Source organism: Euprymna scolopes, chromosome 37, assembly GCF_053919585.1.
Source record: "Euprymna scolopes isolate OS-2025 chromosome 37, ASM5391958v1, whole genome shotgun sequence".
In the NCBI taxonomy this organism is placed as follows: domain Eukaryota; kingdom Metazoa; phylum Mollusca; class Cephalopoda; order Sepiida; family Sepiolidae; genus Euprymna; species Euprymna scolopes.
The window spans coordinates 581,244-634,044 of NC_136518.1; the positions used below are offsets into that span (position 1 = coordinate 581,244).

Below are 52,801 nucleotides of genomic sequence, written 5' to 3' on the forward strand. Positions count from 1 at the left end.
AGATATCTCACTGCTGATGCTATTCTCTACCTATATAAGAGCCAGGTACGTCCAAGGATGGAATACTGTTGCCACATCTGGGCAGGAGCTGCTAGAAAGGACTTGTCCTGCCTTGATAGAGTTCAAAATAGACTTCGTAGCCTCGTAGGAGATGTCCTTTTCTCCTCCTTGCAACCTCTATCTCACAGAAGAGATGTTGCGAGTTTGTCTCTGATGTATCGTTATTTTCATGGAAAGTGTTCAACTGAGCTTCAATCTATGGTCCCCCCTCGCCAAACTTTCACAAGAAACACTCGTCTAGCTGTAAACACTATCAATAATTTCCCCCACTCTTTATCTGTGCCTAAACCTAAACGTAGATTCCATGAACAAAGCTTCTTTCTTAGAACTGCACGCCTGTGGAATTGTCTTCCGTTTTCCTGCTTTCCGGCTGACTACAATATGGTTGTGTTCAAGTCTAAAGTAAATAAGTTCTTGATGAGCCGTTCCATATAAGTTATCAAATTTACCAAATTTTCATTACTAATGATTACTATATTGACCAATTTCTACTGTACACTCTTTAACCCTTATCCTTGAGTGGCCTCTGGGCCTTGATAATGTGGTGACGCCTTTGTAAAAAAAAAAAAAAAAAAAAAAAAAAAAAAATGGCACTTGATAGACTATGTGTTAGTCAGAAAATGTGAGATGAGGAATATCTGCAGCGTTCGTGTCACGCGGGGTGCAGAGTGCTGGACCGACCATCGGTTGGTCCGTACAAAGATTAAGTGTGTTGTGAAGCCCAAGATGAGGGGAACTAGTGTGGCTATCCCAAAGCGACTTAATGTTGCCCGTCTAAAAGACAATATTGTGAGAGAGAAACTAGTTAAGGAGATGGAAGAGATTGATTGTGAAAATACTTGGCCTGCTTTTAAGGAATCTGTCTATGAGGTATGTGAGAGAGTATTAGGTTATTGTGAGCGTAAACATCAGGATTGGTTCAATGAGAATGATACTGAAATTCAGGCTCTGCTTAATTCAAAAGCCAGGGCATTGCACGCTTATCTCGGGGGTGGTTTGACGGATGGTGAGCAAGATCGATTGAGGGACAGGTTTAAGGCAATCAAGCGCGAGGTGCAGTGGAGGTTGCGTAACATGCAGGATGAATGATGGAGGCAGAAAGCTGAGGAAATACAACTCGTCTCGGATTCGAAAAACACCAAGGTCTTATACAGCCTACTGCACGCAGTTTACGGACCATCCAGATCACCTATCACTCCTCTGTGCTCGAAAGATGATGGGGATCTTCTTTGAGAAGATTCTTCATAGATGGAGGGAGCATTTCGATGACCTCCTGAACAGACCTTCTTACGTTGATTAGGAGTTTGTTAGGTCGATTCCTAGCAATCCTGTCAAGGATATCTTGGCAGAGGTTCCTTCTCTCCAGGAGGTTGAAACAGCTGTCCATAAGCTGAACAATGGAAAGTCTCCTGACCCGAATCGTTTGCATGCAGAGATCTTTAAATGTTCTGGACTCAAGATGATGCAACGCTTAGCGGAATTGTTGCAGACTGCTGGATTGGCAGATTGCATTGATGGTAGTGCTATACAAGGGGAAGGGTAGCAGAGATGAATGTGGAAACTATCGCGCCATCTCTTTGCTGTCAGTAGTCGGTAAAGTGCTCTGTAGGATCATGCTAGACAGAATGCTGGAGCATATTGCTGATGATGTTTTGCCTGAGTCGCAGTGTGGTTTCAGAAGATGTTGAGGGACAGTGGATATGATTTTTACAGCCAGGCAACTGCAGGAGAAATGTATAGAACAGCAAAAGGGACTGTATCACGTTTTCATCGATTTAACTAAGGCTTTTGATACGATCAATAGGGATGCTTTGTGGGAGATTTTGAAAAGGCTTTGCTGTCCTGACAAGTTTATAACCATCTTAAAGCTCTTCCACAATGATATGAAGGCTGTGATCAACGTTGGGGGAAAGCTGGCTGATTCTATCTCGGTAGAAAATGGTGTTAAGCAGGCAGACATTCCGGCACCCACACTCTTTGCGTTGTATTTCACCATGGTCTTTCGGATGGCATTTGGGGGGTGCTCTGATGGTGTCTATATTCGTTACCGAACTACTGGGGGGTTGTTCAACATTAGGCATTTCAATGCAAGTACAAAAGTACTCACCAACACGATTCGTGACTTGCTCTAAGCGGATGACTGTGATCTGGTGGCTCATACGGTGACTGATATGCAGCATCTTGTGGATGCTTTTGTGGTTGCCTGCAGTGCATTGGGCCTGACCATCAATCTGAAAAAAACTGTCTTAATGTATCAGCGGGAATGCTATACTATGAGCCATCAGTTTATATCTGTGGGTCAAGGATAGTGGTTGTCTCTAAGTTTGTATACTTGGGTAGCACACTGAGTATGTCTGGTACCCTGGATGATGAGGTATCGTTATGGATCAGCAGGGCAAGTGATGCCTTCGGAAAGTTGGACGGGCGTCTGTGGAGACGTCATGGGATCTTGCTGCCAACTAAGATGAAGGTTTATGCCGCATGCGTTCTCTCTACTCTTCTCTATGGTTGTGAAACTTGGACAACATACAGGGAGCATTTGAGATGTCTCGAACGGTTTCACCAGATGTGCCTACCGCGAATCTTAGGTGTGGGTTGGCAGATGTATGTCAGTGATGTAGAGGTGCTTGATCGAACCCAATGCCTTAGCATTGAGGCTCACGTTATTAAGCATAGACTGAGATGGAGTGGACATGTGGTGAGGATGTTAGACAGTCGACTTCCCAAACAACTCCTTTATGGTGAGCTCGCCGAGGGAAGACATCTGGCTCAAAAGCCTAAATTGAGATTTAAGGATTGTTTAAGATCCACCTTAAAAATTCTGGGATTGATGAAAGAACTTGGGAGAGTCTTGCTTTGGATCGCAGAGGGTGGAGAAGGACCTTGCGGATAGGTGTGGGCAAGTTTGAGGTGGATCGAACCCAGTATGAGCGGCTGAAGCGTGATATCCGGAAAGGGAGAGTGAAAGGAGCCGTGGATGGGAGGGGGAGCCAAATTGGCCTGGAGTGTGAGGTGTGCGGAAGAATATGCCTTAGCAGAGCTGGGCTGATGAGTCACCAGTCTACTCATCGGCACAACGGGCCACAAAGCAGTCTTGAGTTGCCAGAATTAACCTGTGTATACTGCAGGCGAATGCACAAAACGACAGGCGGTTTGAAACGGCATTTGATCCTGCATAGAAAAGAACAGCAAGAACGTGCTGTTAGTGGTGCACATGTCTGTACAATGTGTGCTAAGGAATGCCAGAGTTTAACAGGGCTTAAAAGCCACATTCGTGCAGCCCATCACTGAATGTTTTCGTGTTTCTGTATACCTTTTTTTTTCTTTTTTGTTGTGCTATATCGAGTGATGGCAATGTTCAAAAGCGAATTTGCTGCCATCATATATATATGTATATATATCCACTGATAACTACGATTCATCAGAGTGGCTGAATCTAGCGAGATTCGAAATCTGGACCCCATGAAAAGAAGCTTAAACCTCTCCCGCTGGGCTATTTTGTGCGACTGCTGGATATATAGCGATTTGTGTAGATGGTATTTGTTTTTGTTTTCGATACTTTTTGAATGAATTCCATTATTTATTCAAAAAGTATCGAAAACAAAAACAAATAAATAATATTTGCATAAATCGCGATATAATTATACACTGACACGTGTTCCATCGTCGATGACTCATCAGAGTGGTGGAATCTAGTGAAATTCGACATCAGAACCCCATGGAAAGAAGCCTAAACCTCTACCACTGGGCAATCTTGCGCGACTGCTGGATATATATTTATTTATTCAAAAGTATCGCAAACAAAAACAAGTAAATAACATCTACATAAATCTCGGTGTATCCAGTAGTTGCGCGAGATTGCCCAGCGGTAGAGGTTTAGGCTTCTTTCCATGGGGTCCCGAATTCGAATCTCGCTAGATTCAGCCACTCTGGTGATGTCAGTGTATAATTCTATTTTAAACAATACATGTCGCCCCCCATTTTTTTTTGGGGGGGGGGACTAAATTAGTTTAAGGGAAAATAATTCCCAACTCGCATTTAGGTTAATTGTGCTTCCGTATAAATAATTGAATTCATTCAAAAAGTATCGCAAACAAAAACAAATGTAACACACACACACACACACACACACACACACACACATATATATATATATATATATATATATATATATATATATATATATATATATATATATATATATATATATATACCATGATTTCATGGCGTGGATTGGCCTTTTACCATTTAAAAAGCCGTTAAATTTCATTCAAATCATCCGTAACTCATGAAATAAAAATAAATCGATGAATGCAGATCAAAGTGAATTCATCAGTAATTCCTGCCAGCGAATTTGCTTAAGCGTTTATTTTAGAGAAAGTATCGTGTCAGTGAGAGCGGACTTAATATGAGTTTTAATCGTAACTAAGTATTGTTTACCATGATATTTGTTGATAACAAATATTGTATGATTCCCTGTTTAGGGAATTCATTCATATTTAGTTGTAATGTAAGTAGCGCACTTTATTGTTTGGTGGGTGGTTTAGATTTTGGAATAGGGATGTTCCTAGTGTGTTTAAATTAAGCCCTGTCATAGGCTAATGAAATCATTAACCCGTGAGAAAAAATAACAATGAATCTTGTTGGTTAGCTTGCTAGATTAAACATCAAATGTATATAAAAATACTCGGGAACACAAATTCTATGCATTTTAGATTGACCATTCCCTACGGGGATGAAATACAGAAGATTCTGTGTAGCTTAATTGCCATAAATATATTTTCATAATTTACTACCTAGCTTTAATCACGTATTGAGCTGGTAGCAACACATATGGCTTCTCTATATTCTCTAACATAGACTGTCACGTTCCCGATTCATCTCCCAGGTCGTCAGGATCAGCCAGCCTCACTTCTAGACTTATTTCTTATCACAGTTTCCAAGGAACTCTGGAACACTGATCTTTTTCTGATATTGGTAGAAATTAGCCGATACTTTCGACCCCAAGTTCAAGAGCCAGTGCTAAAAATAATAAGGTACTTCAAAAAAGCTGACTGGCAAGACATTAGAAACTAGCGGGGGTACCCGGCGTTACCCGAGTGTTTCCGGGACGGGGGGGGGGAGTTTTAAAAAATGTTATGGTAGGTAAGTAGGAAGGATCAAACCCGGAGTCATGAGTAAAAGTGGGAAAATAAAGTGTGAAAAAAAAAAAAAAAAAAACATCTGCAACGTTAACAGTTCGGCCACCAAGAAAAGTCCATTCCAGTTGTTTAGGAAAAAAAAAAAAAAAAAAAAAAAACGACTACGGTAGGTCGGCGCGAACGTGAAAATATGATGTGAATTGTCCAGCACGCTAACCACTACGCCACAGAGCACTGCAGCTTAGTTTAGTGATTTTAAATAACTTCACATGAAAGAACTACGAAGCCAAACCGGTGTTCTCTTCTCAACTGTTCCTTGTGAACGATCCCCAAACGGTGTTAAGTGGTGGCAGGGGGAGGAGGAATTTATTAGAGAGAAAATATTTTACCACTTCCATTGATCTTAACCGATTTTGGCCGTGACTTCTCAGCAGAAAAAGTATAGAAATCTAAGATTATCGAGGAATTTGAGAACTAATAAGCCTATAACACACCTCAGATATTGTTCTGCCGTTTGTGCATATTATATTTGCATGAAATATCTTGATTTTTAATCCTATTAAGGTCAAAATCAGACGAGAAAAAATGAGTTCATTTTATTTATATAGAGATTACATTAGAGATAGAAAGTATCTCTTCTCTCTCTGTGGAACAGTGAGCAAATGAGGCTACTGAATGGTTCAAAGCATCACTTGAAGCGCATGTTCCCAGACGGAAGGTGTATAGCATACCTTACTCTCACCAATGATTCATTTCTACTTGTGCAGCTTCCATTACTCAGCACACATTCCGCAGATTTATCTGACATAAGTCCAGTATAAACAGGAAAAAATGTTTATAGAAGCTAGAAATAATTGTAAGAGTGAAATAGCCTCAACCGAGAGAAAACATACCGAAATCGCCCGAAAACGCATTGAGTTGTCAGAAATTAAGAACTTGCGATTTCACACGCGCGTGCATGCACACGCGCGTGCACACACATATACATCTATCCATGCGCAAATGTATGTATATATAACACACACGCTATATATGGTAACACATATACCCACAACCATGCACCTATATACAAATAAACACTAACATGTATTAAAGGGTACACGTACATACTTATATCCCTGCTAATACTTGAAGTCTAAATTTTTTAAACCTGCGAATGATACTATTAGCAGACTTGTTCACCCCATTTTAATTATAGACTAAAGTATAGTCTTATTGGTTTTTTAGATATCATAATTCAATCAACCAATTACTGCAACTATCCCTTTTTAAGAATTTAAATAACCTACAATGACGTTTGTTTTTATTCTCGGGAAGGCAAATTAATCTTTTTATGGGATGTTATGATGGATTCACTAGGTTAATTCCATATTTATCTAGATTAAACCGTCTAAAGTACTTACAGTTAATACTTATTTCAACTCATTTCTTATTGAGACAAAAAAAATGTATGGGACTGTGCAGCATCGGATTATAGATTTCTACAGAACACTCTATCCTTGTACAGGTACTAGCTTATTTTCCTTAGGAGATAACATATGTTTATATAGTGAGGTGCCTTTACCACTATCTATGTGACTGACTACTTTTTGTGGTTTCCATTATCTTGCTTTAAAACCAGTATATGCACTGCTTATATATTTTTCTAGAGTTCCCAAGTAAACTATACTTTTAACATTTCTCCTATATATAATAAGCGATGATGAGTTTTCTATGAATTTTCCTTTTTTTTTTTTCCTTTTACTGGCATTATATTTTATGTACTTTTTCTGTTTAAGCAAAAAATTCTGGAGTGTTTTTCTGATGAGTATATACACGAGAAGATTCGGTATTGACGTAATAATAATAATATCGATTGTTTCTGCATAACGAAACGAATCTATAAAAATGTACCGAAATTTTAATTGAAATAGCTGTTTGGTAATAAAAATAAATATTTGGATCTTGAAATGTAGCAATTCTTTATATATATATATATATATATATATATATATATATATATATATATATATATATATATATATATATATATATATATGAAGTAACTCACACTCGCATAAATATACATATAAACATTACACACAAATACTGCTGATATTTCACGCTCGTTGTTGCTTCTTTTCTAAACAACATACGCTTGTATGTACGTGCACATATATATGTTTACATGTAACTCAACTAATTGTCTCCTTTGTAGATATTCATCCATCTTTAAACATTTAAATCGAATCGGCATACATTCGTTTAATGATTTTTTTTTCTTTCTCGCGTGTCCACTGGCAATGTTCGTTTGAAATCGAAGAGAAATAAAAAGCTTAGAATGATCGAACATACTAAGTGATTCGAACCCACGCCGACAGCAGGTGATCGATTTTGTGGCCCGTTGCAGAGATCTGTGTCACAAAGCCGGCCACAGATCAAGGCACTCTCGTAGACACAGAGGGAGACGTTGGTCTTCGGGTTGAGCAAACGCATTTTAGGGTTGTTCGTCAGGGTCACACTCCCGTTACTGCATCGCCTTCGGATCAAATTAAGTTTGCCTACCAAAAAGAAAACAAATAAAAAAAATTAAATAATCAATTTATTAATAAACAAATAAACAATTAATAAATTTAAAGGCTTAGTAAATAAATTAATTCATTTTTTAAATCAACCAGTTATCGCAGGTTAGTATATTAGCAGTCCAGATCAAAAACGAACGGCCAGATAGTTGCAAAAGTTATGAGTTGACAGAACGAGTTCATAGAAGTTATTTCATTACTAACCAGCAGAGCATTACCACTATCAACCAAGGAAAGAGTCTACCAGACACGTGTATACAGTGTTATACCCCATTAGAAGTGAAACTTGGCCAGTGGGATTTAAGGACATGTGTTGTTTGGAGAGAAATAGTATGAGAATTATGCGAGGATGTGCTATGCTAGTCTTAAAGACAGGCTTCGATATGATAAGCCCAGAGGAAGACTACATTTGGACAGTATAGGTGAGTGTGTCCAAAATAGGAGACATCGATGGTATGTTCACATTGAAAGGGTGAATGACAGTTCTTGAATCAGATGTAAAACGGTTAATGTAGAAAGCTCAGTTCATAGAGGAAGGCCAATGAAGCCATAGCACGAAAGGATAAAAATAGACTCGAGATAAAGAGGGATAAATAAAGATCTGGACTTCGATAATTTAGTTTGAAAGCCCATTTCTTAAAGCCGTCCAACACATGCCGGCATATAAAACGAACGTTAAATCGATGATGATGATGATGATGATGATGATGATGATGATGGCTAATTTGAAAACCCATTAAGACTGGTTTTTATATACAACAACAGGTATTCCGAAATTGTCACCCACCTAGGTACTGCTCAGATTAAACGTGGCTTAACTTTGGTGATCTTGTGAAAACACGTATCAATATAATTATATAATAAGCATATTTCCACTTCTTGCATTGTCATATCCTTCTTAAATTCTTTTATTTGATAACTAGCAGGGTTACCCGACGTTTCCATGGATAAACGTGTAACGTATTTCTATTCAAACTTCTATATATTTACCTCTCATCATCTTTCATCGTTTCACCCTCTCTGTTTTTGCCTTCCCCTATCCTACTCCTCTTTTTCCTCCGCTCAACCCATTCTCTCTCTTTGGACATACATATACAAATACACGCAGATAGCTCTGTTTTTATATATAGATTTCTTCTGGAATGAGTCGACATAAGGAAAGTAATTCCTTGATGAAAAAAATCAGAATTATTTTCCTTTAGTACATAAAAGGTCTGAAAAATCGACCCCTGGCGAAATCTGCTTTAGTTTAGAGTGAAAGAATGAATCTTTGTTTTCATCTGAATTTTAGATGTTATTTATTTAGGGCAACGCTGATCAAGAAAATACAAACTTTGTGGCTGTTTGGTTTGTAGGGTTTTAATTTTAGCTGGACAAGCACACACATAACTGACCTTAATATAATAGATTAAATAGATTTAATAACTCCAAAATATTTATATCAAACTCAGAAATCTATGTGGAATTTCGAACTAAACCCTTTTTATACCCCCATTAGAATAGTAGTTCGAATAATCCAAACCAATTCTCATCTAAAAAATTCTGTAACTTAATATCAGGTTGACAAGAAAGTTTTTGCGATTTTTAACTTTTAAATTCAGATGAGCATATGTTGGCTCAAATAAAAATTCATTGATCGAAATAAGCACCATCAGAATCACCACACTTACGCCAACGAAAGACAAGTGTATTTATGTCAGTAACGTAAAAATCTTCAGTTCTGGTGGCGATGAAGTGCGTGAACTCGTTTTTGATATCGCTTAAGTTTTTGAAACATTTCTCATGCAGAAAGTTGTCGAGATGCTTAAAAAGTGGTAGTCGGTAGGTGAGAGGTCTGGAGAATATGGCGGATGAGACAGGGTTTCGTAGACAAATTCGTTCAACATCTGCAGGCTTGGTTCAGCAACGTGCGATCGGGTATTGTCATGAAGGAGAATTGAGTCTTTTCTGTTGACTAATGCTGGGTGTTGTTGCCGAAGTTTCTGATGCATTCATCCATTTGTTGACAGTACTTCTCTGTTGTAATGGTTTCGCCTGCATTAAAAAACAGTAATGAGACCAATCACAGACCACCAAACAGTCAGCATGACCTTTATTTAGTGCAACTCTGGCTTTGGAAAGTGTCGTAGGGGTGTCTAAACCCTGAGCTGAGCATCGCTGGCTCTCGAAAAGAACCCACTTTTCATTACAAGTCACAATCCGGTCGAGAAACAGATCATTCTTGTTGCGTAAAAGAAGGAAAGATGACACTTCATAACGGCGTTTCTTTTGGTTATCGTTCAATTCATGAGGCATCTATTTATCAAAATTGTTTGTTTTTCTAATCTCTGTCAAGTGGGTTGAAATCGTCGTACACGTTACATCTAATTCAGAAGCAAGTTCCCGAACAGTTGTGCGTGGACTGGCTTCGACTAAGGCTCTTAATTGATCGTTGTCAATATCCGATGGCCAAACACTATGCTCATCACCTTCAAGACTCTCGTCGCTGCCACAAAATTTCTTAAACCACCATTGTGTTGTGTGTTCAGTAGTTGTTACTGGGCCAAACGCTTCGTTGATATCGCAAGCTGTTTCAGCAACTTCTCGGCCTAGCTTGTATGTAAATAAGAAAATTGTGCGAATTTGCTTTTTGCCGTCTTGTATTCAATGTTCTAAAAAGAAGGCATAATTGCTTTAAAACGATTATAATTGAAATGATTGGATAAGGCGAAAAACGCTCTTTAAAATGATATATAAAGTAAAAGTATTATAATGAAAACTTATTTGAAAATACATCATTTGAAATCAAAATTCAAAATTCCTCAAGAACGTTTTTCTCAACCGAATACAATGTAGTAATGAAAGAAAAAAAAACATACACACGCGCGCGCGCAAAGTTATATTAAGAGTAACATAGTTTTTTTGTTCTTTTCTCATCTCCCTCGACCTGTTTCTAGTGTCGCAGTAAATGCACACCACAAAGTATAAGTATTGTAAATTCCCTCAGACTCAAACTATCAACCTTTTTAAAAAATAAATTATGGTGTAAGATTTCGATGACACGTATACATTTTCTTCCTTTTTCAGAGTTTGGTTTCGTATTTCGTGCAAATATTTGAAATTTTTAATACGTCATTGCATCCTGAAAAAGTTTTGTAGGTTGGTCGCACAAACAATTGGTTACGCTTCAGTTTTAAACAGCAATAAAATCGAATATGCAATAAAAACTCAAACAAATAATATATTAGTTACTAGCAGGACTCGTGTACCGGCGTTGCCCGGTGGAAATATGATACAAAGTCATAACAGATTCAGGGAAGCGCCCCCACCCCGAAAACAATGAAACTACGTTTTTCAACCCTGTAAAATAGCGGACGATGGTGGTCATGGCCAAAATGTAATAATCTAATTACCATAGTCTAACATTGTCTGTCAGTGGCAGGTAGCGGAAGTCACTGGCTGTCACTGTCATCACTGGGATTTAGTAGCCTTTAGTGTTGGTTTTTGACGTTACTTGTGGGTACTATCAGTTACTGACGGACATGACTAATATCGACCTTCATTGAACTGCTCTGAACTGAAAATGTCTGTCTTTAATTGTTGGGTATTGTTGGGCATTGTAGTGGCGATTAGTGCTTGCATTTAGTGGTGGACACTGGATGCCTTTCAAACTGTCATTGTTGGTTCCCAGCGTTCACTGTCGACTATGGCTAGTATCGGTCTCAGTTGGACTGTTTCAAAATTAAACTTTCTATCTTCAATGTCGAGCCCTGATGGTCGTTGGCGTTTATAGTCAGTTATTTGTGTTTGGTCATTGTCGGGCACTATCGATCATAACCGGTGTGGGGTCCATTGGACTTCTATGAAATGAAATTGGCTGTCTTCAATATTTGTGCACTCTCATCCATTGTATGGTCTTATTATCCAGTGACGAATACGCACTGTTGGTCACTGGCGGGCACTACCATAACAATTGGCATGCACTGGTTGTAGCCTTCGATCAAAGTAAAGATAACCAATGTGGTGTATTGTTCAAAGCCAACACATCTTGTACTTTTGCAGAATACGAACCGCCCTATTAGTTAATTTTTATTTTTTTTACAAGGTGGTCACCACTTATCAAGGCCCGGAAGCCACTCAGGGATAAGGGTTATTGTAAGTACAGTACGTTAGTGTGGAGATTCAATAAAGTGTCTACTTAAGGGGGCGGTTCATCAGGAATTTGTTTACGTTGGACTCGAAGACATCCAGGTTGTAGTCAGATGGGAAGCAGGCAGACGGAACAGAGTTCCACAGGCGTGCAGTTCTAAGAAAGAAGCTTTGTTCATGGAATCTACGTTTTGATTTAGGCATAAATAAAGAGTGGCGAAAGGTTTTGACAGTGGATTCAGCTAGACGGTTGTTTTTCATAAAAGATTGACAAGGGGGGACCAGAGATTGGAGTTCAGACGAGCATCTGCCATGGAAATAACGATAAAACAAAGATAGGCTTGCAACGTCTCTTCTGTGTGAGAGAGGTTGCAGGGAAGAGAAAAGGCCATCCCCCACTAAGCCACGAAGTCGATTTTGTACTCTGTCAAGGCAGAATAGGCTGTTTTTAGCAGCTCCTGCCCAGATATGGCAGCAGTATTCCATCCTTGGACGTACTTGGCTTTTATATAAATAGAGAATTGCATTAGCAGTGAGATATCTTCTGGAGCAGTAGAAGGATCCCACCATCTTTCCAGCGACCTTGACAACAGACTTGATGTACGTGTTCCATTTCCGATCAGGAGTGAAGGTTTTAGATGCATTAAAGGTAACCAGCCACGTCTTCCCCCACTGAACCACTCGTTTGAGATCAAAGGAGAGAGAATCAGAGAGAACTTCGTCATTTACAGCCTTTGATGTGTTGCCGTAGATGGTCGTGTCATCAGCATAGATGTCAACGAATGATTTAAGTATGTGTTTAGGGAGATCATTAATGTAGATCAGGAAGAGAGTTGGGCCCAGGATGAACCTTTGAGGAACTCCAGCATTAATACTGCAGGCCTCTGATTTTTGCCCATCAACCACTACTCTTATGAGCCTATCAGAGAGAAATGATTTAATGAGAGAGAGAATATTTCCAGTTATACTGTAGCTGGAAATCTTGTGAAGTATGCCCTTATGCCATACCTTGTCGAAGGCCTTTGATATGTCAAGAGCAATTTCCCTAGAAAGGAACCCTTTGTCAAGAGATTCACTAATCCTATGAGATATAACCGTTAGCCCATCTGCGGTAGATCTTGCAGAATGGAAACCATATTGCATGTCACTAAGAAGGTTATTTCTACTGAGGTGGTTGACTATTTCTCTATTTAATATGGATTCCAGCAACTTACTAATGACACACAGCAGACTTATTGGTCTGTACTGAGAGGGAAATGACTTATCACCTGAGTTCTTAAATACAGGGCATACTGACGAGGTTTTCCGGGGTGTTGGAAAGCACTTCTTCTTAAGGCAATGCTTAAACAGTTTCGTAAGTATGGGAGCAAGTTCTGGTTGAAGCTTTTTTAACACTATAATTGGGATGCTGTCAGGGCCAGTTGCTTTACTGGAATCAAGGTTCTTGATTAGCTTGGTGACCTCATGCACAGATATTTGTATGCTACCTAGCGTGTTCTGTGTTATAGGAGGAAATATGGGGAGTTGATGGCCTTTGTCGCATAGGGTAGAATTAGCTGCAAAGTTCTTTGCAAATAGTTTGGCCTTGTCTGAAGCTGACGAGATGATCTCTGGTCCGTTGCTAATGGTTGGGATAGAACGCACACTTCTGTTCAGGATCCTATTTGCTATTTGCCAAAACTGGTGGGAACCAAGCCACTGATCAGCTACTTTGGATTTAACAGACTGGGCATATAGCTCTCTTGCATGTTTTATTACTCTTTTACAGTGGTTGCTGGCGTTCCTGAAAGCAGCTTTAGTCTCAGTGCATCTATTACATTGGTAGCTATGGAAAAAGTGATTTCTGTGTGCAATGGCAGCAGCGCATTCTGGGGAGAACCATTGCTGGCTGTTAGGTTTATGTTGGAATTTTTTAGATGGTATGAATCGGTCTAAGCCTACAATTAACCATTCGGTCAGGTCTCATACTATAGAGGACACATCCTTTTTAAACATGGAATGCAGAGGTAGATCAGATATAAATGTACGGAAGCTATCCGAGTCAGCCATGGAGTATCGGTATACAGTACAGTGGAGGGGTACGTCTGGGGACTAATTACATTTCATTTTTATCTTAACTGATACGAGTGGTCGGAGGATCCTAGAGGAGAAAGAACGGAATAGGAACATAGCTCAGGGGAAGTTGAGAGAAAAAGGTCTAGGAGGCTTGCATATTGACCTGTAGTATCGTGCACACGGGTGGGCTCGTGAACAATCTAAGTGAGGTTATAAGCAATGGCAAAATCATGACAGAACCTCCCCTCATCGTCCGTCTTATTTGAGTGGGTCAGCCATTCCATGTTATGGACGTTGAAGTCACCACAGATGTGGATGTTAGCCAAGGGGCATGCAGACAGGATGTGGTCTATTTTCTCAGATATGCTCTTAAAGATAGTAACTCTGTTGTTGTGGGGCCGATAGAGGGCAAATATAAATGTCGTGGTGTAAGTGCAACCCGGAAGCACATATAGGGTAAATTAGGATCTTCTTTAGAGATATCTCTGCCACATGGGAAGCCATCTTTAATGTAGGCACATATTCCATGCCCATAGCGATTTTGGGGGTCAGATTTAGATGTTAACTTGGAGTATCCATTAATTATGAACTCATCTAGGGAAGTGGTCGGCCCTATTCCAGTTTCGCTCAAAAAGAATATGTCTGGTGTCGTCACCTGTAATTGGGTTTCAACCTCTGGAAGGTTGGAACGTAGACCCCTGATGTTGGAGAAGGAGACAAGGTAGTAGGGGTCTATGTTGGAAGATGGGGTTCTAGGTTTATTCGAGTTTTTTTTCTGGAGATGTTTCATGTTGAGGTTTTGGGATTTGTGGAACAGGTCGGCATACTTGGTTAGAGCAGTACAGAGAGTGAAAGTAACAGAGAAAAAGGCAGGAATTTTTTTTTTTTTTTTGTAGCACATTATGATGGTTAATTTAAATGTAACCGTATATGGTTAGGGTTAGTTTATGTAACGGACTGAAAAGATACTGAAGAGTGTGTCTGCCACTATAAATCAGTTTCAATCCCAGACACGCTATGGCCAGATTGATGAAACCTCGGTAAACTCCAAAGACACTGTAATGTATAGTTTTTAAATAAAATATGTTCCGTACAAATAACACTTTAATACAGATAATTGTTTCTGCTTCTTCTAAAAAAAAGGATCGATAAACGAAATCGTAATGTATATATATATATATATATATATATATATAAAGCTGAATGTGTGTGTGTGTGTGCGTGTGTGTGTGTGTGTGTGTGTGTGTGATCACAAATAGGCTCCTATATGGTTGACTATTTTAAAAAACTGATTGCATATAATGATAGAAGATGTATCGAGACACAGGAATGGGTATGTTTAATCTGGCAGAACGGTGGTTCATTAAAATTGTGGGGTCTGCGTTCGCGCCTGGTCCACAAAGTATGGAAATAAGAAATTTGAAAATTAAAAAATAACGTTTACAAGTGTTTATGATGTAAATGTACATAATACTTTGATAAGTATGTTTTAACTTAAATAGGGATGGTATGATAAAATTGTGGGGTCTGCGTTCGTGCCTGACCTTCATAGAATTGAAATAGGCACAAACTTTAATAAACACTTTTCATATTTATCTGCGTAAGTATACTTTGATAATTATGTTTCAGTTTGAAGAAATATGGTATAATAAAATTATGGGGTGTTCATTCGCACCTGACCTCCATAGAATGGAAATATGTCACAAAGTTTAACAAGGGTTTTTAATATAGATCCACAGAATACTGTGATAAGTGTTTCAGTGTGAACAGGTATGGTATAATAAATTATGGGGTTTATCTATTTTATTTTTAATTTCATCATATTTTGCTTTGGTTTCGATACCCCCCAAATTCGAAGCTATCTCTTTAGAACCCTTCTTTTTCATAACCTAACATACTTTCATAAATCAGAGCCCATTTTCTGTAGGCTGTTTTTGAACCCAGTCAGCGACGGGTACTTTTGCTTATATATATATATATATATATATATATATATATATATATATATATATATATATATATATAAATTTTCAGCTTGGTATCTGGAGGCGTGTTTAATCCATTAGGAGAGATAGACCCTCAGTCTTCGTTAAGATATGCATCTAGGAGAAGGAACACTCTGATGTAAAAACCTGTGGTTACCTGTCTGCTCTGCCTCGTGGCAGCCACTGCACCGACAGACTAACAGCTGTATCAAAAAGTGTGGTTGGTTCTACACAATTAAATGTATTAATAATGTGTTGTGAAACTCATTGTTTAATGTTTACAATATTCAAAACTACCCCCCTCTCTTTTCACTATTCTCAGTAATAAATAACCAAATGAAGTTTAGTAGTTTTCTCCAATTCTTTTGTCCAAATTATAAAGTATAGATTCCTATTTTGCTATTATTGTATATTAAAACCTTCTGCTAATTACCTCCCTTTTAAAAAATTAGATCAATTTCGTATATAAATTAAACGTTAAATGGCTGCTATTCCCAGACCATTAAAGCGAGGGGGCAGTTAAGCAATTGTTTTTATATAAAAAAAGATGAAATATTACAAATCTCCATGATACAAGTAAACACACCAGGTGAAATTTAGCTCAATGATTAAAACTTCAAGTCAAACAGAGTGCATATATTAGAACTGAGTGACGGTTAAGAATTTTTCAATTCAATTATACATTTTTTTTTTTTTTTACAAAACAACGAAACAAGCATATTTCAACTTCTTTTCTAGAACTGGCCGTCTGTGGAACACTGTTCCATTGGCCTGCTTCCCGCCTGACTAAAATATGGTAGCCTTCAAGTCAAATGTAAATCAGTTCTATTTCAGTCGCCCCACTTTAATAATACAAATTCTTCCCTATCTATGCAATTAACGATTACAGTAGAACCGTAGTATACCTCATTAATCACTTCCGTGGTTGGGATGGTAAGGTGAAATCGCCGTATGGTGGGGCCTAAGTAAAATTTTATACAGTACAGTAGTATACATATAAAAATTAGTAACAAAATACAATACAGTATATAATACACATGTATATAATCAAATTAACACTATAAATAAAAAAATAAATACCATAACCAGAGGCCGGAAAAACATTGTATTCCACATCATAACCTGAAAAAACGTATCCCGATGTTCTACTTTAATTGATTAATCCTTGTCCTCGAGTGGCATTCAGGCTTTGATAAGTGGTTATTTCCTTGTAAAAATAAGTTTCCATGTTGGGGAAGGATGATAGAAATCTACACAAAGGATGTGGCTTGAATTGCGACGCCGTTGCCATCTTTACTATATCTCATGGAAATCCATTCCAAGGTCCAAAGATCCTGACTGAAAAAGCAGTCCTCATCCGACTGAATCAAAAACAGTCAAACAGTCTCTAGCGATGCTTGCACAGACATCTTTCTAGTGCAAAAGTTAATAGTAGGTCTAAGGGAGATCATAATAGCCATTGTAGGCTAAAATGAGATCACCATGTAAACGTTGGCCTTCAAAGAAGAAAAGCGGTCCTGGATATGACCTTAAACTATTTCCGATGGTGAGACCCCAGCTTGCGTGCTTTGGGGAGTGTAGAGCCACCCATTAATTTGCCATTACTCCCAGGTCCACTCTGACCCGGAGTAGAGTGGTAGTACCTGTTAGGGGTCTCAACTATGGGTTGAATAGAAACTGACTTGAGAAAGAACAAATATATTCTATTGAAAAAAATTTCTTCAAAATAACTGGATTTGTCATTAAATTACCTGAAAAGGGTTGATATACTATAAAGCAACAACAACAACAACAGCAACAACAACAACAAGGAAGAAAAGGTTAAGTTTCTAGAGTCGGCTTTAGTAGTCAAATTCCTGCCACACTTGGGTAACCACTTGTTGAACTCATTCCAGGTGCTATCACGTATCAGATATGGGACATATCCCTTGTCACTATAGTTTAATAGTCTGCGTTCTGGCGAGAGAGACATAAAGTAGGTGAAATATTTCAGGAGTGAAGTTTACAGGAGGATCGTCGAGTGTAAAATGGCCTTTAAAAAATTGCATTTTAATCCAAAACAAAGCACAGTGCCACAGTGGATACGCATGCACAGTTTTAAGTGTAGGCCTTACTATTAGACCAGTTAAAATATTTATTAATATTATTTTTATCATTATTTAATTACATGCGGGTATAATTTATATATAGGTTTCTATGATGTATATATGTATATTTCTATCTGTATAATGCATATACATGTTGATGTGTATGTCTTTGTGCTGCATTACATGATCACGTATATTGATCTATGCATGTATATTTGTATATGTATATATGTATATATATATGTGTGTGTATATGTACACTGCTGATCAAAAATTTAAGACCACTTAAAAATCTTTAAAAAGAACCCCTTTTTTTAAGGATAGATTTTAAACTCTTCCAACTTAAGGTTACTAATACTACAATCAAAATGTTATGGAAACAAAAAGGTACATTCCAAAAATTTTATTTCAAAATTTGCATTTTTATTAAATTAGACTTTTTACACATGATCAAAGTTATAAGACCAAGGGTATAAATTGTTATATTTATAGTAATTCTAATGTTTTTAGTTCAGTTAGAGATTAGCAATCACTGTGTAAAGGTGTTACCATGCCTAAAGCAAGAAAACTAACTGAAGTTGAACACTCTTTAATTCTAGGATTCCATAAGCAAGGTTTGTCACAGCGAGCGATAGCAGCTAAGGTAAATCGCAGTAAAACTGTTATTTGACACTTTCTAAAGAACACTGAGAATTATGTAAAAGCAAAATTCTTTGGTAGCCCCCCCCCCCAATTTCTCCTGCATTGAGTAGGAGAATCAGACAGGTTGTTATAAATGATAAGACTTTCTTCTAGTCAAATTAAGGCGGTTACAGATGCTGATTGCAGTCCAATAACCATCAGACGACACTTACAACAAAAAAGTATGGTAAATAAAAAGCGTAAACAAATTCCTCGATTGCCTCCACGTCACAAAGAGGACCGCTTAAGATTTGGTTGTGAATACCAAACCTGGGCCGTTGAGAAGTGGAAGAAAGTCCTGTTTTCTGATGAGAAAAAATCAGTTCAGATGATCCTGGTGGCTTCCAGCGATATTGGCATGACAAAAACATGCTCCTTGAAATTTTTTCCACACGTCATAGTGGTAGAGGGTCCGTAATGGTATGGGGTGCCTTTTCTTACAGAGGGACGATGGAGCTCCAGGTGGTGCAGGGTCGTCAGACAGCAGCTGGTTATGTTAGCATGCTACAAAAAGCATTTTTGATGATGGAGGATCATCGTTTGTGTGGGGATGGATGGTTATTCTCAATCCACACTGCAAAACGGACCTTGAGCTTTCTACAAGAAAATGGAGTCCATATCTTGAGACATCCTGCATGCTCACCGGACTTGAACCAATTTGAAAATGTGTGAGGATGGATGACAAGAAAGGTTTATCGAAATAGAAAACAATATTCAACAAAAAATGAACTTCGTGAAGCCATCTTCAGAAACTGGAGCAGGATCCCTCGCACCTTAATGGAAACCCTTATTTCTAGCAAGCCCCAAAGAATTTTTGAAGTCATCAAAAGCAGTGGAGGTAGAACTCATTATTAAGTTTGATTGTTGAATGTTTTCATACACTTTTTCATACGCTTTTCATACACTTTTTTGTACAATTTAACAGAATTTTTGTCTCTGGTCTTATAATTTTGATCATGTGTAAAAAGCCTAATTTAATAAAAATGTAAATTTTAAAAATAAATCTTTGGAATGTAGCTTTTTGTTTCCATAACCTTTTAGATTGTAGTATTGGTAACCTTAAGTCGGAAGAGTTTAAATCTATCCTTAAAAAAAGTTTTTTTAAAAAAGATTTTTAAGTGGTCTTAAATTTTTGATCAGCAGTGTATTTGTAGTGTGTGCCATTATATGTATGTGTAATAGCACGTGTGTACATGTGCACATGTAATTGCACACATATCTGTATGTGTATGTGTATGTGTGTGGATCTGTGCATGCTTGTGTATATGTGTGCAAGTGTATGTGTACATGTATGTATATGCATGCATGCATTTCTGTTTATACATATGATTATTTATATAAACATGCATCTATGTATGTATACATGTATGTATGTATTTACATCGCATATAGCATAATATGGATTTGTATGCGTATTTGTGGATGCCAATCGGAGATGTATGCATATATATTTGTACACTTATGCATACAAGTTTTTTTATTGGCGTTACTATTTGTCTGCGGCTAAAATATTATTATAATTATTATTATTATTATTATTATTATTACTATTATTATTATTATTATTATTATTACTATTATTATTATTATTAATACGCACAGAATGGTCTTCGGGCCCAAACCGCATTTGAGTACCTGCTCTGATACTGCACTTACCCTTTTCTGTCCTCGGTCAGTGAATGAGAAATTCTTCACGATCGAAACAATTCATATTTTTTATTTTTTATTTTTATTTCTTTTATATTTATATTTATTTTTTATTTTTGTCCGTATCCAATGTGCCTTATTTGTAAGAAGGGGGGAACGGCATTTACTCCACATTAAAAGCCGACATTGTCTCTAACTCTGCCCTTGTGGGGAGGTAAGTAAATAGATACATAATATTATTAGGAATATTATTATTATTTAAAATTATCACTACTGTTATTAATACTTTACTATATTTATCTATTAATATTCTTGTTGCAACTATTACTATTATTATTATTATTATCATAACTAGTAATAACATTGTTTTTACCGGTCAACATATTTGTTTCAGTTTCTCACCATTCATTATACATATTGAAATCAATTGCGTCTTTTTTTTTGCCGTTTGAAGTAAACGTTAATACGTTGAAAACAAATTTTTAAATAAAAAAATTAAAAAATTAAAAATTCTTCTTTCATAAACGACTAAATAATTTACGTGAACTTTTTCAAACATTGTTGCAAGGAATAAATGCTGTCCAAAATAGAAACTTCCAGTTATTTTCAACGGCTTTCATTTTCATTTAGATACATTTTTGTGACCAAGAGCGGGGGACCGCTGGAAATTTAAAAATAAAATATTAAATACAAAAAAAATAGCATCGTTTTCATGTTTCAACAAACCCTCATAACCTTTAAACCACTATTCTACAAGCATACGAGGATTTTTAACATTATATATATATATATATATATATATATATATATATATAATTATATTTTACTATAATAATTAAATACCTACAGATACTAGTGTTTCATCCTTTCGGGAATCTTCAGTGCAGGGTGTCACGATTAATACCAGTCGAACGATTTGAACCCCGCACCACGAGACATCTCTGGCTCGATTAGCGGAGACCTAATCCATTCGGCTACCATTAACCGGGTGAAATAGCGTTGAATTTAAACATCTTCATTTTTGAAATGTTCATTTACGTCAGTCAGACAGTGATCTAATCGTTATACGATGATCTATGCATAGCCACACTGATGAGCTGTGAAACAGCGAAACAGTACTGTATGTGGATGACTCTATATATATATATATATATATATATACATATATATATATTAGTGAGGGGACTATACCACTATTTTTCCCGATTTCGATACAATTACCGATTCCGTACCTAATTCCTGATTCCGATACAATTTCCAATTCCGATTCTTCATAAAGCTATAAATATTTAGCTATATCGTGGTTAGTGGTTATTTTCTTCCAATTCGAAAAACACATATTAAGTGTGCAAATATTTTCTCACACCTAAAGATATGTTTGTGGGAGATGATCTATATGTTTCACTTTTACTGATTGTTCAAAATCAATAAATATTTATTATTTTATCATTACTACCAGTAGAGGAAGGTTGTGTTTTAAATAAAAACGAATAAAAATACAACTAAAAGAATCGTTTTAACATCGGAAAATAGGCACAAATTTTTCAGATTCCGATACCAAATCCGATACCTCCAGAAGTTCTGCTTTTTCCGATTCCCGATTCCAATAAATCGTCTCAATATATATATATATATATATATATATATATATATATATATATATATATATATATATATATATATATATATATATATATTTATTTATTTATTTTTATTATATATATATATATGTATATATATATATATATATATATATATATATATATATATATATAAGAGAAATATAGTTTGCTTGAAACATTGTTGGTAAATAGATATGGGGGAGTATAAGAAGGCTATAGCAATACAGAGACCGGCTGTTGTATTTATGTGGCGTATGAACGAAAACGGTCAAACCAAAGGTCTTATTTGGTTTTGTTAATTTCATCTTCGTACACTCATTTATTTTCCAAAATAATCATAATACAAAGCAGCAAACATGAACTTACTGTTTGATATTAGCAGGACGGTGGAACTCTTTAATGTTTCAAGAATAGCCTCACTTAATCTCCTTCAAAAAATCTTTTTAAATATCGTAAAACGAAACCGGAAATAGAAATAATAATTCATTTGTAAAGCAGAAATTGTGTTTACGCATAAAGTTTCCTTATTTATTATCATCCTCAATACTACAGGCATTTTCACTTTTATTTTTATTTATATATTTATTTAATTCTTTTGTCTTTCGTTAATTAATTATTTGGTTTAATTTTTGCGAATAAGACATAAGTTATTATTTAAATCGGGACTGGAAATATATCGAATTTCTTAAGATTAAACATGGAAAAGTAAAAAGAGTAGTTGTTAAAACTAGAAAAGAAAATGACAAGGTATTCTAGTAAAAAAATATAATACATTTATAACTTAAAATATTGCAGCTTTAAATCTTTTTTTTAATTCAATTTAATATTATATAATCAATATAATATATAATCAATTCTTAATTAATACTACAATATTTTAAATTATAAATTTACTATATTTTTACTAGAATATTTAGTTTTTTTTCTTTTCCAGTTTCATCAACTTGTCCTTTTACTTTTCTATGTTTAATCTTAACCATATTACGTTTCATGCTCGTATTTTTCTATGTAATCCATGATTTTTCCAGGCTTTGCTTTGAAATAATTTTATCTCTGTTTCACTTGTTACCTCTCCCTCTTTCTTTCTTTCTTTCTCTCTCTTTTTTTCTTTCTTTCTTTCTTTCTCTCTCTCTCTCTCTCTCTCTTTTGATTTCTCTTTTTTTCTCTCTCTGGATTGTGACATTCATTCAGCAGTCAGTTTTTGCCGGCGAGTAAAGGCGAAAGGTCGGTTAGCATTTGAGCACAGTGATGGTGAATTTTCAGCGACAGTTCAGCTGAGCGACAGATCAGGACAGTGGTTAATTATTAACGGAAGTTTTATTTTTAATATCTTGTTACGTCATCATCTCCACCGTTCCCAGCCAATTTGAGATAGCATAACATATTCAGTTGCTACAGTAACCAACAGCCAATCAGAAAAAAAACCGTCGTTATGTTCCTTACAAATTCTGAGAATTTTTAAACACATTAATTTAATTATAACTTTTGTTTTACTGAACGAAAATTGAATTTTCTTTTTTCAAAATGTAGTTGAGAAGATGACCTATGAACTGTAGAAATTGTTTGAAATTTGGTCGCAAAATGAGTGAGGAGTGAAGCTTTAAAGCAGTTCTAAATGAGTAGAACTAACACTTAACCATATATTCAAACATTACCGTGTTTGAATGATATATGAGTGTATAGCAAGGAGTATCAAATATGATTTTTGTGTCTTTATGTAACTAAACGATGTGTTCTTTTGATAACATAGCGCATAGAGGCATGTGTGAGGAAATCAGCAGCAGTAGGATAGTTGGTTAGCGAAAATATTAACAGCAGCAGCAGCTGTTAAAGCATGTATGCAAATTGACAAGTGTGCACACGCTGACGTCATGGGAAGAAGAAGAAGAAGAAGAAGAAGAAGAAGAAGAAGAAGAAGAAGAAGAAGAAGAAAAGAGCACACCAGGGAAGATGAACGTGTGAAGTCGAGGCAAGAAAATGGTGGCTAAGGCCGGCGTCAGGTGGCAGGGACAGAGACTTCTAAAAGCACGTTATATGGCACAACATTGTAAAACACGTGTGTATGAAAAGACTTTTGAAAGATAATGAAATGCGTTATTTTGGAAGAACCACGAATAAATGCATTTTATTTGCATTAAAAAAAAATACTGAGTCAGATTTTATTTCTTTTCTTTTATATTTGTTTGTTTTTGCGATGGTAACAGACAACGTGTGGGTCCGATAGGTTTTAACTGTAACAACACAGTTAGAAGTAACGGCTATGTTACATTTATAATGACTCGACGAAGAACCCTGACCTCTCCCAGCCCATTAGGGCTAAACCTTATGTTAAATGCGCTCATGATAATATTGCATTTTGGGTTTAGGGTTAGGATTAAGAGTTGATAAAATTTCAATGTGGTCTACATACCGTACGCTTCGCGAGTCTCAATTGAGCAGTAGGGATAGTTGGTCGGACATTTTGTCGTGTTGGGATGTTTGCTAGATTCACATTTTGAAAATTGTCCGCTTCCTTCACAATTCAGACACTTTATAGACAACGTCTTGCTCACTGCTAAAAACAACAAAAATAAACAATTTCGTTGAAAATAGAATAATCACATTTATATTATTAACATATTTTGGACTATTGTGTTCATTATTTGGATTACAGGTGTGGAGTTATAACACTTCCTTCACGACACTAATAGACTCTTTCGAGTAGGACTATAAATATGCTGTACTGAGAGACAAAAGACGATCCAGGGTGCTGTCTAGAAGTCATTTTCACTTCTTTTTGTATTTTACTTTAATAAGTCCTCAAAAATAACGGGGCCTTTTCATGGGGATAACACTTGATTTCATTATGAGACACAGTGTTTGGACAAAATAATGGAAAATAATCGCAAGCAGTTGTTTTCTAACGTCAACCTTCACAAGACATTTGTGCGAGCCTTTTCAAGTCTCACACAAAAACACGCACTCACATTTCAAGCTATATTACTTGTCATATATATACGCGCACACAAACATGCGCGCCCACGTCCACACATGTACATATATTCACGTTCGCGTACATACACTCACATTCATGTGTATATATACACACACGCTAACGTACACACATGTACTCACACACACGCACACGTACGCACACAAGGACGACGTCACTTCCGCTTTCAAAGGAAATCCACACATGCGCAAAAGACACTCCGGAAACGAGTATAAAAGGAAGAGCAATAAGCAGCTCCTTCTTTTAGGCCCAGCTTTCGAGCTGGTCGGTCTACGATCGACCGCTTGTACCTCACACCACTTGCTATGTGGGACAAAAAGCTAACAGATAGTACGTACACATTCTCACTCTTTCTCTCTCTATCTACTACTGGTCCCTGAGAACACCTTCGCGTAGCTGACTGCTAACTGACGTCAACCCTCTATTCTTTGTCTTTATCTACACGCTGGACTATCATTCTCATTTTCACTACGTTACTCCTTTCTCTTCCCACGCGCGAACAAACGATAGTGACCCGAACTTGAGATGAACACACATTTCCTTTTCTTTCTACAACACCAGCCCCCAACGAACATTGGTTACACACGTGCGGATATGAACACGTGTTATCTAAAACATTCTTTCAACAGTAAATAAACGACGTTTATTTTATCCATCCATCAATTGAGTTTTTGTTTCCTTCAATCCCATTCGTTTCATTATTTTCTTGTAGCGAGCTAGGGTATTATATTCTGGTCCGTTACACATTCAGCGAACAGTTTTTATTGAAGCATGGTTATAAAAATGATTATTAAGCTCGGCTATAATTTTTGGTAACGTGGTTGTGTTCTTTCTTCACAATCCTTACAAGGGCTCTACGATCCTTCTCAAACAGTTCCGACTTTCATACAGGCGCCAACAATCTACCCTATTTGAAAATCTGACCGACCAGCCATTTTAATTTTTCTTACTAATATACACAATTTGAAATAAAAAAAATAGATTTGATTAATTAAGTCAGAACTACAATAAAGAAATGAAATCAACATTTTGGTAATTTTCATTTTACACACACACACACACACACACACACACACACACACACACACACACACATATATATAGTAATTTATAAAATATATATGGTGATTAAGCTACACTGAATATTCTGCATTTCATCCAACTATAGGATTCGTCAGGCTTATATATATATATATATATATATATATATATATATATATATATATATATATATATAAACCTTTGGCCTTGGTGGAAGGGAGACTAAAACTTGCTAATATGATTTCAAATAATCTGAATTAACAGCGAGGGGAGACTTGATTCCAAACGTTTTAGATTATTCTCAATGCTTATCTATAGATTTGGTGAAATAAATATATGTTAAATCATTTCTATATTTCAATTGATATATTTGATCAAACATTATAGTATTTGTCTCTAGCAACTTCTTAGCTGGACAAGATAAATTCCCTGGATTCAATTCTTCTCTTATAGTACAAGCCTACCGGTCGAACCAATCTGTCTTATATTTTTGTATTTACAAAACTGTTAAATAAAGTTAATATTTATTGTAGAGAAGTGCTGTTATTTTAAGTAGAACTTGGCGAACCTTGTTTCATTCTTTATTAAAAAAAAAAGCCCAGTTGGATAAATACAAACACAGCAACATTATTACAAAATGACAAAGTGAGCATCTTCTCACCCCAATAACCTCAATAACATCAACAATCATTATTTTTTTTTTTTTTACATAGGAGTTATCACTTATCGAGGCCCAAAGGCCACTCGAGGATAAGGTTAAGAGATGTATAGTAGTCAATGGGACAATATCGTAGTAATCGTTAGAAATTTGGTAAATTGGATTACTTAAGGGAACGGCTCATCAAGAATTTGTTTACGTTGGACTTCAAGACAACTAAATTGTAGTCAGCAGAAAAGCAGGCAAACAGAAGGAGAGTTCCACAGGCATCCAGTTCTAAGAAAGAAGCTTTGTTCATGGAATCTACATTTAGATTTAGGCACAGATAAAGAGTGAGGGAAATTATTGATATTGGTTTCAGTTAGACGAGTGTTTTTCATGAAAGTTTGGCGGGAGGGAGGACCATAGATTAGAGCTCAGACGAGCACTTGCCATGAAAATAAAGATAAAGCAGAGACAGACCCACAACATCTCTTCTGTGGGAAAGAGGTTGCAGAGAGGAGAAAAGGGCATCCTCCACTAGACTACAAAGTCTATTTTGAACTCTATCAAGGCAGGATAAGGTCTTTCTAGCAGCTCCTGCCCAGATGTGGCAAGAGTACTCCATTTTTGGACGTACCTGGCTTTTATATAGGTAGAGAATTACTTCAGTAGTGAGATATCTACTGGAACGGTAGAAGGATCCTACCATTGTTCCAGCTACCTTGGCAACAGATTTGATGTACGTGTTCCATTCATCAGGAGTAAAGGTCAAGCCAAGAAGCTTGTCAAAACATGGAGCCTCACAAAGACAAGAGCCATTCATTTCAATTGATGCCATATGTGGATTAGAGCGTAGATGATGAAAAGATAGAAGCTTGGTTTTAGATGCATTAAAAGTAACCAGCTACCTCTTTGTCCATGCTCAAAACTAGAGGAGAGAGAATCTGAGAGAACTTGGTACTTTATGGCCTTTGAAGTGTTGACATAAATTGTAGTGTCGTCAGCATAAATGTCTACGAATGATCTTAGGATGTGATTTGGTAAGTAATTAATGTAGATCAGGAAGAGAGTTGATGTAAATCAGGAAGATTATCAATTAGTCGAACAAGTAACTGCTTGACAAACAAAATGTTACTTGGAGACTACTATTGAGTAATGACGCCGTAGGTACTGCTTGAAAAAACAAATTTTTAATTCCCTCGCCAAATATTTAATGAATTCCTTTGGAATAGTAATAATAATAATAATCTCCATGTTCTTCTGTTTCATTTCAGATAATATTTATATAATTTGATATAATATCGATTTTAAAAAATCTTTTTTACAAAATCGATCCTTAAGGGTTTTCCAACCGAGCGACTATTTATACTACCATAACATAACATTTAATTGTCTGCTAAAACTACTACTACTACTACTACTACTACTACTACTACTACTACTACTACTACTACTCTTTATAACAGCGTCACTGACTGCTTGCTAGAATTAAAGAGAGAGAGAGAAAAAGAGAGAGAGAAAGGTGAGCGTGGAAAAAAGGCAGTATGTTTATAGATACTCTCTCTCTCTCGCTCTCTCTCTCTCTCTCTCTCTATATATATATATATAGAGAGAGAGAGAGAGTATCTATAAACATACTGCCTTTTTTCCACGCTCACCTCTCTCTCTCTCTCTCTCTCTCTCTCTCTCTATATATATATATATATATATATATATATATATATATATATATATATATATATGTTTTAATGCATTGAAATGTATCGAAATTTATCGGCAACTGATAAAGCTATGTATTATTGTGTTTTTTTAAAATGAATATGATCAGCCATTTTGCAAGGTCGTCACTTAGCAACGAGAAAATATCGACGTGACAATGTAATTTTTGTTAAGAAATTATTTGTACTAATACTAAATGCACACGACCATTACAGCATGTTTTTTCTTTCCTTTTTTTTTTGTTTGCTTGACGACGTTCTGTACCGTGTGTGGGTGTGTGCGCGTATATTTATAACTACTTATTTAGCAAAATCAACGATTCCCCTACTATCAAACAATCATGAGATTGTTTGCACGACAACAAAAAAGGCTAACCTACTTGCCAGTCGGTTTGCCTCTAACTCCACATTGGATCCGGTACACCATTCCCTCCCTGACTTTCCTTTGCAGACAGACGTCACACTAGATGATTTGAAAATCACTCCTTCTTAAGTACAAGGTATCATAACAAACCAAGACACTTCAAAAGCATGTGGACCCGATGTCATCCTGGCTGTGCTATTAAAAAAATGCACCGCTGAGGTTGCTCGTTCTCTCCAAACTTTACAACAAATGCCTCAACGAATTTTGCTTTCCTGACTGCTGGAAAAACGCTTCAGCGGTACAAGTTTTCAAGAATTCTGGCGAAAGAACTGACCCATTAAATTATTGCCTCATTAGCCGTCTCCTGCTTTTCACCAAAATATTTGTCCTTAAATAATCAAGCTCTAGTCCATCACCTTACAGTTGCTAAACTCCTGACTGACAATCAATATGGATTTAGGCAAGCCCGTTCCACAGCAGATATCTTAACTGTAATCTCTGAACATATATACCGTTCACTGGAAAAAATAGGGGAGGGTAGAGCGGTAGCCCTCGATATATCTAAGGATTTTGACAGGGTATAGCACGATGGTCTTTTAAGGAAAATTAAATCATATGGTACCATTGGAAGAATACATAATATAATTAAATCCTTCTCAAGTATGAGAAAAATCCAGGTTGTCCTTGATGGTCATACATCTAAACAATATGATATATATGCGGGAGTACCTCAGGGGTCTATCCTTGGACCTTTATTGTGCTTGATATTCATAAATGACATGCCTGATAAAATTGTTTCTGAGATGGGTATATTTGCTGATGATACCACACTCTATAGCAGGCATGAGGGGGAAAAAGTGACCACATGTCTAAGGAAATAGCAGAAACACTAGAGGATGACCTCCAATCTGCAGTGGACTGGTGACAAAAATGGAGGGTCACATTCAATGCTGCCAAGACTAAACTTGTTTCATTCAATAATTACAAGAAAAATTCTCTACCACCAATATCAATAGCCAAGAACATATTATTTGAAAGTACTTCCTTTAAATTTCTCGGCCCAACGTTTACAGGGAACATGAACTGGAATAGATACATTGAGAGCATTGCCAAGGCTGCTGCAAAGAAGGTGGGCTCTCTCTACTGCGCTAGAAAACTATTTATGCCTGAAAGTATCCTGTATAAGGCCACCATTCGCCCATGTATGGAGTACTGTTGTCACATTTGGGCTGGTGCATCTGCTACTTGTCTCTCACTTATTGACAGGATTCAAAAGAGAGTTGCCAACCTGATAGGTCCTGAACTGTCATCTAGGCTTCAGCCTCTGTCCCATCGACGAAATGTTGCATCCCTCTGCGTATTCTACAAGTACTTTAATAGTGAATGCTCTGACGAACTACAAGCACTTGAATCCCCTCAATGTCAACACCCCCGACAAACCCAACAAGCAGCTAAAGCCCACCCCTTCACAGTAGAGATCCCTAGGTGTAAGAAAGCCTTTTACTCCAATAGTTTCTTCCCTAGAACTGCTAATCTTTGGAACTTGCTTCCGGGATTCTGCTTTCCCAACTGTACTGACATGCAGAAGTTCAAGTGTAATGTGAACAGACATCTTGCTACTCATCTCCCTTCATAATACGCCTGCAACTTATGTCCCTGATAGTAGCCCCCTACTTCAAAGTGGCACTGTGCTTTGTTTGGGGTAAAAATTTGAATAAAAAATTATTTTTGGCACAAATTTCAAAGTAAAAACAGCTATTTCGCACATTTTGAATAAAGTCGATTTTGGGCATTATACTTGCATTGTTAGAAATAATAATAACAAGTGGAATATTATCAGTCACACTAACATTTCTAATAATGTCAATTTTCCTACCGAAATGTCCAACATTGTTGGCATATTTTTTTGAAAAATTAAAAAGGAAATAAAATTTTTTACAAAAAACAGGTCATATATCCAATCTAAATAGAAAAAGAAAAACATTAGTGGTGGCTTTCTCCTTTAACCATCACTTCGGCGTGGCATGGGGTTGTAACTGCATCCCTGCAGGCAAACAATGGCACTGTTATGAATCATTATAACTCAATTGGAAAAAAGATTTCTGCTTCAACAGATAAATGCACTGAGACTAAAGCTGCTTTCAGACTTCCAGCAACCACTGTAAAAGAGTAATAAAAAATGCAATAGAGCTATATACTTAGTCCGTTAAATCCAAAGTAGCTGAGCAGCAGCTTGGTTTCCACCAGTTTTGGCAAATAGCAAACAGGATCCTGAACAGAAACGTGTGTTCTATCCCAACCATTATCAATGGATCTGAGGTCATCTCGTCAGCATCAGATAAGGCCAAACTATTTGCCAAGAACTTTACAGCTAATTCTACCCTATGCGATGAAGGCCATCAACTCCCTGTATTTCCTCCTATAATAGACAACATGCTATGCAACATACAAATATCTGTGCGTGAAGTCGCCAAGCTAATCAAGAACCTTGATTCCAGTATAGCAACTGACCCTGACGGCATTCCAATCACAGTGTTGAAAAAGCTTCAACCAGAACTTGCCCCCATACTTACAAAACTGTTTAAGCGTTGCTTTAAGCAGAAGTGCTTTCCAACACCCTGGAAAACCTCATCAGTATGCCCTGTATTTAAGAATTAAGGTGATTGTTCATTTCCTTCTTAGTACAGACCAATAAGTCTCCTGTGTGTCATGAGTAAGTTGCTGGAATCCATATTAAATAGAAAAGTAGTCAACCACCTCAACAGAAATAACATCATTAGTGACATGCAATATGGTTTCCGTTCTGTCAGATATACAGCAGATGTGCTAACGGTTATATCTCATAGGATTAGTGAATCTCTCGACAAAGGCTTCCTTTCTAAGGCAATTGCTCTTGACATATCAAAGGCCTTCGACAAGGTATGGCATAAGGGTCTACTTCACAAGATTTCCAGCTACAGTATAACTGGAAATGTTTTCTCAATCATTAAATCATTTCTCTCTAATAGGCTCATAAGAGTAGTGATTAATAAGCAGAAATCAGAGGCCCATAGTATTAATACCGGAGTCCCTCAGGGGTTCATCCTGGGCCCAACTCTCTTCCTGATCTACATCAATGATCTCCCAAAACACATACTTAAATCATTCGTTGACATCTATGCTGATGACACGACCATCTATGGCAACACATCTAACGCCATAAATGACAAAGTTCTCTCTAATTCTTTCTCCTCTGCTCTTGAGCGAACAGTACAGTGGGAGATGAGGTGGCTGATTACTTTTAATGCATCTAAAACCAAGCTCTTATCTTTACATCATCAACGCTCTGATCCCCATCTGGCATCAATTGAAATGGATTGCTCTCGTCTTGGGAGGCTCCATGTTTTGACAAGCTTCTGGGCTTGACCTTTACTCCTGATCTGAAATGGAACACGTTCATCAAGTAAGTTGCCAAGGTCGCTGGAAAAATGGTGAAATCCTTCTACCGCTCCAGAAGATATCTCACTGCTAATGCAATTCTCTATCTATATAAAAGCCAAGTACGTCCAAGGATGGAATATTGCTGCCACATTTGGGCAGGAGCTGTTAAAAACAGCCTATCCTGCCTTGACAGAGTACAAAATAGGCTTCGTGGCTTAGTGGGGTATGCCCTTCTCTCTTTCCTGCAACCTCTCTCCCACAGAAGAGACGTTGCGAGCCTGTCTTTGTTTTATCGTTACTTCCATGGCAAGTGCTCGTCTGAGCTCCAATCTCTGGTCCTCCCTCGCCAATCTTTCATGATAAACACCTGTCTATCTGAAACAATTGTCAAAAATTTCCCCCACTCTTTATCTATGCCAAAACCAAAACGTAGATTCCATGAACAAAGCTTCTTTCTTAGAACTGCACGCCTGTGGAACTCTCTTCCATTTGCTTGTTTCCCACCTGACTACAACCTTGATGTCTTCAAGTCCAGCATAAACAAATTCGTGATAGAACCGCCCCTTTTAGTAAGACGCTTTATCAAATCTCCAATACTAACGATTAATACAATACTATCCCATTGATTACTGTACATGCAATAACCCTTATCCCAGAATGGCTTCCGGGCCTTGATAAGTGGTGACTACCATGTAAAAACAAAATGTGCAATAAAATGATCAACCGGAAAATTATTTTACTGAAAACTATTGATAAATAATACTAGAGTTTAAAAAAAACTATTTAAACTCAAACAATTCAAAAGTTTGCTCAAAACTGACTCTTCAATTCTCGAACATTGTTATGAATGTCAATAACATACTGAGCACTTGGAAAAAGTCATTAGAACTTTTCCTACTGCAATGAAATATTTGTGTGTTCAAATAAATAGATTTATATTTGAAAATTACAATCCTCCGCGAATTAATTCTAAAATTATGAATTTCAATAAAACAAAAAAAAACTTTTTCATACAAATTTCAATGTAAAAACAGCTACTGTGCACACTTTTATTAAAGTTTATTTTGGGCATTATACTTGCATTGTTAGGTATAAGAATAACAAGTGGAATATTATCAGTGGCATTATAATATTTCCCATAATTTCAATTTTCATTCCAAAATGTCCAACAATATTGGCATTCCTTTTGAAAAATATAAAAGGAACAAATAATTGAGAAAAATCAGGCCATATATCCAATGAAAATAGCAAAAGCATTAGTGCTGGCCTTCTCCCTTAACATTCAACCAATACCTCAGCATAGTATGGGTTTGTAACTGCATCCCGCATGCAAACGATGACACTCCTATGAATCAATGAAACTCAGAAATTTTAAATATTTTTTTGTAAATATTGCATTATGTGATACTTTTCATGTGATCCTTAACACGTTTTATTAATAAATATAATGCATTTTTTTTTCTTCTTCTTCTTCTTCTTCTTCTTCTTCTTCTTCTTCTTCTTCTTCTTCTTCTTCTTCTTCTTCTTCTTCTTCTTCTTCTGTTGTTGTTGTTGTTGTTGTTGTAGAAGAAGAAGAAGAAGAAGAAAAAAAAGAAGAAGAAGAAGAAGAAGAATATAATTTTTTAAAGTTAGGTATTTTCTTGAAAAAAATTTCTGCCTCAACAGAAAAAAATGTTCAACAAAATGTTTAACTGGAAAATTATTTTGCCGAAAATTATTAATAGTAAACTATAAAAAGGAAGATACTAGAATTTAAAAAATAATAATATTTTATTTACACTCAATCAGATGTGCCTTATGCACTAATAAAAATGTAATTGGCATTTTGTTACACTTTTTAAGGTTTTAAATATTTATAAATTTTCGCATTATAAAAAACGATTATTATATTGATTATAATTTTTTGACAGAAGAAATAAAATGAATTGCATATAAACCATTAGAAGAAAACTTTTTTTTTCACTCCATCATCCGGCATGCTTTGAATCGATCTGTCACATCCACCATTTGAAAAGGGGAATTTTTCCCGCAATATATATATATATATATATATATATATATATATATATATATATATATATCAAAACATTATGTTGTATCATTGAGTTAATTGAGTGTCTGGCCCGTTTTTTATGTTACTATATTTTGCATAAGTGGACAATATTTTCATAGTTATTAATTTAGAAGATAGATAATTTTAAAATTTAAACTTACCTACCATAAGAAGTAGACCTATGGTTATTGTTGACTGAGATATCGCGTACATCGTCTGCCTGTCAACACTTAAATTGACTTTCAAAAATCATATAATTGATATTATCTGGCGACACCTTCGCACACACGCATACCTCTATCTTTCCTATTGGTCATTCATTGTACGTATATCTTACCCTTGCTTTTCATTCCCCCTGCTTTTGTGATGATTTTCCTTTATCTTCGATAAACTAATCAATTTTTATTTGCTCTTTCTCCTTCTGTATTATCTAACTTAGATATATCTTATCTGATTTTCAAAGTCAGGACCACATAAAAATCCGTCTGACCCGAATATAATCTAGTTAGCTTCAGTTTCTTTCTGATAATGAATAAGCCGGCCATGAAGTTTGGGTCAAAGTTACTGTCCCATTTAAAATTGATACCGACAAGTAGTTTTTCTGATATTAAGACATTTACTATCCAATGTAATCCATATTGTTTTCACTGGAGGCCATGTTTGTTTGCGCAAAAACTGAATATATGCCACCAATGAAAACAACACAGAATATATTGGATAATCTATATATTAATAGAATAGCGTATGTGTTATTTATTTTGTGTGTCACGCTTGCATATTTTTTCTTTCGACTTAATGTCGTTTAATTGTTATGACCTTCCAGTTCTTGTAATAAATAATTTTACCAAGAATAATTTTACCAAGAATGGTTATAGTTGAAGGAACTCAGATTATATATATATATATATTTTGAAGGTAGTTCTTGGCCTGAAGACGTAATCCCCCAACGTGGGTGATTACAGAAACATGTATGCACATATGTAGCCATTAATGTTTGTATAAATAAAATTAATATACATGCTCTGTTCACTCATTGAGCACTATTTTGGTAGACACGTGTTGTTTCATTGGATGTACTTCTAGGAAACTAAACTCTACTGGCTATATATATATATATATATATATATATATAAGTTTCGGTTTCCATTCAAACTGATGCATTGAAGTAATTTTTGAAATCACAACTTTATAATATATAAGAATCGATAGAAAATTGACTTTATAATTATATATATAATATCTGCACGAATTAAAATATCGTATTTAAGCATACTTTACGACAGGACCACGCAGTGCCTCCCTGCTTGCTTAGATAAATACTTTTGCATCTTTAACAAAAGAGCTGCAATAATATCAAGGCGTCTGATCATGCAGAGAATGCCAACATCAATATGTTACATATGAAATAGTCTGCTGTGAAATTTTCTCGCCAGTAAAGGTATTAATATCATAAAAACTGCTTATTGGCGACAATTGTAAATGTGGTAATCGTTCAAAACAGACCCGATTTCCCCTAAAAATTAACTTTTAAAACGTAAGTCATTTGTTGGCACTCTATTAGATTTTGATCGAAGTTTGTTAGACTGAGTCAACGTTTTGTTTCTGACCAGCCGCCTGCAAAAATTTTTATGCCCCCTCCCAACCTGTCCATGTTAAAAACGGTTTTTAAAATATACTCCCCTCAATCTCCTCATGGTAAAAACGGCTGTCGGAATAGACACCTCCAACCTCCGCAAGTGAATTACAGTGCAGAATGCAGGTATTTATATCTTGGAAACTACTTGTTTGCACCACATATAAATAACCTTGTCTCAATTAGTATACTGGAAAACTTATAAAACTCGTCATACTCAAGATTTTGGAATTGGACCTAATGTAAAAAATCTTCCCTGCAAAAAAGAAACAAAGGAAGTTGTAGAAGCCGAAAAGTGAAAAAAAAAAAACAAAAAAAAAACAAACAAATGAAACATAGGCGCCCTTCTAAAAAAAAAAATCATTAACAAGCTTCCCCCCAATCCAAAAAGGAACAGTGGGCGGACGGTTCCCGCCCACCTCTAAAGTGAATAACGTAAAAATGTTGTTCTTCTTTCGCGTTCTTCCGTGGTAGTGGTCAATGTTTTTTACTTTCAAAGTATATAAGGAAACACACTTAATCATTGTTGCGAGAGAGAGAGAGAGAGAGAGAGAGAGAGAGAGAGAGAGAGAGAGAGAGAGAGAGAGAGAGAGAGAGAGAGAGAAACAATATGTTTGTGTGTGTTTTGTTATAGCAGGTAGCGAAACTCAACCGTCTTATCCTAAAAAAAAAAATCCATAAATGAAAAGACAAAATTTAGTGTATATAATGAGAAGGAATGAACGTGGAGAACGGTTAGTGTATTTCTTTAAAAAAATATCCGTAAGTTTATATAAAAATATAAAAAAATATTTTTTTAGAGAGATAGAGAGACAGACAGACAGCCAGACAGACAGGCAGACAGCCAGACAGAAGAACAATACACTTTGTTTATCTTGTGTTCTATTAGGTTGTTACAAAAATAAAGGCCGCCTATAATGATGTGTTTTGAAAAGTCATTTTAACACAAAATTTATAGTTCATTTTACGGTTATGTACTAATTAATATCTTTAAATTTATTTATTTTCAGGCAAAATTCTTTTATGGAAACATACAGGGCCCTCAATGATGAATAGTCCAAAACGTGACTTTCGCCTCCTTATGCTGCATGAATTGAAACTTGGGTACAATGCCTCCGAAACAGAAGAGACATTGCGAGCCTATCCTTGTTTTATCGTTATTTCCATGGCAGGTGCTCGTCTGAACTCCAATCTCTCGTCCCCCCTCGCCAATCTTTCACGAAAAACACCCGTCTAGCTGAATCCACTGTGAAAAATTTCCCCCACTCTATATCTGTGCCTAAATCAAAACGCGGATTCCATGAACAAAGCTTCTTTCTTAGAACTGCACGCCTGTGGAACTCTGTTCCGTCTGCCTGCTTCCCACCAGACTACAACTTGGATGTCTTCAAGTCCAATGTTAACAAATTCCTAATGAACCGCCCCCTTAAGTAAACACTTCATCAAATCTCCACACTAACGTAATGTACTTGCAATAACCCTTATCCCTGAGTGGCTTCCGGGCCTTGATAAGTGGTGATCACTGTGTAAAAAAAAAAAAAAAAAAAGAAACTTCTACTAATATCAACAAGCATGGGAAAGAAGTCCACAAGTGATCGGACAGTACGAAGGTGGTTCCAAAAATTCCGTAGTGGAAACGAAAGCCTTGAAGATGAAGAAGGTAGAGGGCGAGCATGCAGGCTTGATAACGGACAATTGCAAGCAGTTGTTGAGCAAAATTCTCGTCAAAGTGTCAGGGAAATGTCTCAGGCATTTGACGTCAGTACTGTAACAGTTTCACGCCATTTACAGAGCATTACAAAGATAAATGGATCCCTCGTGGGCTCAATGAAAATCAAAACTTAGGAGATTTGAAGTCTGCTCAATGCTTTGTGTGCGTAAGAGCAATGATCCATTTCTTGACCGAATTGTCACTTGTGATGAAAAGTGGATCCTTTATGATAACCGTAAACGATGTGATCAATGGCTTGATCATGATGAGTCTCCCAAAACCCTTCCCAAAGCCAAAGTAGCAAAAGATTATGGTTACAGTTTGGTGGTCTGCAATCGGTGTTATCCACTACAGCCTTTTGGGAACAAATCAAAGTATTACAGCAGAGATCTACTTCAATCAACTTGCCCAAATGCAAGCTTCCTTGCAAAAAAGAGGCCTTCCTTGGTGAATCGACGTGGTCCAATTCTGCTCCACGATAACGTGTGGCCTCATGTTGCAAGATTGACTCTACAGAAACTCACAAACTTGGGATATGACACTTTACTACATTCACATTCTCCAGACCTTTCGCCTACTGATTATCATTTTTTAAAAGCATTTAAGCTCATTTTTAAATGGTAAAACGTTTCGATCCAAAGAAGAGGTCGAATGAGCTTTCAAAAATGCTGTTGCATCACAGCTAATAACTTTTCATCAACGAGGAATAAATAATCTTGTAGATTGATGGCTCGTATTTTGATTAATTTTTACCATTTCTATTGTTCATTTTTCAAGAATAAATGTTTGTTTCTGAAATAAGCCATTATTTTTGTAACAACCTAATACCAGCTAGCGAAACTCAACCGCACCACCCTCACAAATAAAAAAAGTAAAAAAGACAGAAGTTATGGTTTAATATAAGAACAAATAAACGTTGAAACCGGTTTGTGATTGTATTTAGTTTCAAATAACCATAACTTAAAAAAAAAGAAGTAATAGCGCTAAAAGTAATAATTTGTGAGGTTTTTTGGAGAGAGAGATAGAGAGAGAGAAAGAGCAAAAGAGAGAGAGAGCACGCGCACGCTCGAAAGAGAGCGTAGATGATAAACTAATTGCAAAGTAAACGGTAGCCATACGGTAAATCCGTTTGTTGGTAGTTATTGTTTAAATATATGCGAGCGGCAAAGAAGTAAACAGTCTAAACGTAATTTTGGTTTCATGGTGTAACAATTTGGCGTAACGTTTGTCTTGCAGACGCCATTTTGTGCATAATCAGTGAGCGTTCGCTTTTTTGAAGATTTAAAATCTAGAATAAGAGAATTACAGCTGGCATCCAATGAGAAAGGGTGAAATGAGCGAAAGGGAGAAATCATTATTTTGTGAATCTGTGAATCGGAAGTGAACGTTATTTCTATGAGTTTATGAGTCAGTTAATAAGGGTGACGGGATAATACACGTCTACTGTGTGCAATTTGACGTGGTGTAAAGTGGGGGTGGTCAGAGCAGTTATGAATTAGAGAGAAAAATAGGAACTACTTCCTCCAATGGTATTGGCGATAGTGATGATTTCTCTCCTAGGATGAATTGTAGGATTTTATTATAAGGCCTAAATCTGTCTATAATGAAGCTGTAAAGTTACATAATGTAGTGCCTAATAGTCTATACACAATAAATTTGTATGTGGAATCTGTCGTTGCAAACCTACGATAATTAAGCCCAGAGAGGAATTTCTGCAGTCAAAATATTATATACAGGATTATATTGGACCCAATATATTGTAATGATTAAAAAGTTTAAAAAAAAAATGACTCGTGTGCCACCACCGAGAATCGAAACCAAAACGTTTAGCTTACAATTTATTTTTGCCTCTGTCGTTAATGACTATGAAGACATGTTTGATACAAGGCTAAAAATTAAAACATCAACAATAGCTACTACGTTATGTATGTATATTCGTAATGCTGTCGTCCGACCTTCACCGAGCAAATTTCATTTTTTTTTTTTAATTTTAACACTTTTGTACCAATTTTCCCCGACTAAAACTCAAATACGGACATGGCTTCAAATACCTTATATATGAAATTTCATGTCTGCAAACCAAAAACTGTAGAAGTTTGGTCGGCAAAATTTTTTAAACAAAAATATATACCACAACAATTAGATTTTGGGTTTATATATATATAGGATGAGCCTATATATTTTCAAAACTTACAACCTAGCTCTACTGATGTATTGAGCACTGTTGAAGTAACTAGTGAAAGTAGATACATAAAATTTTATCTCAATGCATGAAATGATATGTATATATATGTATGTGTGTATGTGTATGTTTGTGTGTATATGTATGTGTGTGTTTGTGTGTGTACGTATGTGTGTGTTTGTGTGTGTATGCATGTGTATGTGTAATATTCTGGATACTATATGCTCTAAAAATTCTATATATCATGTAGATGCACGTGATTAAAGTTGACCGAAAAAATTGTATGCAAATAAAAATTATCTTTTAAATGATTTTTATAGATTACTCCCTACATTCACTGTAGTTTTCATTGGACACCTTTAAATGTAAACTCTCTCTAGTCTCTTTCCTTCTCACTCTCTCGCACGCACACACACACACACACACACACACACACACACACACACACACACACGCACGCACGCACACACGCACACATACACACACACATACAGAGAGAGAAAGAGCGAGAGAGGGAAAAAGAACGAGAAAAAGAGCAAGAGAAAGAGAAAAAGAGTGAGAGAGAGAGAGAGAGAAAGAAAGAGCGAGTGAGAGAAAAGAGAGAGGGGAAATAGGGAGAGAGAGAGGAAAGGTTGGACTTAAGTCTACATTCCTTTGTAGACTATCAAGTTAGAACAAGCAGAACAAATGGGGGAGGCACTGAGGCATGGCGACAAATGCTTGCTTGGCTGACAAAATCAAATTTAAATAAACATGTATCTTGCGAATGGGAGAATTCTGATAAACTGTATTCATTTACTTCAGCAAAAGGTAATATATAAATATCACAGCCATTCAACCCAATAATTCAGTACTACCTAAAAAAAAATACATGGATACTTTAAAATACCTAGCAAATAACAAAAATATCATCATATCACCAGCAGATAAAGCTGGCAGTATGGCAAAAAGCACATATTTAAAGAAAACATATACACTACCAGCAGACAAAAATACATAAACCAACACAAACTTAAAAACCATAAACAAAAGCGTTTGAAACATTAAACAAATCTTTCAAAAATTTTATAAAAACGATAAAACATCGACATCGTATATTAAATACCATCCCAATATTTCCACATTATATGTACGACCTTCCCAAAACTCACAAATTAAACATTTCTATGTGCCCCATAATATCCGGCATCGGTAGTGCCACCCAAAAAATCACACGAGCCATATTAAATAGTTTAACCCTATTAATGACACTATTAACACTTCCCACATAAAAATTCTGGAGATTTGCTTAACAAAATAATAAAAACATTAATTTATAAAAAAACAACAACAAAAAAAAACATACACAGATTAGATGTAATATCTTTATATACTAATGTCCCCAGTAAAATGTTTAAATTTACTTCATATAAACCTAAAAGATATCAACATAAACTTATCGTTATTTCCCAACACTCAAATAAGAATTATCAGATTTATAACTGATACACCATCTTCTATAATATAATCTCACCTGTCTGTTTAAATGTATGTATGTATGTATGTATGTATGTATGTATGCATGCCTTATGTCAGGTCATGTCATATGCTACTGGTACCATGTAACCCAGTACTACCTGCCTCATGGTCGGGTCACCGGCGACTAAACTGGTTCCCCCACCAGACTTGTTTGGTGAGGAGGGCGGCTAGTCTCCCTGAAGGATTAAAAACAAGACCTTCCAAAGGGCGAATGAACTCTTTTTCTGGGTCAACGGCTAACTAGCACCATGTATATTTGTGTGTATGTATATGTGTATTGGGGTAGAGAGGGCTCCCGTAAGCCGTGGTGAAGGCAACCTTTCTAGGAGAAGCAAATCTCTGATTTAAAAAACCATAAAGCGGAAGACCAGTACCCGCATTAAGCTGGTCTGCAGTTTAATTTGTTGCTGGCTATCTTGCTCTTGCTTGTTGCTGGATCTCAACATTTTGAACCGAGAGAGAGACTTAGCTGTCGTACAAAGCTAAGACTCTGTAACATCACCTTTGTATAGATACTCCCTCAGACATTTGGGCTCATGAATTTTAAATGTCTGAGGGAGTGGTACTCGTCTGACAAGACGTTGCAATCATCATGCATGCCTTTTGGTGAGGAGGGCGGCTAGTCTCCCTGAAGGATTAAAAACAAGACCTTCCAAAGGGCGAATGAACTCTTTTTCTGGGTCAACGGCCAACTAGCACAATGTATACCGTGTATATTTGTGTGTGTGTATATGTGTATTGGGGTAGAGAGGGCTCCCGTAAGCCGTGGTGAAGGCAACCTTTCTAGGAGAAGCAAATCTCTGATTTAAAAAACCATAAAGCGGAAGACCAGTACCCGCATTAGGCTGGTCTGCAGTTTAATTTGTTGCTGGCTATCTTGCTCTTGCTTGTTGCTGGATCTCAACATTTTGAACCGAGAGAGAGACTTAGCTGTCGTACAAAGCTAAGACTCTGTAACATCATCTTTGTATAGATACTCCCTCAGGTATTTGGGCTCATGGATTTTAAATGTCTGAGGGAGTGGCACTCGTCTGACAAAACGTTGCAATCATCATCCTCATCATCATCATGTATGCCTAAAACTTTCGACAGAGGCGACGGATTTTCACGAGATCGGTATCGTTTTGAAGCACGACCATTCGGACGACAAATATCGAAAAATTGGCTAAAATCATTAATTCCTTCACCCTCAATTGGGCACTTTTCTACAGGAATAGGTCAGTTTTTTCGCCGATATTTTCGAAAGTTATATCCGCTTTTCGATTGACTAGCCTTAATTTAAACCTTCGCCACTTCTGTGTTGGCGATGGACGCAACAACAAAGACGTCACTATTATTTATTTATTTATTTATTTTGGTCAACACACAACTTCAAGCACCCGGACAACGCCGGGCACCCAGGCCAGTATATATAGCAGGACACCCGGCATTGCCCGGTCGAAAAATACGCTTAAATATGATATTTTGATTAATGCAGATTTTTATTTATTATCATTATTATATTGGACCAAATATATAGTAATAATTTGAAGAGTTACAAAAAATAACTCGTGCGCCACCACCGAGAATCGAAACCAAAACGTTTAGTTACGATTTATTTTTGCCTCTGCTGTTCATGATTGAGCTATAAAAAAATGTTTGCTGCAAAGCTAAAAATTAAAATATGAACCAATACGTTATGTATGCATATTCGTAGTGCCGGCGTTCGACCTCCATGTGGAAAAAATTAATGTTTTTTTTTTTAAATTTTCACACTTTTGTACCGATTTTTCCGAGTTAAAACCCAAATATAAAGTTTCGCATGGTTCAAATACGTTATATATGAAGCTTCATGTCTGTAAACCAAAAAGCGCTAGGAGGAGTTTTGGATCAAGTAAAGAATAGATACCCTGTAGCAGACGACGCCGCCTGGCGGTGACAAGCGCACAATTCAACTAACACCGGTGATTCGACCTTGACATTGGCACAAGCACATGGCGTCGGTTGTTTGTAAACACGTCAAATAGTAAACATGCTCGAATATTCGCCAACAATTTTTTTTTAATATATTTACAAAACTTTTGAAGATTTAAAAGAAAAAAACATATATTTACAAAACATTTTTTTTTAAGTAAGTAACAAAACGAACGTATTTAATAAATAAAAGATATTTAAATAAATGGGTGTCTTTCTGTTTCGGATTTTTTCGACCCAGATTAATATTTATGTACCGTGTTTTTTTTGTGTTTTTTTTTTGGGGGGGGGGGTTCTATGTGCATTTTTAAGACAATTTATTATTTTTTTTTTTTATTAAATTTTCACCCCAAACAAGGCGCATTGCCACTTTGGTGTAGGGGGATACTATCAGGGGCAACATCTACTCGGGTAATATGTTGGGATTTGGGCAGCAAGATGTCGGTTCACGTTACACTTGAACTTCTGCATGTCAGTACAGTTGGGGAAAAGCAGTGGCCTGGGATGGAATTCCAGAGTTTAATTATTCTTTAAAACATTACCTTCAGCGGCAATTAATATATTTTTAAAATAATATTTTTAAATATTAAATTTTGACGAATATTCGCTAGCAAGATTTTTTCAAAAATAAAATATATTTAAATAGATCAGTGTCTTTCTGGGTGCGTTTTTAATATATTTACAGAACTTTTTAATACCTGTTTTATTCTTTTTATCAAACAAAAATAGAACTTTTATAATGACATATATATATTATGGACTGTTTTTCAAACATCGAAATTTTAAAATGAAAGTTAGTTTTATTAAAAAAAAAAAAAAAAAAAAAAAAGACGAGGTGTTTTGTTTTCAATTAAATTATAAACTTTATTTGAACTTTCAACAAACTTTTATAGACATAAAAAATAGACTTTATAGATATTTTATAATAAGTTTTTAAAAATATATTTAACAAAAAGTGTTTTTTACCATTTCATTGTTGAATAAAATTTAAAAGTGATAAATGGCGAAAAAAAAAAATGTCTCGAAAAAACAAAACACCTCGTCTTTTTTCTTTTCTTTTTTTAATAGAAGTTTAATTTTAAAATTTCGATGTTTGAAAAACAGCCCATAATATATATTTCATTATAAAAGTTCTATTTTTGTTTGATAAAAAGAATAAAACAGTCAATAAATACAAAAATAAATAATAATAAAAAACCCCAGTCCATTAAGTTCAAATAAAGACTGAATAAAACTTATTAAAAAAAGGTTCATTCTATACGGTTTTGGACATTTTTTTTTTCTGTGTACGTTTTTAATACAATTCAATATGCGATGTATGTCGGTGGTTAGTGAAGGAGAAATAATTATAGGCCGAGGCAATTTTTATGCATAATAAAATCACAAGTATAAACAATCGAGATTTTAAAATATATTTTATTCACATGTCTTTTTATAACTTTTATTTTTATAAAGATGAATTCTAGATAGAAATCTTTGGTACTGGTCACGATTTGAGTTCCCTGCCGAACACCATAAAAAAAAAACACTGACTTCTCCCTACGCATGAGCAAATGTTTTAGTTGCCATAGTAACTAAACGATCATGAATTTTTATCGACTTTTTATAAGTTTTACTGTTTATGAATAGTGAAATAAAAGAAATTACGACACATTTATTAATAATATCTTACTTTTATCGCCTTTGTTTTTAATCACTTTTATCGACTTTTTTTTTACTGTTTTACTGTTTATGTGTCACTTTTATCGACTTTTTCTTTTCTTTTTTAAATAGCATTTTCTTTTTAAATGACGACGTTTTTACTGTTTATGAATATTTAAAGAAAAATAATTACTAAACATTTATTAATGAAAAAAATGGGTGCTAGTGCACTTATGATCCGCGCTAGAGTTTAAATCGTATTTCTAAGTTTAATTAAAGTTTAATGTTTTTTTATTCAATTGTAAGGTTAAAGTAGAGAATAGGTACAAAACACCCTCCCCATGTTAAGAATGGCTTAACCTTACAATTGAATAAAAAAAAAACATTAAACTTTAATTAAACTTAGAAATCGATTTAAATTATAGCGCGGATCATAAGTGCACTAGCACCCATTTTTTTATTAATAAATGTTTAGTAATTATTTTTCTTTTAATATTCATAAACAGTAAAAACGTCGTCATTTAAAAATAAAATGCTATAAAAAAAAAAAAAAAAGGTCGATAAAAGTGATAAAAAACAAAGGCGATAAATGTCCTTTGCTCATGCGTAGGGAGAAGTCAGTGTTTTTTTTATGGTGTTCGGCAGGGAACTCAAATCGCGACCAGTACCAAATCTTTTTATAATTTTTATTTTTATTAAATAAAAACGCACTCAGAAAGACAAAAGACACCCATTTATCTTTTATCATTTATCTATTAAAAAAAATATTGCTCGCGAATATTCGTCAAAAGTTTATATTTAAAAATATTATTTTAAAAATATATTAATTGTCGCTGAAATGTTTTAAAGAATAATTAAATAAATATTGAATTGTCTTAAAAACGCATACAGACACCCCCTCCGTCCCCAAAAAAACACACGTTACATAAACATCAATCTTGATCGAAAAAATCCGACACAGAAAGACACCCATTTATTTAAATATCTTTTTATTTATTAAATACGTTTGTTTTGTTACTTACTTAAAAAAATGTTTTGTAAATATACATTTTTTCATTTAAATCTTCAAAAGTTTTGTAAATATATTTAAAAAAAAATTGTTGGCGAATATTCGAGCATGTTTGCTATTAGACGTGTTTACAAACAACCGACGCCATGTGCTTGTGCCAATGTCAAGGTCGAATCACCGGTGTTAGTTGAAATGTGCGCTTGTCACCGCCAGGCGGCGTCGTCTGCTACAGGGTATCTATTCTTTACTTGATCCGGAGTTTTGTAGGCAATATTTTTCAAACAAAAATATATCCGTATTCATAAATATATATGGAATGAGTTTTGTGTGTTATTATAAACTTTTTACACAAATATTACTCAAGTATAAATCATATACAATATCTGCATGAATATAATTACATGTAATAGTTAACTAAATATGATCATCCCATAAGAAAACCGAAAAAACTAATAGGGAATTAATTAAAATAAATGTTGAAAAGAATATGCAAATTAGCAAGATCTTTTACAGATCAATGCAATTCCACGACCCATACATATAGAAAAAGTTGTATTTTCTTTGTAAATAAATAGAAAACGGGGTTTTGATATGAATATCAATACACGAAATATATATATATATATATATATATATATATATATATATATATATATATATATATATATATATATCAACCGATTTTCACGGGATCGGTATCGTTTTGAAGCCGACCAATCGGACGACAAATATCGAAAAATTGGCTAAAATCATTAATTCCTTCACCCTCAACTGGGCACTTTTCTACAGGGATGGGTCGGGGTTTTTTTCCGATATTTTAGAAAGTCATCCCCTTTTTTTGATTGACTAGCTTTAATTTAAACCTTCGCCACTTCCTGTTTGGCGATGGACGCAACGGCAAACACGTCACTTTTTCTTTTCACGTTCTTTTCCTCCTTCGTGGTATGAGTTCAAACCTGTCTGCCTATACGACTTTATTATTATTATTATTATTATTATTATTTATTTATTTATTTATTTATTTATTTGCTTAACACACACCTCTAAAGACCCGTGCAACAATGGGCACCCAAGCTAGTATATAATAAAACACTAAATTTCAATAACTAAATCTTTATTCATTTTTCAACAAATCTTTTTTTTTTTTGTTTCACGACACGTTTTTTATGCCTGAAGAGTGACACGTTTGGAAAATCCCATCTCTATAACATTGTATGTGATTGCTCATGTGTAGACAAAACATATCGCCAATTCTGTTGTTTAAATCAGTAGAGGCTTGACTATCAGAATCTATACCTTATTATGTGTGTGTGAGACTGTGTGTCTATCTATCTATCTATCTATCTATCTATCTATCTGTATGTGTGTGTGTGCGCGCGCGCGTGCGCATCCGGATCTTTCCTTCTGCAATATTGTGCTTGGCTGGTTAAGCGTAAATATCGGCTGGGACATACATCGAAAGGTACACAATCCTCACGCTACGAACGTCGCTGTGTTTCTGATACTCTTTCATATTGCAACATGCCAGATTTATTACTCAGTAATGACAATTCTGTTAGAGAGAGAGAGAGAGAGAGAGAGAGAGAGAGAGAGAGAGAGAGAGAGAGAGAGAGAGAGGAAGGAGAGAGAGATTTGCATTATTATAACATTTTTCGCTTTCTCCCTCTCTCTCGCTCTCTCTCTCTCTCTCTCTCTCTCTCTCTCTCTCTCTCTCTCTCTCTCTCTCCAAATATATATATATATATATATATATATATATATATATATATAAACAGTCATATCTTAATACGATGTGCAAACCGCTTCAATCATATTAGATATCATTAGGCAAGAAAAATAAAGGTTCAAAAATTAAAAAGGTTCCAGACCTTTTCAAATTTCGAGGAGACAAAATTTTCCATGACTGGCAATGAGCAAAAATTAAAGTTCTTATGGGTTTAAATTGATTCCGAATGTCACGTTTCTGTTAAAATAAGGGGGAGGGTTAAAAAGGGAGAGTTGAAATGGTAGTTCAAGGTTATAGGAAGTGGTAGGGAGGAGGGGATAATATAATACTATAAAGTGGGGCGTAAAAACAGTAGGGGAGAGAAAAATGGAAGCAAGGTGAACACAGTGGTAATAGTTACTGACGGAGCGATAGTGAAGATCCAATTCAGGTCATTTACAGGTGTTTTGACTATTGAAAAGGTTTAACTAAATTGAGTCAACTAGTCGGTCAATAAAACTTGGACGTCTTTTTGTTCAATTTTAAATTAATTTTTTTATTTCTTCTTATTATTTTTATTTGTGTCTATTGTTTTGAAATTAAGGTTGAACTTTTCCTATTTGTATCAGATTAGATGTTTAATTTATTTAATTTATATTTTAATAAGTGGGAATAATAGTAAAGCTTATTAAATAGTTATTTTGTCTTTTATTTTGTTTCCTTATGCACGTATATATATATATATATATATATATATATATATATATATATATATATATATTTATTTAAATAAGGGAGTAGTCACCAACAATGTGCATTTTTTAACATTATTTTATTATTCCTATTATTCCGTGTCTTGGTTTTTCATTGAGGATTATGTTTGGATCATTGTAATAATGTTTTTAAGTCATTGAAATCGTTTTTACGCGCGTTTCAGGCGTTCTGTGAAGCGTCCTCGTCAGAAATTATTTTCAAATGTGTTGGAGATGTAAAAATGGCAATTTTCGTAGTTCATTTGAAGTGTTTCCAAGGGGTGGAGGCTTGTACGTGTTTATTATTCATTGGCATGCTCAATTTTTATTACTCTTTTATTGCGCTTGTCGAGGGAGGCCGCTGACCTGGCTGTAGTCGCTCTCTCTCTTTCTGCTAATGTTTTTTTCTTTTCCTTTAGGGTGGGGTAGGGTGTGTGTGTGTGTGTGTGTGTGTGTGTGTGTGTGTGTGTGTGTGTGTGTGTGTGTGTGTGTGTGTGTTTGCTTTTATTGGTTTGAGAATGTGTATACTGTTTTATAGTATTATGAGGTTATTTGTTACTAATGTGTATGTGTGAGGAGGGGGGTGACCAGCTCTTCTGCAATAAGGGTAGGGGTGCTTTCATTCTATTTTGATATTTATTTTTTGGATTCCTGGATTTTAGTATTGTGATTTTTCGTTTTAGTCTTTTCGGGTATTCCTTTTATTATGTTTGTTTAGAAAGAGGGGTGTATTTAAAATATGTATAGGGGATTTTTTAATGTTTCTATTTATTTGTCTCCCCATGTGGGTATGGCCAGACCCAGGATCGGTTCCTAGTGTGGGGAAGATTTTGTTCCCGAGAGGGGGGGCATTGGAGGGAGTATAGGTATGGGAGGGGGATGATAGAAAGGATGATAGTTGTTTCAGTCATGAGGGGGTTCTCCTCCACTGACTGAGGAGGGAGCGAGGTGTTGGAACAGATATTATACTATGGTTCTAGGTGTTTCCTAGTGTTGTTGGTTTCGAGGTTAAGTAGGGTTGGTATTGTTCAGTGTGTTGTATTAGAGATAGGGGTGTTATGTCTGTGTGTGGTTGTATGCGCGAACGTGTGTGTGTTTTAATGTGTCAGTTCTGATTTATGTGTGGGTGTGTATATGTGTATCTGTATGGATGTGCATGCGAGTGTACCTTGCATTTCATGTTTTTGTGTGATGATATTAGGCTCTGTTCAGTTCAGGAGTGAATCTGGTGATGAAGTTTTTTTTCCTGTGTAAGTAAATAAAAATAATTGTCTGTTTGGAAGATTGGCATTATTTTGAAGCTGTTTCCACTGCACGTGTGTACGTGTTTTGAAACATAGAGGTGTCTGTTATCTGCAATTTTGATGTTGCTCTTATGTAAGGCCACTCTATTGCTGAAATATTTGGTGGCGCCTATGTAGGATTTGTTGCATGTTGTGCATCTTAGTGCATATACTACATTTCTGGAGGTGCAATTTAGATCCTTTTTTATTTTGAATGTTTGTGCTGGGTTTTTGAATGTGTATGTGTTACCTTCTATTATTATGTCACATACTCCACATCGCGGTTTGTTGCATTTTGTAACCCCTTTTGTAGTATGTGGGACGAGTTTTGAGGAAGTTAGGATGTGTTTTAAGTTTTTTGGGTTAGCGTTTGCTTTTTATTATTTTTGTTGTTTTAAGTATGTTGTTTAGTTTGTCGTTCTGATTGAGGAGGATAAGGTTTTTTGTTATCTGTGTGAATAGTTCTGGGTTGTTTGTGTTGTGTGTAGATACGTATGCTAAAATTTGTTCTTTGTTGTGTTCTTTTGGGGTTCTTAGTTGGTCTATTGGAATTTTTTCAGCCAGTTCAATACCTTTCTGTATTAGTGGTAGTGGATATCCTCTTTTCCGCAGTGTTATTTGTAGTTCATTCAGTCTAGTTGAACGGAGGTGTCTGTCTGTTACTATGGTGCAGACTCTACGTGCTAGGGAGTAGGGTATCGATTTTAGACAGTTTTTAGGATGGTGGCTTTTGAAGTGGAGGTATTGTTGAGTGTCTGTGGGTTTGTGGTAGATGTCTGTGATTATGTTGTTGTTTTTTATTGTTACTATGATGTCTAGGAAAAGTAGTTCTGTGGGGCTCTGTTCTAGGGTGAAGTTTATTTTTGGGTGTAGATTTTGTAGCAAAGTGTGGAGTTCTTTGATATCCCCCCATGATGTTCTCTAGAGGATAAAGCAGTCGTCTAGGTATCTTTTCCAAGATTTTATGAAGAGTGTTTTTATATTGTGCCCGTACTTTTGCTCTATCCTTTCATAAAGGGTCTCTTCTAGGAAGGCGAGTGTAAGGGTGGCATATGTTGGTGCCATTTTGGTACCCATTGCTGTGCCTAGTATTTGGATGTAGTTGTCTTTATTGAATTGGAAGGAGTTGTTATTGAGGATAGTGTCGATGCTATCAACCACGAATTGTTTATTGAATCTGGGGTGTAAAGTCTGTGTATGTTTGTCAATCCAATATGCGATAGCTTCTTTTCCTAGATTGTGTGGGATATTGCTATATAGGCTGCTAACATCGAATGTGGCTAGTATAGTCCCATCGTCTACTGTTTGTGGTAGGGAGCTAAGGAAGTGTGTATTATTTCTTACAAAACTTCTGACTAGATTGGTGAAGGGCTGTAATAGTATATCTATTAGGTTGCTAAGTCTGCTTGTTGGGCATGATGGTCCTGCTACTATGGGTCTGAATGTGAGGTCGTTGGGGTTTGGGGTGCTTATGTATTCTGACTTTTGTATGTTGATGGCATGTCTTACCTGGTTAGATTTGTGTATTTTGGGTAGCCCATAGAAGATGTTTGTTTTTGTTGTGAAGTTTGTAAGGAAGTCTTTTTCTTTTTTAGTTAATGTACTATTGTATGTTGTGTAGAGTTTTGTTATTTTAGATATGGTTGTGTCGTCTATGTTAGAGCTAATTGGTTTGTAATAATTTTCGTTCCCTAGTGATTCTAAAATTTTTGTTTTATAGAAGTTCTTATTCATTATAACTACTGCACTACCTTTGTCTGCTTCCTTTATAACTAAGTTGTTATTATGTCGGATTTTTTTAAGTGCTTGATTTTGTTTTCGCGTTAGATTACTGGTGGGGTTTTCTTTTTGTTGGGGGTTGAGGTTCCAGAGCATTTCAAAGAAGGTATTTAGTTCTTTTGTGTTGTTATGTTTGTTGGGGAAGTATGTTGATTTGTTTTTCACTAGAGAGTCGTCTGTTGTGTCATCTCTTTCATTAAGTATATCTATGAGTCTAAATTTGCATTCAAATTCTTTGAGGTCTTTCTTTTACTCTGCTATGTTACTTCTGGGAGTTGGGCAGAATTTGAGGCCTAGTTTTAGTACTTCAATTTCGTCCTTTGTAGGTGTAAGTAAGTATATATATGTACATATACACACATACATAAATGCGAGTACAAATACTAAAAGTCTATATATATGCGCAGACAAACATATACATATATATAAATGTACACGGAAATGCACACAAATATCACATAAAAGGCATTTTTTCGTCTTAGTGGACTTATAGATTTTTGTATATATTTACTGGTTGAACTAAATCAATTATTAATTCGTATTTTAATTTTATTCTAATTTGTATTTTAATATGTTAAAATATTAAAGCTTATTAAATTATGGTAATTTTAGCTTTTAGTATGCTTAGATATCTACAGTAATATATATATATATATATATATATATATATATATTCATAAATTTCGTGGTTTTAATTTTAAATTCTGAAAAAACAACATATAGAGACATATATTCGATTTAAGAATTTATTGTTTGACAAAAGGAATATATAGAATGGGTTATTATAATTTCCTTAATTCATGGATTTTCAACAATGGTTCATATCATCAGAGGAAATGAAATGCAGTTAGCAAAATGTTCAGCTGCGAATAGACGCTATTTTGCTTTTCAGCACAAATATTGAAAATAGTTTTTTGAGTGGTTGTGGATAATTATATAGAGAAAATTATACGAAAAGAGAAGTTGATACAACCTGGGTAGTCCATTATCGGAAGGAGTCCAATGTTATTCGGGGCTATAAATCCGGGTGGGCAGAAAATAGGCCCATGGGAGAAAGTGATATACCCATATAGCGAAAGCGTACCGCTCCTTCTTGATATTTCGAAAAGTATACCGGGCAGCCTTACTCGTTGCTGAGTTGATTGTGTGTTATTTACTGTGGTCCAAATGCTTTCTCGGTGTTGACAAAGTATATTCGAAATTGGGTGGATACACCATTCCATTGTAATTATCCCCATGAGTAATAGAATTTGAGCATTGAATTAAGTGTGCAATGGACCTCGGAATCAATAGTGTAGATATCAAAATACCAAAGATGGAAAAATAATCCTGGTGATGATATTCGGAAGAGTATGCTGGAACGGCTTGCTTGAGATATGATTCTATTAGAAAGATAGTTCGTTATCTTGTTTATATTGGATGAAGGAAGCTTTTTAGATG

At 35.7% G+C, this 52,801-nt stretch overlaps 1 protein-coding gene across 1 annotated transcript; it reads right to left on the reverse strand.

Moving 5' to 3' along the window:
• Positions 1–7,252: 7,252 nt before the first annotated feature.
• Positions 7,253–34,538, reverse strand: LOC145260977 (uncharacterized). Its single transcript, XM_080119111.1, has 3 exons — positions 34,357–34,538; positions 24,378–24,521; positions 7,253–7,741 (listed from the first exon to the last, which is right to left on the reverse strand). The coding sequence occupies exons 1-3, from the start codon at positions 34,406–34,408 to the stop codon at positions 7,446–7,448; spliced, it is 492 nt and encodes a 163-aa protein (XP_079975237.1). The 5' UTR covers positions 34,409–34,538; the 3' UTR covers positions 7,253–7,445.
• Positions 34,539–52,801: the final 18,263 nt, after the last annotated feature.

What these genes read in the sequence shown, in the direction of transcription:
- LOC145260977 (XM_080119111.1), bottom strand. Translation starts at nt 34,408, where the DNA reads ATGTACGCGATATCTCAGTCAACAATAACCATAGGTCTACTTCTTATG. An exon ending in AGGTCTACTTCTTATGGTAG is followed by an intron (nt 24,522 to 34,356) that starts GTAAGTTTAAAT and finishes TGTTGTTTTTAG; the next exon opens with CAGTGAGCAAGACGTTGTCT. An exon ending in TGAGACTCGCGAAGCGTACG is followed by an intron (nt 7,742 to 24,377) that starts GTATGTAGACCA and finishes TCTTTTTGGTAG; the next exon opens with GCAAACTTAATTTGATCCGA.